Source organism: Rosa chinensis, chromosome 1 (assembly GCF_002994745.2).
Source record: "Rosa chinensis cultivar Old Blush chromosome 1, RchiOBHm-V2, whole genome shotgun sequence".
In the NCBI taxonomy this organism is placed as follows: domain Eukaryota; kingdom Viridiplantae; phylum Streptophyta; class Magnoliopsida; order Rosales; family Rosaceae; genus Rosa; species Rosa chinensis.
Window position 1 is genome coordinate 13,625,886 of NC_037088.1, and position 72,089 is coordinate 13,697,974.

Sequence of the window (72,089 nt, forward strand, 5' to 3'; positions counted from 1 at the left end):
CAATTATTCATTGAACTAATAGCCTATAATTCCTCTGACTACGATGATTGGATTATCACAACTAATAAAAGGGCGAGGAACTGCCAAATTTTTGCTGCCTAATGGCGCAACATTTCAAGTCACAGACGCTCTATATGCACCTAGAGCTGATCGAACCTTGTTAAGTTTCAAAGATATTTGTGCCAACGGTTATCATGTAACAACACACCGTGAGAATGGAACTGAATACCTTGATATTAACTCTAATGAATGTGGAAGGAAACGCATTTTAGAGAAACTTATGAGTCAATCTAGTAGACTGTACCTCACTACGATTTGGATCATTGAATCCTATATTGTCACCAACAATGAAATGTGGGACCCTGACTCATACAGGCTTTTGCATGACCGCCTATGGCACCGAGGTCGTGACATGATGATCCGTATTTTTAAAGAACTCACACGGACATCCCTTCTTTCGAGTGAAAAATAGGAGAAGAATCCGCCACACTGCAAGGTATCGGTTCTAGTATGGCTCAAATGCAGCCATTACCTTCTGAAGTACCAGAAGCACTACCTCCCTCCCATTATGCCTCATTGACTATCTCAAAGGCACATCACTCGTTTTGCAAAGCCTGCTCTTTAGCAAAAACAGGATCGAGACCTCCCTATGCTAAAGATACAAAACAAAACATTCCATTCTTATAAAGGATACAAGGAGATATCTGTGGACCTATCCATCCAGAATACGGGCCATTCAAGTACTTTATGGTTCTGGTGGATGCTTCGACACACTGGTCACATGTCGTTTTATTGTCCACAAGAAATGCTGCATTTGCAAAACTCCTAGCACAGATTATACGTTTAAGGGCTCACCACCCTGATCACCTTATCAAGTCTATAAGGCTTCATAACGCTAGAGTTTACATCAAAAGAATTTGATGATTATTGCATGTCTATCGGGATTGATGTAGAGCATCCTGTACCCCATGTGCATACACAAAATGGTCTCGCAGAAGCCACAATCGAAAGGCTACAGATGGTGGCTAGGGCATTGGTTATGCGCCCCAACCTGCCTATATTTGCCTGGGGTTATGCAATATTGCACGCAGCTTTACTTATTCGTTTAAGACCCACAGCTAGCCAACCATTTTCTGCGTACCAGTTGGTAACTAGATATGAGCCTGACACCTCACACTTACGCATATTTGGTTGAGCAGTATATGTGCCTATTGCGCCCCCATAGCGCACCACAATGGGTCCTCAGAGACGATTAAGTATTTATGTTGGATACGAATCCCCAACAATTATCCGCTATTTGGAATCCTTGACAGGCGATCTCTCTACCGCTAGATTTGCGGATTGTCACTTTGATGAGACAGTCTTCCCGTCGTTAGGGGGAGATAGGAAAAAGGATTTTCCAAGGGAACGACAGGAATTGTCATGGTTTGTCCCCACTCTGTCTCATCTTGATCCTCGCACTTCATAAAGTGAAAGTGAAGTGAAAAGAATAATCGATCTTCAAAACGTAGCAGATTCGATGCCTGATGCGTTTACTGATATCGTAAAAGTGACGAGATCACATATACCAGCTGCAAATGTGCCTGCAAGGTTAGAAGTCCCCAACAAGGGGCATGGTGCCGTAGATAGAGGCACTGCAACCGCACTTAGTGGAGGTGTGGTTGAGGCCGTGGCTCCCCAAGGAAGAGGGGGAGGTCACTTGGTTCGATTGACACTCACCCAAGGAAGAAGAGGGTGAGTAAGGCACAAACCAATCATCAATGTATAGAATCCCTCTCATGAGATTGTCTCTGATTATAGTTATGTCCATGAATCAATACTGGAGGACACTCCGATGTTTGAAATGATTCCAGAGAACAAAGAAATCTCAAAGGATTACGAGAGTGCGTATGAGTTGATAGAAAGATCTTCCATACACATTGATGATATATATACTGTTGCTCAAGGAATCATAGAGCACGATGATATCGAACCACGCTCTGTTGAAAAATGTCAACAAAGAGCAGATTGGCCTAAATGGAAAAAATCAATCCAGGTAGAATTAGATTCTCTGACAAAGAGACAGGTATTTGGTCAGGTAGTGCTAACCCCACCAAGTGTAAAGCCTGTAGGACATAAATGAGTCTTTGTCAGAAAGCGTAATGAGAAGAATGAAGTCCTGAGGTACAAGGCTCGCCTTGTGGCGCAAGGTTTCTCACAACGCCCTGGAATTGACTACGAGGAGACATACTCTCCCGTAATGGACGTTATAACGTTCCGCTAGTTAGTTAGCTTAGTAATTTCCGAATGACTGGAAATACAGCTTATGGATGTGGTTACTGCATATCTCTATGGGGATCTAGATTCAGAGATATATATGAAAAGTGCCTAATGGCCTTACATTACCCAAGTCAAGTGACTCTAAACCACAGAGTGCGTTTGCAATTAAGTTGAAACGCTCACTTTACGGATTGAAACAATCCAGACGGATGTGGTATACCCGTCGACTACTTGATTGGGAAGGGATATAAGAACGATGAATTATGCCCCTGCGTATTCATAAAGAAAACAAGTTCCGGATTTGCAAATTGTAGTAGAATATGTCATAACTGGTACTCTTGATGAAATAAGAGAAACCGCGAGCTACTTGAAATCCGAATTTGAGATGAAGGATCTTGGGAAAACTAGATTCTATCTAGGTCTTGAACTAGAACACCGAGTTTGTGGAATATTAATCCACCAGTCTGCATATGTCCAAAAGTCAGGCGATATAACATGGACAAAGCACATCCTGCTAGCACTCCCATGATCGGTTGAAGTTTGGATGCAAGGAAAGATCCATTTCATCAAAAGGAAGATGATGAACAAGTGTTGGGAGCTAAAATTCCCTATCTAAGTGCAATAGGCGCATCATTGTACTTAGTCCAATTTACTCGACCAGACATTGCATTCTCAGTGAACTTGTTAGCTAGATTTAGCTCAGCGCCAACGCAGCGTCACTGGAATGGTATCAAGAACATTTTTGATACCTAAAAGGAACCATTGACTTGGGACTATTCTTTCCCTACAGAGAGACAAGAGGGACCGCAGATGGAACTGCAATCCCTAAAGGAAATGTTGATGGCGAAAACGCCACTCACTATACTAAAACGCCAAATGACGTTTTGAATTGTTTTGCTGATGTTGGATACGTATCTAACCCACATATCGTTCCCAAACTGGTTATGTATTTACCAATGGGAACACGGCGATATCTTGGAGATCAACCAAGCAAACCTTTGTGGCTACCTCCTCGAACCACTCAGAGATCATTGTTCTACATGAGGTGGTTCTTGAGTGTGTATGATTAAGAACTATCATTGCACATATTCGAGGGACTAGTGGTTTGAGTTCTACCACTGAAGAGCCTACTTGCATTTACGAACACAATGCAGCTTGCATCGAACAAATGAAGCTAGGTTATATTAAGGGTGATAACACAAAACACATATCGCCAAAGTTGTCCTACAATCAGCAACAACAGACTCTCCTCAAGATTCAAATGAATCAAGTAAGGTTTGAGGAGAATGTGGCAGATTTGTTCACCAATCATTGCCTAAGGACACATTTGAGAAACATGTGAAAAACATAGGAATGCGAAGACTTTCCAAGCTCCCTATATTAATGTAAGTATCAGGGGGAGGTGTAGACGTCAGGGGGAGTCTAACACACACATGTCATACTCAAATGTAAAAGGTGCGTTGTGCTCTTTTCCTTCAACCAAGGTGTATTTTTGTCCCACAGGGTTTTTATTGTTACTTGGCAAGGTTTTTAGTGAGGCAACAACTCATGCACCATTTCGTCTTTGACTTGGCACAAGGGGGAGTGTTAAAGGAAAAACATATTGTGTGCCTTCGTCAAAGTGATTGACGGAGAGGGAATCAAGCAATTACCGATTAACATCAATCAGCATGAATTACGAACCAATCAGTAGTTAATGTCATCATTGTAATTGTTCTTTCCATTGTAATTCTCTCCCTATATAAAGGGGTTATGGAATGAAATGAGTAGACCAATTTCCAATCTCAATTTACTTCAACATCATAGAGTTTTTATTTTTTATTTTTTTATTCAAAATTTGTCATCCACTTCATAACTCCGTAGCCATGAGAAATTAAAGAGAAAAAGAAGAACGAGTAAAGATCAGATTACATCACTTGAGATGTACAGGTGGTTTTAAATTATGCAAGAACCCAAAAATTTTTGTGGGTTTTTGGGTTGAGAACGTAGCCTCTAGCTTGGCCCTTCTTCTATACTCCAACACAATTGCACTTGTAGTTCTCAATTAAATACTCAGCTATATGGTTGTATTTATCCCTTTTGACGAACATGTCGATGACCCTCCACGCCATGCATAGAGTTTAGACTTTAAAGTTAGTAGTGTGGTCATATATTAATTCTTTCTCTCCTCTCTATGTATATAGTTTCTTACCGGACAAAGATAAAAAAAATTGATGTTCAAAGGAACTGCATGTATCATAATAGGAGGTATAGAAAAAAAAAAATACAAACAAGGACAAAATATGAAGTTTGTTGAAAAAAATTGGGATGGGAGGTCCAAATAGCAAATTAGGAGGTCCAACTAGAACCACCCTTAGAAATAAGCTTTGCTAGGAGACAAATAGATGGGAAAGATCTTTTTACCCAATGGTTCATGAGAACCGAATGGAAAGGCTAAATCCAAAGGATAACAGAATTGAGTGAAAATTTTGAACTCAAGTCAGGATGAAACTTCCACCATCTTGCTTCTCCATGTGTGGTAGCTAACCGAAAAGTGCGGGAGCTCAATTTGCAATTTTGTGCCGAAATTTTTTTGTTTATTTTCTTTGATTCTTCGCAATTCAAGCCTCAAATTGGTTTCTTTTCCTTAATTAGGACATAATTTTCTAGAGAAATGGAGATATGAGTTAAAGATAGATAAAACATAATGGTTCATTTTCATAATTTTGGCAATTGTATAAGAAACTTGTGATTCATGCTGACCATATTAGGCTGCTAAATGAGTGATAGAAGCTTATGGATGTTTATTTCCTATTTTCATTTTCATCATTTTAATTTGCAAGATTGTTTCTTAAAGTGCCAGCGGGCACCATATATTGTAAGAAATCCTTGACAGCAGTTTAGTTCTAGTCTTCTAGAGCTAACTTGTCTCGCTTGCCTTTCATCCTTTTGGTTCCTGTCATATTGGTTCTCAAACCAATCTGACCCCATTTTTATCTGGTTGGGCTTAGTTTTATTAGTCTTACTTGGCTTTGGCTTGAGAAGATTAGTGTTACTTGGCTTTGGCTTGAGAAGATGATGATTGTTTGGATAATGAATGCTTTTGTAAATGTTAACAAGCAGATCATGATGGAAAGCTATTCCATTTATGGGTTGGGCATTATGTTTATAAATGGAAAGGACAACTTATAGGTTATGAAATGAGATGAAAGCTACTTTACCACTCAATGGTTAATGCTCTGCACTCCAAAGATTAGATGCAATGATGTTTCAAAAGAAACATTTCTAGAGTTGTCTTCCACAATATCAAATATAATGGCATGGCTGGTGGAAGATAGATAGTATTTCATGGCCTGTTGAATGTTGTTTTAGTAGAATACAGTTGCATCTTCCTTCCTCTAGTTTGTAGCAATATTGATCTACAGTAGACTAATATATTGTAGGCGAAACCTTGATCTAATATGTGAGACTAGTCTATTTCTATGTCAAATTAAGTCTATTCGATGGGGAAATTCTACAATGTGTTAATGTATGACATGCATACAATTGCCTTAAAAGTGGTAAAACGAGTCATCAAAATAGTAATATTAGTCCTTAAAGTAGTAACATGAGTCCTTAAAGTGGTAAATTTTCTTAGTTACCACATGAGTCCTCAAAATAGTAATATTCGTCCTCAAAGTGGTAACATGAGTCCTTAAAGTGGCAAATTTTCTTAGTTTACCATATGAGTCCTCAAAATAGTAACATTAGTCCTCAAAATAGTAACATGAGTCCTTAAAGGGGTAAAAATAATTGATGTATGAGAAATGTTAACATACCATAGCTTTACCCCGACTCGATATATCCGTATCGACAAACCCTTGATCTAATATTAGAGGCCTAGCTGCAAACTTTTCTAAAACTTTAATCACCAAATAACTTCAAGTCCAATTACAATATATCTGCTTTTCTGTATGAGGCTTTTTTCTTTTTGATCGAAGGAGGATGCAGCTTTTTTATTTTTGGAAGTGATCGATCATGAGCGTGCAGCTTTAGATTAACATTATCGCATGCATGTAAAGCCAAACTGTCCTTTCACTTATCTTTTCTTCTAAAACACATGCCACTATCACTATATTCGGGTTCAAATTCATTTTGATTTTCTTTTTGTTGGTTTCCCTTCTGATGACCGGAAATCCCCCAAACCCGCCTAGCAAACTCGGACTTGAATAGAAACTCTAGTATCTTGCCAATGTTGAGAATATATACATCCCACATGGGAAAAATGAGACCTTGCCTATAAGTTTATAAGGATTTGGGTCACTCCATCCATTGCCAATTGGTTTTGGATGTGAACCCCAGATTACTTTGTCATGGTATCAGAGTGGGTTATCCACGTGTGTATGCCTAACAGCCACACGGGCTCCACGCCACCCAAAAGTTGTTCACGTATATGGCTTGAAAATTTGCCACACGTGCGAGGGTGTGTTGAGAATATATATACATCCCACATTGGAAAAATAGGACATTGTCTATGAGTTTATAAGGATTTGGGTCACTCCATCCATTGCCAATTGATTTCGGATGTGAACCCTAAATTACTTTATCAGCCAAAACCTTATACTTTTCGAACTCGTGAGGCGGCATGACATGGAAGCAAATAGGTGTAAAGTGTGATCATTCCTATTAACCCCTCGTGGCTAATTATCGACTTGATCGTGTATTTACTAATTAAGTAGATTTCTTTTTGAAACAAATCTCATTATGAACTTTGATTACGTACGTACCTAAAGCCACTACATGTTGCCCTAGCACTCATTGAGTGAGTGGTTTTGAGACCCCAAAAAGTTTCAATCCCTTTTAATAAGAAAAATACTGTCGGCAAGAGAGAGAAGTAGAGCTTGCTGTGAAGCTCCCGTGACATAGTGACATTGATATATTCAATAATGAGGAAGAAGAAGAAGAAGAAGAGGAAAGTCCTGCACTTCTGCAGAAGTTGTCTGTATATTATTTTGAGTTTTTCAAATTTGTTTTTTTTACCTCACATTGCATTATTCACAGACAAAGAGCTGTCTCTATGTAACATTTGGCTCTCTGATCATAATGTTTTTATATACTAGTTACTCACATCTGGAGCCCAGTTTGGTATGGTATATACTTTCTATTTTTCTGTCTCGTTGCATACACTTTACCCAATTATTTACCTGGTGTATGCTGGTTCTGTCCTCTTTGTTGGGATCAAGGAAAAGAAAAGGTGAGAAAAGGGTGTGTCCTTTTTACTCAGATTTCTTTATTGTTCTTCATTTTGATTCACGTTTAACTAAGAAAACAAAACTACAGGGTCAAAAAATGTTTTAATATCTTTGTTTTCCTCCATGGTTAAACCAAACAAATGTAAATGTATTATCTGGTAATATCACTTTGTCTACTCACTCTAGTGTACATTAATACATTAGTAAATTAAATCAACGTACGATAGCGGTAGACTACAGCTAGCTCCCTCTAAGGATAGACTAGCTGGAGATCAGAGAACTATAATTGTATAAATTTGTCTATTTGGTGAATTGATGAATTATTAGAATGTGAACGAACTGGAAAAGTGAATCTCTTTTTATTTATTTAAAATAATTCACTCCACATGAAGTCTGGCACATGTAAGTGTGCTGTAGTTGCGTTCTAAATGGGATGACTATTTTGTCTTGGATGTTCTTGATGCTCAATGTTCATTGGATCCTACCATTTTTTAACATTCAATCAATCACTTGTATTTCACCACCGTTTATTTTTATTGACTTGACAATATTCCTTTGCCAGTGAGAAATAGTTATATATTGGCTCACCAGAATAATGATCCTAGTAATCACATGTCTTCTAGCCACAGTATATCAGTATTTCTGGGTAATCCAAAAGAGGATTTTAAATAAGATGCAAGGACTTGTGGTCTCTGAAAGTGACTTTCACGATTAAAAAAAAGAAACCATCACTTCAACCTTTTTAACAACTTTGTGAGAGAAAAAATGGAAGTGTTCATCATAAAGGGTATTTGTGCCGATTAACTAATCCCCTTCTTGTTACATTTTAATTATGAAAAGAGTGAAATTCATCCCCATTTCCTTTGTTCATATTTTTTAGACTTTTTAGACGAAGTGCTATGAATTTATCATTAGTGCTCATAAAACATATTAACTAATGTAGGATGAGAATGAGCCTAAATTAGTCCGAAAACTATAAAAGCAAAGAAGCGGTGTAAAATCAAGCAAAGTGAGTGATTGAAAAATAGATAACTCACGCGTAATGAGGTTACTAGCCGCTGTAGAAGATTTGGTTTTGGATTTCTCGTGCGAAAAGTCAAGTCTTAATTGTGAATCATATTGGATCAAGTTTTGGCCAGAATGTCCGTTTGAGACGCATGATACATTTCCAGAATCTTGTCATTTTCAAGACTCACTAAAGTGAGTCTAACAAATTTAGGTCAAAATATATCGTTTTAATTATCCGATTTGAGATTTAATATTTTTAGGCTATTTTTACATTTGTTTTACGATTCTTTTTATTTTAGGTTCTTAGTTTCCTTTTAAATTTGGATTATTTAGGATTTCTTGTTAGATTATGATTTTAGGTTTTAGATGTCTATATAAGCACCGTGTGTCTATATAAGCGTCATGCTTTGTAGTAGAATCAGTTTATCATATCAAATTTAATAAAATGAGAGATTTTTCTCAAGTTCTTTGGGGGCTCCAAATTTATCTTTTTAGGGTTTATTGCTTGTAAACCCATGTTACTTCGATTGCGTCATTAACAAACACAAACACCTAGCACTTTGAACAAACCCTAAAATCGACTATCGGAATCAACGATTCAAGATATATTTTCGCTCCTAACGGTCGATATAAGTTTGTTGGTCAACATTTTACCTTGGCTACACGTTAGTATGGCTTAGATTTCACCATCGTATAGTCGGTGTTGTGTTGGACAAAGAAACTTGGACCAGTGCAATAATCACAGGCAGCTCCAAGAGAAGAGGTTGACTCTTGTTATGTATTCATAATTTTATTTGGTTTTACATCCCTGGCAGGTCAGAGAGTTCAATTTGAAGGATGAGGAAACAGAGAAAGATACAAAAAACTTCAGTACTCCATACAGATAATCTCCTTTCTCATCTTTCCCTTTCTTCATCTGCCCATTTTCTCGATATATATATATATATATATATATTTTTTTTTTTCCCTTGGGTCTGGCACTTGTTCTCTGCTATTAGCTTTCTTCGACTGTCATGCATTCTCAGTTTGTTTAAACTCATGTAATCAAATCGAGATTTTACTTTAATTGAACATTGTGACCGAAGACCAAAACCAAATCAAACGTATGGATGTTGAAAAATGAGGTAGAAAAATTCGAGTACAACAAATAATTGATTATAAATGTATACGTGCATTTGCAGATTTGTTGATTCTAGATTTTTTTTAAAATTGCAGTCCAAAAGAAAATTGCTACTGCATGTTAGAAGAATCAGAAGATGTGTATATACATATATTTATGGACATATGTAAAGTAGGTTCTCAAAACAAATCTAGGTTTTTGAATGATATGGTGATGGTCCTAAACATTGTTTTACTCTTGAGAGCCATTTTTTTCATAACGCTGACAAATTTGTATATGGGTTTAATTAGGCATTAGAGTAAGCTAATAGTTTAAAAATCACATAGTGGAATGAATGGGGTGGATTCCCTTCAGGTTCCAGAGCATATTTTGGTCAGGGGACCAGCCAGGTTCCTAGTGAAATTATGAAACATTACCACACTAGATATGCATAGTATAATGGTATTGAAAATGACCCTCATTATATAATTGTGGTTTTGTTCATTGATAATTTGATATCAAGCACCTACTCGTTTTCCCAACAAAAATGGTGCAGATATTAGAAGTATTCTCTGTTTGTTTCAACAAAGGCTTATGGGTTTAATTAATGGATTACTAACTCCAATATATACCTTCTTGCTTCTTTGGAATTTGCTTGTGCTAGTTTATCATATGATATAGAAGACTAAATAGGTGAATTGTAAGTTTACTAAGATGAGCATAGGAAATCCTTAAAAAAAAACTAATCTTTGCCAGTTGCTACTGTTGAAGCAGATATCTTGTGTGCGCCACTCTGTAAAGATGATCAGCATATCCAGAATCCAATCTAGATCTCTGTGTTCATTCCCTACACCACGAACCATGTGTACTGTTATACTTTTATAGTCGAAAAAATGAATGGACATGTCAAATGTAATTTGTGTCAATAACTTAGCTAGTTTCCATTTAAGATATTGAAAAAGTTTATGTTCACTCGATAGTATCGTGACATAACTCTATTTCGACTGACCTTCGTTTAGGGCGGCAAAGAAGGAATGTCAAATTCGCAGCTAGAAGTATGAAGTCGAGGTTGAAATAAAGGACGGATATTTAGGAAAAGTCGAGGCCGGCAGGTCAAAATTCTGTTCGATATATTAGCATGTTTTGCTCCAAAGGACCTTGTTTAAGACATGAATCCTATGCTATCTAAACGAACAAGAATTAATTGAAAAAAAAAAACTTCCTACTTAACTTGACGGTTGCTATGGTAAAAGAATTGAAAAATTTATGTATTTTGAAACCTTGAAGAATTACTAGCCACTAGAACCGATGACACCATTGATAATCACTTAATTGAGAAGAGCATATATATATATATGATCATTTTGGTGAATCCCAATCGATTTTTGATTTCTTTTTTTTTATCTTTTTCAATAATTAAATACTAAAATCGCAATGAGTCCCAAAAAATATTATGTTCCTACCATTGGGTCAATGAGGAAACTCTTCGGTAAGCCACAATCACACACACACACACACACAGAGGACCTCATTACTTTAAGAATTTAAGGATTTTTACTATTTTACACTAGTTTATAACCTAATTCAATAATTTCAACTATTGAACCTTTAGATTCCTATGCAAGAATTGTGTATATAAAAAATTAACCAAATCCATAATCATTGTGTAAATAAATGAAAACGAACATTGTGCTAATCAAATGATTAAACGTGTTTTTGATTTGGCTAGATTTTTGTTGGATTCATATGTGTGTGTTTGTAACTAGAGAATAAATGGTTTAGATTACTAAACCACCATCCCAAAAATAAAAATATCCTCACATTTCAAGTTTAAAGAGGTCATCTCTAGATCCTCCACACACACACACACACACACACACACACATATATATATGGATCATATCCAGAGCGGAGCTCCACTTTGAAACTAACGAGTGAAGTTCGAGTTTTTGGTCACTTTTAAGTCACATATCCACATCTCGACCGTTCCGTTTTTAGGTACTATTGTATAGATCATCTCTGCAAATTTTCAGCCAAATTGATGATCGTTAAAGTATCTAACTCGCTTAAATCAATGGACGAACTAAATCTGTCAACCTGAACCGTACTAGCTTTAAGGCAATTATCAATGCCTTAACGATCATTATTTTGGCTGAAAATTTGCAGGGACGATCTATACATTAGTACCTAAAAACAGAACGGTCGAGATTTGGATATGCGACCGAAAAGTGACCCAAAACTCGAACTTCACACGTTAATTTTCAAAGCGGAGCTCCGCTCTGGATAGGATATATATATATATATATATATATATCATTCCACTAAGGGATCCTTTCTTTTTTTTTTGTCATTTTAAGGGATCCCTTGTGGGACTAACTTTTCGATCGCATTTCGGCATTTCGACCGTTCAGCTTTTAGGTCCTAATATAGATCATTTCTGTAATTTTTCAGTCAAATTGATGATCGTTAACGTATCGAACAAGATTAAAACAATGGACGAACTGAATATGTCCAACTTGAACCGTTTGTGTTCATAATTGTAAATCGCAGTTATGAATACCTTAATGATTATCAATTTGGCTAAAAATTTGCAAAGATAATATACTCATATAGACTTAAAAACTGAACATTAAGATGTGAATATGTAATTGAGAAGTTGGTATAATAAGCTATCCCTTACAATGAAAAAAAAAATCTCTCACTAAAAGAATATATATATATATATATATATATATATATATATATATCATTTTGATATATTTTTCCCATATCTATCGGATGGTCCTTGACTCCTTGTATTCATCCATATATTGCTTTATAGATAGATATGTCCACATTCTCATGGCCAGGCACATGGGTCAGAATTCAGGTCTCATAGTGCAAGCTCACCAAACTATGACTGTGTGATGATTTAATGAAATCGTCTGGGTCTGGTGTGCACCACACCACTGGGATCATCATGCAACAAACGCCCATGCCTCAAAAGTACTATGGACCATTGTCTAATTTGGAAAGAAAACCGTTCAAGAACAATCTACATTACCCGAAATAATTAGACTCTTCCACGGTACCTTATACAAAGCCGAGTATGATGTATTAGATGTCCCGAAAATTTCATCCAACATTGTGGAGTCATAGAATTGAATTTTATTAATATATGAAAATAAATTGGGTAGAGAGATATAAAATTTAAAATTTATTTTAGGAAAAAGGGATGCAGAGAGAATTAGGAGAATGAGTTGTGCATTCATTGATAATATGGTCATTTTTATATAAAGGATTACAAGCAAAGAATCTGCGTCTTAAAAGGTAACTGAATCATACAACGATTGAAATATCTCTGTAGATATTGGTAAGACTAACCATATTACAACTTAGACAAATAATCAGAGTTTAGGCTAGACACACAAACTAGGTGTCCTTAAACACTCCCTCTTGTGTCGCCCAAACGTGGTGCTTCTTTCGTTGCCTCGTCAAAAACCTTCCCGAGTAACAAAAACTTAGTGGGATAAAAATAACCTCTGTCGAAGGAGAGAAAAAGTACAACATACCCTTCACATTTCGAGACCATATATATAGACATCTCCCCCTGATTTTTGCATCTCCCCATAATGACTACGTTCATGGAAGTTCGGATAACTTCCGCAAACGATGCTACCAACATGTTTCTTGAAAGTAGAATTAGACAATGACTTAGTGAACAAGACTGCCACATTGTCGTCAGATCGAACCCAGTTCACTTTGATATTGAGAAGAGTCTGTTGTTGCTGATGATGCTTGGTGTTGTTGCCTTTGATCTAATCTTGCTTCATTCGTTCAATACAAACAACATTATCCTCATAAATTCTTGTAGGATCATATTGTAGACTTTAAACCACAATTGCTTTGAACATGTGTAATTATGGATCTAATCCATATACATTCACGAACTGTTTCTTGAAGAGCAATAATCTCTGCTTGGTTTGAAGATATAGCGACCAGGGTCTGTTTTGTAGACCTTTAAGATATCGCGGTCTTACCCATGGTGAACACATAACTAGTTCGGGAATGACCTTTGTGTGGATCAGAGAGATACCCAGCATCAACAAAACCTTCCAAAATACTAATATCATTTTGGGATGGGGATAGAGGATGCAAGCCAGTGTTGGCGATGTTCTTGATGTGTGATGGGTAGAATAAGCCTATATCAATCATACATCTCAAGTATCGAAAGATATCTTTTACACCAATCCAATGGCATCGCGTTGGCGCAGAGCTATATCTAGCTAACAAGTTTACTGCAAATGAGATGTCTGGTCTTGTACATTGAGCTAAGTACAATAATGCGCCTATTGTACTTAAGTAGGTGTTCACTCATAAATTGTCTTGGCCGCGTGTCACTGGGTCGAGGGCTTTTTAGCTTACACGTGTTCTTCTGGAGTGGTGACGTGTGTGCGGGCATGCCAACTCGCAGCTGGAAGGCCAAGCGAGGTTTTGTTCTGTTTGTAGATCTTGCGCCGATCTGACTTTTGATCAGTCGATTGTGGGCCGAGGAAGGATTGATCTCGGCCGCTGGGTTCTTTCTGCCTTGAATACAACGACTTTAGCATGGATCGGCCTTACCTAGCCGCAATGCTATGTAACTCGGTGATTGAGGTGAAAGTGAAGTAATGATGATTTTTTTTGTTATTTTCTTAATGAGCGCAAGAATGTAAATAATGTAAAGTAGAAGTGCAGCAAATAAAGATAAACAACAAGAATATAAACCGCGGGAAATAAAATGCAGCAAAGTAACAAGCAAAAGAATAAATTGCTGGAATGTAAAGAACGACAAAGTAAAGTGCAGGAAAGATAAGTACCGGTAAAATAAAAGCAATAAGATAAACACGTGAAGAATGATAAGTGTTGCAGAAATATTGAAATGTATTGAGATAAAATTTGAGTAATCGCGTAGAGCGTTTGGTCGAGGACCTCTAACAATGAAACCTAAGGTCCTTTTTATAGTGCAACTAAACTACTGAATGAAGGAAAAGAAACAATCTCAACCTTTGACAACTAAGACCGCATTGATTACAAATAGAACAGTATTCATGTTTGTGATATTGTTATCAATGATTGATTCTTTCATGAGCAATCAATCAGGTCTTGTAACTGATGATTAGCAATAACATCTCCTGATGCTCATTCAAGTTAATTGCCCCAAACTTCGGTAACGTTACTCCTGACAATCAACCTCTTTGAATTAGCCGCGGTCATTCATTACGACTTATGGGTCCGCGATCATTCATTACACCTTGTGATTCATTTGGTCTCTCCCAATCTAATAACGACTCTCTACACACGTTATCTTCGGTCATAAATTTGACAATAAATATTTAATGGGCCACGGCTAATTGAGAATCAACTTGGTAAATCTTTAATGTGCCGCTGCTAATTAGCCACGGATATTCATTACGCTTTGTGGGTCGGGCCCACCTATCTGCCACGTGAACCTTGCCAAATATTGGTTCAAACAGTAGGGTACTGCCTCTAGCATATCTTCATCATCATTCTTCGGATGAAGAGGATCCTTTTTAGGATCAAAACTATGGACGATCATGGGGGTACTTGAAGGTTTGACCTTGTCAAAATGCCTAAACATCTACAACAAGGTGCTTAAGTTCCAAACCGAGATAAAATCGTGTTCTCCCAAGATCATTCATCTCAAACTCAGATTTCAAGTGTTCAGCGGTTTCTCTTAACTCCTCAAGGGTTTCCAATGAAGATCATGTCACCAACATGAACCGTGATAGAATCTAGAACTTGTCATAGAAACGCGCGGGCATTTAATATCCCTTCCCAATCAAGTAGTCACTTAGTGAGAGTTTTAACCTCATTGCAAAAGCGCTCTGTGGTCTAGAGCCACTTGACTTGGGTGAATGAAGTTCACTAAGAATCTTCATGTATATTCTATATCTAGATCCCCATAGAGATCAGTGGTGACCACGTTCATAAGCTGCAAGTTCAGTTATTCGGAAACTACCAAACTGACAGGGTAGTGGAGTGCAATGACATCCATTACAGGAGAATATATCTTCTCGTAGTCGATTCCAAGGCGTTTTGTGAAACAAAGACCCATTAGTCGATAGGTTTTATGTTAGGAGGTGTAGGCATCACTGGCTCTAAAAACCTTCATCTTCATTAGAGAATCCAACTTAACATGGATCACATCTTTCCATTTAGGCCAAATTTTTCTACATTGGTATTCATTCATCAACGGAGAGGGGTTCGATATCATCAGACTCAACAAACTCATGCATTATGAAATGGGCAAATACATCATCAATCATGATGAAGTTTTTATCTCACGTCTCATGTACACTAGTGTAATTTTCAGAGAGCTCTATTCTGACTGATGCTTCCCCAATGATAACCATAATCCGGAACATTCTCATGAGACCGATTTTATTGTCGATGATCATAGGATTGAGTTGTGTCAAAGTATCCTTCAAACCCATGGGCCTCCTACGCATCCTAACTAGGGCCATGGCCTGTAACGCTAGAGTGCCACTCATTATGACATCAGTGTCATGCCTACCTCCATGTAGGGTGGCGTTACATCCACTCGTAGGGACGTCAATCCTTGTAGGCATATTTGCAGCAGATATGTGTGATCTCGTCACTTTAGCGGGGATCAAGATGAGACATAGTAGGGATAGACCACGACAATTGCTGTCGTTCCGATTGAATATCTGTATTCTTTTCTCCCCCTAACGACGAGAAGACTATCTCATCAAAGTGACAATCTACAAATCTAGCGGTAAAGAGATCGCCTAGTAAGGGTATTAAGTGGTGGATGATTGTTGGAGTCTCATAGCCAATGTATTTGCCTATTCGTCTATGAAGACCCATCATAGTGCGTTGTGGCGGCGCAATAGGCATATAAATGGCACACTCAAATATGCGTAAGTACAAGATACATGTACCCAGTCACTAGCTATAACGTAGAGATAGATTGAGTGGTGGTGGGTCGTTGACGAATTAGCATAGCTGCATGCGATATTACATCACCCCAAGCGGATATGGGGAGATTGTTGCACGTACATTACCAATATTCGGGCTACCATTGTAGTCATTTCCGTGAGACCATTTGGATGTGTACATAGGAATATAATGTCCAACATCAGTCTTAGTGATATACAATAATCATCGAAAGTCTTCAATATATACTCTCTAGCATTATCAAGTCTGATTAACTGAATGAGATGATACGAGGAGTAAGCCCATCGCCATATGATCTGTGCTAGGAGTGTAGCGTAAGCAGCATTACAAGTGGGTAATGATACAACAAGTGACCATCATGTTTGCGTGTTAACCAATGTCATGAAATATTTATACCTCCGCAAGTTGATTAAATTGGTCCACAAGAACAGAATGAGTATTCTCGTATCCTTTGCATTGGACGGTCTCGATCTATATTTCCCTAGGGAACAGGCTTTGTAGAACGAGCGAGGGGCTTTAGAGGCAACCAATGAGGATTTTGGTTGGGCCTAAACACTATTGGAAGCAAAATTGGTGATTGCAACATCACCTGGGGCGCTATCACCATGATGGACGTCATCCATGGAGTCATGCATAGGGACGTCACCAGCTCTAGGCCAATGGTGGTCGGTGGCAGCTCCAAAGGAAGCGGCGGCGGTCACACTCAGTTCAGGAATCAACCTTTACTTCTTCCTCGAAAGAATGGATGTCCGTGTGAAGTCTTTAGTAGACGGATCATCATATCATGACTAGGATGCTCTATCATATCGTGGCAAAGCCAATATTTGTCTAAATCCATGAGATATTCTCTCATAAATTTATTAGATTTAATGGCTCAAATAGTAGTGACATAAAGTCCATTAGAGAGACACATAAGTTTCTCTAAGAGGTAGTACAAAGAAACTCTTTTCCGTTCTCCATATGCATTTTCACTTCCATTGGCTCGAATAGTTCAATAGGGTTAGATTTGCCCTAGGAGAGTAGAGAGTTTCTGTGACAGTAATTAAGGAGCCATTTGGCAAGAGGAATTTGCGCTATTCCATGTCTTGAACTAATCCTGATGATCCAGCCATCATAGTCACAAAAGAATATGCTTAGAATTCAAATGGAGTCATAATGAAAAAGGCTCGAATTTTATTTAAAAGCCAACGGTGTACATTATTGTTTCTTTGACCAAAAGAAAATCTAATCCGAATACTAGCTAATGCAAAAGTAGTAGTTTAACTTCTTTCGGTAACTCTAAAATAAATATAACCAGGTGAGTAGAGAGATGTCGGTGGAGCAAAGCTCGCTTAAGTACCACTTATGTCAAAACCTTCCTAGACCTCATACTCGCTTTGGATGAGCCTAGTTGAAGAAAAACTGAACCAATGGCATCCACTAATAATACTGTGGCAATTGCCATATTACATCTCTTGGAAAAATAAAGACTTATTCAAAATCGACGATCTATTGATCCCAGCTAGATTTAAAGTCTTCAACCCTTAGTTTGAGATCACCTTCTTGATCTTCTTGTTCCACATAGTGAGCTTCTCTTGCTTCGCAATATGTTTTGTAGGCGGTGGCAATATCCCCACGAGCTCTACAAATGTGTGTCCAATGACCAGATGCTCCACATTGAGAACATATATCTCTGTGCTCAAACTCATTTGATTAAGGCGCTTTGAAAGCATCATTAGGATGGCTTTTAGTGTTGGTGGAGCCATCAACATGGCCAGAGGCGTTGCCTCTCTCTCTCTTTCCACGTTGACCTCTTCAGTTCCATGTCCGCTTATTTTGGCGGTTACCTTCCCAGGTAAAGCTATTATATAGACCAGAACGTCCAGAAGTATCCCTAGGATTAGTGTTTCACTCTTGGCGCCCTCCCTTTGGGGTGCGACTATAATTGGACTTCGGAATAGTCTCTGTTCCCATGGGTCTCGAATTATAGTTCTTCACAAGAATGTTGTCATGCTTTTCAGCGACATTCATAGTTCCAATGAGCTCATGAAACCTTATGATCTGTCCTGCAGTAACATCAATCCGATAGTTTTTAGCAACCATCAAAGCAGAGGCGGGGAAGGTAGAGCGTCCTCTCAATCAACATTGCATCTGTGATATCTTTTCAACAGAATTCCATTAAGAATTTAATGTAAAGTGCTTCCAAGTTGTAATCAAGAATTGTCGTGGAATCACATAAGCGGAGGTTATGCTATCTCACTTCTAAATTAGGAAGCAGGAAGTCACGGACATTGCCAAAGCATTCTTTGAGTGAGACCCACAACCTTCTGGGGTCTTCTTCATTCATATACTCGTACTGGAGTGAGTCATCCATATGACGAGTCATTAGGATGACGGGTTTCTCCTTATTTGCTTCTAAAGCTTGAGCTTGCTCAACAGTTAACACGTTCGAGCTAGGCTAAAGAATAGTATCCAGGATTCCTTGGGCCTTGAGATGCTGGCGGACATCATAAACCCACTGGTGATAACCAAAGCCAGTTGTTCCCAATGCAGCAAAGTTTAGTTTGTTCAGGTTACTCATCCTGAAAAGGAACAAGAAAAATTGTTAGTTTCAGAGTGAAAAAGACTACCACGAAAACAACAAAAATTTCTGAGTGTAGTCACTCCCAAGAAATTAGGAATTTGCTCTCAAGAAATTAGGAATTTCTGAGCATAATCTCTCCCAAGAAATTCAATTCCAAGAGGTATTGGATTAGATCGAAACAATGATGTGTATGTGGTCCATCATATCTTCTCAACAAACCCTAAGTTTGGAGATCTCTACAACCTCCAAGCTTAGAGATAGCATGAACTCCCACAGTTCTGCTTAGGTATCCCCACAGAAGAAGAAGTGGAGGGTAGAAAAAGGGAGGTTGCAAGTCCTTGAGAAAAAAAAAACAAATTGAAAGTACAGAAAGCAGGAACATTTAATAAAAAAATACTTCTTTTTGAAGTCGCCGAAAAATTGGTCGGTGGCTAGAGGTTGGCTGGAGCTTGCTGAAGGCGAGGTTAACGTGCAAGGCAACAAGTAGGGGCGTGCATGCTGGCATGCGCTCTGGGCTGCGCGGGGGCACAAGGCAGCATGCAGGCAAGGCTAACGCTGTCAAGGGTTGGCGAGGCTAATTTGTCGAGGCAAGGCAAGGCTAACACGTTGTTGGCGAGGCAAGCAGGTCAAGCTGGAGTGGCTAACCGAAGGCAAGCGAGGCTATTTGCTTGTGCTGGCGAGGCAAACCTTTAGCCCTGGCGAGGCTAACATGTAGCGCAGAGGGGAGGGCACGTGTGGAGGTAGGTGGAAGGTTGAAGCGAGGCTAACTGGCGAGGCTAACCTGACCGGTTCGGAACTTCCAGTGGCCGGTTCGGGGCTTTTCTGGCTAGTTCTGGTTATTCCTCCTCTAGTTCTGGACTCTTGGGGTCGGAGCTTCAAGGTGTGCGTTGGAGGAAGCTAAGGTTTCAAGTTTATGAATTTAGGGTTTCAGGGTTGGCTATTTGTTTCAGAGTTAGGGTTTCATGTTGATAACATGGTTTAGGAAAAATGGATGCAGAGAGAACAACAGAGAGAATTGGGAGAATGAGTTGTGCTTTCATGGATAATAGATGCATCTTTATATAGAGGATTACAAGCAAAGAATTTACGTCTTACAAGGTATCTGAATCATACAATGATTAAAATATCTCCGTAGATATCGATAAGACTAACCCTATTATAACTCAGACAATTAAGTAATCAAAGTTTGGGACAGACACACAAACTAGGTATCCTTAAACAAAATTCATTTATTCCATGTAAGTGAATATATCATGAATTCGTACATAAAAAGGCCATAACAAGTACTTTGGTTAGGTGCAAATATCTGCCGTTGTGGTGAGTACTTGTTTGGTTTTAGATTTCTAGTTTAGAACATTGCTTTATATTGAACACGTACAATCCAATTTTTTTTTTTTCTTTCAATGAATACAATCGAGAACTTTGGTGAGTAATTTGGTTAGGTTAAATATCTGCCATTGCGGTGAGGACTTATTTGGTTTTAGACTTCTAATCTAGGACATTGCTTTATATTGAACATATACAATCGAGAACATTTTTTTTCTATGGATATAATCGAGAACATTGGTGTGTGTCAATAAGTGAACAAAACAATGTGCCTCAAAAGTAAATGTAAAAGGACTTTAAAATGAATTTTATATCATTCTCATTTCTCAAGTAGATGTTATTAATTAAGGGAGAAAAGGGAAAGAAAAACTAGAATACCAGTAGCAATTCTGACCGATATTCCTACTGCATTAGATCTGGAGAGATAATAACGTACATGTGGTGGCATGGAGTTGCTCGATCGCGATCTAGAACTAAATATTTCTGCATTTTTCATTTTAGCACAGAATGCAAATACCTAGACCCGTTGTTTAACAAGCACTTGATTGCTTCTTAAGAAATTAAACCTGTCAATGTAAATATTTGTTTACCACATGCGTTCATGCAAAAGAAAATAAGGTCTCAACTTAGCTTGAGAAGAGAGGATGAATTGGTTATGTGGAGAATACTGAAGTATGACAATGTTGCTTTACCATAGAAAATATATCATGAAATAATAGCAACATATGGAGTTTATGTGTGCCGAATGCGGTTATGCGACTGCTATTGGCCAAGCCAGACCTGAGGTTTTTTCCATCCTTTCTGCTAAGAGCACACGATATATAATAGTCTACAGGACAATTCTCCCATTAATTATTAAAACTCCTGTGCGACAGAGTATATAATTATTAGAGTGTGGAAACACTAGAAAAAAGATATTCCGATAATTTATATGACCACATGACATCATGTGACGCGACGTTGCGTTAGTATCTCTATTGGAAATTGTCACCAAGATGATGAAATGGTGTAAATGGTTAGAGGAGGTGACACTCATCATGGGTTACTTAGTTGAAAATACTTGATGGAACGAGTATTGTTGAAAGTGTTTTATTTCAATGAATTTATCTAGGGAAAATATAATTCCCAACACGGAAAGTGGCTGATGCAGTGTAAACCTCTCCACTGAGGAAACTTCACTGCGTGGCTTTTAACGTAGCCAACACGAAGGAACAATCCAATATGAAATACCAGAGTTTACAAAATACAAGTAGTGTTGTTCATAACAAACACTTTCATCTAGCAACAAATGCTAACTTGTTTTACAACTGTTCTAATTCCTGAAACAGCATTCTAAACAATCTATCTTCAACCTTCCTTGCTCTCAAGTGAATCACTGATCTTGAGAATGAATGTGAAAGATTATACAATGGAAAACATGAAACAAGTAGAAAGAGTTTTTCACCCAGGAACAATTTTCTGTATGCAAAAACCCACCCCACACTTCAGTTTTTCGAAACCTTTTATAAGGGAGGAAAACTCCCCCTTGATCAAATCTTTTCTTAATTAACAAATAAGATAAATATGGAAGGATGTAAAAACTGAAATCAACACTTCCTATTTAAACAGCATGCATGTCAAAAAATCTTTAATGCAAATGTATACCAAATCAATTTAATCGACATGCATATCAATTTGAATCATCTAGTATGATATGAAATGAATACCACTTATGCTCAAGATCAATGAGATTGATTCTTCCTTGAAACTTATTTGAGTTGAGTCATAGACGTCTTTATTTTGTAAACACGAACTCATGTAACAAGACTCGTCTTAGTAACTCCCAGACCAAACGATCTTAGGGTACTAAACATAACAAGGATGCTCTAAGAAAAGAGTCTCGAGTTGTTGTTTGAAGTTTCACAAGTGTCGTACATATTTCACCCACCAACTCGTTTCTTGCAAACCTTGGAAAGTTCACCACAACCAAGGCCTGATTACTTTGAGTGATAGGATGCATATATCCATTCTCGTTTCTTACAAATCCTTGAAAGTTCACCACAACAAGGACCTGATTACTTTGAGAAGAGGGAATTAGCCATCTGAGCATATTAAGCATTTTGCCGACTTCACCTATTCTCTCAGGACAAGGAACACGAAACATGCTACCACATAAAGCTATAAGTGAAGTACATAGTAAAGTGATGTGATTCAATGACTAATCAAGTTGACTATCTGTGGGCACAAAACTTAGTATAGTGAACAAGTCAGCAAGTTGACAATCTGTGGGCACAAAACTTAGTTCAAGTATATTCTGTTCGACTAGTTCTCGAATAAAGTGATATCTAAGATCAATATGCTTTGTTCTAGAGTGTTGTACAGGATTTTTTGTGATGTTGATAGCACTTGTGTTATCACAGAAGATGGACAACTTACCTTGAGAGATGCCATAGTCATGAAGCATTTGCTTCATCCAGAGCATTTGTGTGCAGTAACTCCCAACTGCAACATACTCAGCTTCGGCAGTGGATAGAGAGATGCAGTTTTGATTCTTGCTATGCCATGCAACCAGATTGTTGCCAATGAAAAAGCATCCCCCAGATGTGCTTTTTCTGTCCTTCAGATTTCCTCCCCAATCAGCATCAGAGTATCCTGCAATTTCTACATTAGTGTTGAAGGTGTAGAAAAGACCACAGTGAATTGTACCAGCAACATATCAGATGATCCTTTTTACAGCTTCTAAATGAAACTCTTTAGGTTGAGCTTGAAATCGAGCACACACTCCCACACTGTAGGAGATATCAGGACGACTTGCAGTGAGGTATAACAAGCTACCAATCATGCTTCTATAGATAGAGGAATCAACTGATTTGCCTTCCTTATCTTCACTCAACTTTGTGGTGGTGCTCATGGGATTGTTGACTATTTTCTTGGATTGAAGACCAAACTTCTTGACCAGGTTTTCCGCATATTTTGTTTGAGAAATAAACAAACCTGTGTTAAGCTGTTTGACTTGTTATCCAAGGAAAAAGGTTAGTTCACCACACATACTCATTTCAAATTCACTTTCCATGATTGATTGAAATTCTCTAACAAGATTTCTAGATGTGGAACCAAAAACAATGTCATCAACATATACTTGAGCAATAATCACATCATTGTTATCATGTTTCACAAATAAAGTCTTATCAATGGAACCCCTGAAATACCCCTTTTTCACAAGATAATTTGAAAGCCTTTCATACCAAGCACGAGGAGCCTGTTTCAGTCCATACAAAGCCTTCTTCAGTCTGTACACATGGTCCAAGTGATGTGGATCTTGAAAACCTTGAGGTTGTTCCACATACACTTCCTCGTGTAACACGCCATTGAGAAATGCAGTTTTGACATCCATTTGATATAGTTTGAATCTGAATGACATGACACAGATAAAAGTAATCTCACAGACTCTAATCGTGCAACAGGAGCAAATGTTTCATCAAAATCAAGTCCCTTGACTTGCCAGTATCCTTGAGCCACTAACCTAGCTTTATTTCTAATCACATTTCCTTTCTCATCACTTTTGTTTCGGAAGATCCATTTTGTTCCTATAATGTTGCAGTTACTAGGTCGAGGTACCAAGTACCACACATCATTCCTAGTAAATTGATTCAGCTCGTCTTGCATGGCATTAATCCAGTGATCATCTAACAAGGCTTCCTTAACATTTTTTGGTTCAATTAAAGACACGAAGCCGAAATGGGATATCACATTCATACTTATCAGATTTTCAGTGATAAAGCATAATAGAGCATTTCCTTTACTTACCTCATCCTAACTTACCTGAGCTGCAGCTTGCCTTCTTGTTATCAGTCCATCTGATAGATTACCAAAGATGTCCTGACTAGAGTGATCTTGTTGTACTTGCTTGTAGCCTCTTCTCAAGGTGGAGGCAGGTTCAAAGATGCCATCAGTTGTATCCTCTTCCTCAGCTTGAATATCCTTGCTTGTAGTTGTTGTGATTGAAGAGGATGATGCATCTGCACACGTTTCTTCCTGTTTCATATATTCATCATTAATAGAGACATTAATAGACTCCATAACAACACCAGTTCGTTTGTTATAGACTCTGTAGGCCCTACCATTCAAGGAATACCCCAGAAATACACCATCATCACTTCTAGCATCAAACTTCCCGAGGTGCTCTCTGTCTCGTAGAATATAGCAGGGACTTCCGAAAACAAGAAAATGTCCTACATTTGGCTTCTTTCCTTTCCATATTTCATACACTGTCTGATTTGTACCTGCTCTCAAGAACACTCGATTAATTGTATAGCATGCAGTACTTATAGCTTTAGCCCAAAAATTTGTACTTAATCCTGCTGCATGTAGCATAACACGAGCCATGTCCAACAGAACCCTATTTTTCCTTTCCACAATGCCGTTTTGCTGTGGAGTAATTGGAGTTGAGAACTCATGAGACACACTGAGCTCACAAAAATAGTTAGCAAAAGAAGTATTTTTAAATTCTGTGCCATTATCTAATCTTAACCTGACTATGCTAGTATCGAATGATTTCTTTTCAATTATCAATTTTTGACTCAGATTCTTAAATGACTCAAACGTTTCAGCCTTGTCTTTTAAGAAATTTACCCAAGTATATCGTGAGAAATCATCCACAGCAACTAGTATATAGCTCTTACCTCTTATGCTCTCAGATTGAGCAGGTCCCATCAGATCCAAATGTAACAGTTCCAGTACTTTTGTGGTTGTAGCGGAGTTTACCACCTTGTGAGGGGCCTTGGTTTGCTTTCCAATTTTACAATCACCACAAATCTTGTCTGTTTTACCATTTAGGTTAGGTAGACCCCTAACATATTTCTTGGAGGATAGCTTCAGCAAATCTTGATAGTTCACGTGTCCCATTCTTCTGTGCCAAAGCTCAAATGTTTCCTATGTGGATCTTACAGATAAACAGGACTGCAGGTTGAAATTTTCATTAGCTTGAATATGGTAGCAGTTATCAAAAGATCTCTTACCTCCCATGATACTTTTTCCTTTCTGATTCATCACCAAACACCTGTGTTTGTTGAACCAAACATCTTCATAGTCATCAGCCAAATGGCTGACACTGATTAGATTAGCAATTAAGCCTTCAACATACAGCACATTTTTAAGATTTGGTATACCTGGAGTATTTACTGTACCTTGAGCTAGGATACTAGCTTTTCGTCCATCTCTAAAGGTGACAGAACCAGTCGTGTTTTCATCCTCAAATGAGGTAAACCAGGCTCTGTCTCCAGTCATGTGTTTGGAACAACCACTGTCTACATACTAGAAATCTCGTTGCTTGTCATCCAAGGCGGTTAAAGCTACCAGGCAAGTGGCCTCTATATGAGTAGTTTGCTGATCTGAACTAGCACTTATCAAAGAAGATAGATCATTAGTTTCTTTAGTAAGGGCTAGAAGACACTTACTAGTAATTTTCTTAGTCCAGACAGGCTTTCCTCTTCTGGTTTGAGAATCTTTTTGAGCGAACAAATCAGTCAGTTTATTGAGGAGTTCCTTCTATTCTCTAAGTTCACATTGTAAAGATTCAACAGTACATTTTTCTTGAGAGACTTGAGAGATTAACAGTCTCTCATTACACCTAGGTCTGATATGGCCTATCTTACCACAGTGATGACAAGTTGGAATAAAAGTTCTAGAGTTTGGATACCTGTTTTGACCAGTGGAGGATTTTTGGTCAACTTTTACCTGAGAAGTGTGTGCTAGCCAACCTTCCTTCATGCTTCTCTGTATTGAGACTTGATCATCATATGCGACTTCCTCCTTTTTGACAGGTGATTCGGATGCTCTTACAAACTTTGTATTTTTGGAATTTTCTCCTGTGTATCCTAGCCCAAAGGTGTCATGAGGTGCTCTTCCTGCTCCAAGTAATTTGGTCATAGTGTTAGAGCCGACCTCAAATCTGGTGAATTTATCTTGCGTCGATTTTAGCTCATCTTGTAGGGATTCAATTTTAGTCAATAACTCCAGATTTAGAACTTGTTGTCCCCTCACGTCTAGTTCCAGCATTTTGATTTTGTTGAGATATTCAGCCTTTTCAGCCTTCCAACTTGACGAGCCCTGATCACTTGACGAGATAGCCATCTCAGTAACAAGATTGCTTCTTTCCTGTTCCCATATGGATTGTGAAGTCTCCAACATGTGCTCCACTTTTTCTTTTTCTGTTCTTAGAAATTCAACTTCCTTTTCCAAGCTTAAGTTTCTTAGTAATGTGGCCTTTGAAGCTTTGTAGAGTTGTTTACAGCGGATATTTGTTTCATCATCAGAAAATGCTTCGTCACTGTCAAAATCAGGTAGAAGTGACGATACAAGAGCCAAATTTTCCACTTCTTGAGACTCATCATCACTCCAAGTTGAAAGAAGAGACTTGTTGTTGTTGTTTCCATGCTTCCTATTTCCACAGTCAGTAGAGATATGGCCATTGCCACCACACTCATAGCATTTAGGTTTTCCAGAGAGAGTTCCCTTGAGACTTCCTTTTCCACTCTTGCCATTGTAGTCACTGCTGCTACTGTTTCCGCCATAGGTGTATTTCCTAGAAGCATTAGGATTTCTAGAGGAGTTCTTGCTTTTGAGAAATCTTTTGAATTCCTTTGTCAGTAGCGCAAGATCTAGTGTTTCTTCTTCCTCTTCGACTCCTTTTACTACCTTGAAGGCTACACCTTTATTCTTCTTCTCAGGTTTTAACCTCATCTCATAAGTTTTGAGATTGCCAATGAGCTCATCAAGTGGGTACTCATCAATATCAAATGAGTCTTCTATACAAGTGACTTTTGAATGAAATTTTTCTGGCAAGGCCCTGAGAATCTTTTTGACAATCTTATCTTCATCAAAAGGTGCTCCAAGACTACGACACTGACCGAAAATTTTAAGAATTCTACCATGGAAATCATCAATAGTCTCATCATCTCCCATAGTCATAGTTTCGAACTCAAAGATCATTGCTTGTAATTTCTGAGCACGTACCTTTTTATTTCCTTCATATGTAGTCTGTAGAAGATCCCATGCCTGCTTAGCAGTATTACAGTGACTGATCCTCAGTTTTTCTCGTTCAGATAGGGCCGTGAAAATGTTGTTCTTAGCCTTAAAGTCTGCTTGCAGATCACGAACTTCTTCCTCAGTCCAGTCCTTCCTTGGTTTGGGAGTGGTAGTGAAAGAGCTTTCTCCTTTTGCTTTTACCATAGGTATGGTCCAGCCATTTTCTACAATATTCCACACATGTTCATCTTAAGCATAGAGATATGATTTCATGTATATTTTCCACTGAGTATATTTTTCACATCCACCTTCGAACCATGGAGGACTATTTATAGATCCACCAGCAGCCCTATCACGTGAATGTTCCATCTTTCCCGGGATCACTAGAAAAGTCTAGAACCCGCTCTGATGCCAAATGAAAATACTTGATGGAACGAGTATTGTTGAAAGTGTTTTATTTCAATGAATTTATCTAGGGAAAATATAATTCACAACACGGAAAGTTGCTGATGCAGTGTAAACCTCTCCACTGAGGAAACTTCACTGCGTGGCTTTTAACGTAGCCAACACGAAGGAACAATCCAATATGAAATACCAGAGTTTACAAAATACAAGTAGTGTTGTTCATAACAAACACTTTCATCTAGCAACAAATGCTAACTTGTTTTACAACTGTTCTAATTCCTGAAACAACATTCTAAACAATCTATCTTCAACCTTCCTTGCTCTCAAGTGAATCACTGATCTTGAGAATGAATGTGAAAGATTATACAATGGAAAACATGAAACAAGTAGAAAAAGTTTTTCACCTAGGAACAATTTTTTGTATGCAAAAACCCACCCCACACTTCAGTTTTTCGAAACCTTTTATAAGGGAGGAAAACTCCCCCTTCATCAAATCTTTTCTTAATTAACAAATAAGATAAATATGGAAGGATGTAAAAACTGAAATCAACACTTCCGATTTAAACATCATGCATGTCAAAAAATCTTTAATGCAAATATATACCAAATCAATTTAATCGACATGCATATCAATTTAAATCATCTAGTATGATATGAAATGAATACCACTTATGCTCAAGATCAATGAGATTGATTCTTCCTTGATTTCCTCTTGAAGATCCGATCATGCAGATCCGGTCTTGCAGACTTCTTTAATTTCCTTTAAGCCACGAACAAGTAGGAGAGATACTCTCCTAGTCTGATTTCCTTTTGGCCTTGGGAAAGTCATGTGTCGAATAGGGATAGTCCAATATACTTACATTAGTGTTACATGATTTTGCTGGAAGAGCGACTGCAAGAAGGCAGAGTAACAGTTAATTGATCGAGGGAGAACTTTTGTACTCAACCCTATATATATATATATATATATATATATATATGTATATATATATATTACACTTGATGAACTTGAGGTAATTGTTCATCTCCTTAAGCATTATTGAACTAAGCTACGCTCCTAATCTAGCTAGTTGCTGCTTCCTTAGTTTTTTTTTTTTTTTTGGGCTGAAACTAGGAGCTAAGAGAGACAGGAAGCCCCTTAATCCCTAGAATTTATTGAAAGAAAAGGAAATAATACAAGAGGAGGGGGACAAAAACCAAAATCTAATCTAACTACCACAAACGAAATTGCGGCAGACCTAAACGGTCCCTATTACAGTGAGCATGAATAAAGGAGGGAGGCATATCCCACCACACCAAACTAGTAGAAGTTGAATCATAATTTGTCAAAACATCCATTATCTGATTACCTTCTCGAAAAATATGCGAAGAAATGAAATTGCATGTAAAAAATACGGTGTAAACAGTTAGTCCATTTAATGCGAAGCTTCTAAGGGACTAAATGAGGGCTGCTTCCTTAGGTTAGGTCAATGACAAGCCCTAGCTATAAGACATAAGATTGGAAACAACATAAGATTGGAAGCAAGTAGAGCACAAGATAGTGTCTGTTCTAGATCGAATGATACGCAGGCAAACAAGTCATAACAGGCCCCCCACAGCCCACAAAAGAAAATGGGATACAGTCTGTTCTAGCAATGCAAGCAACTACACTCCACTAACTAATTCGATCTACATCATCTACATGTACTGTATCCCTTCCACTAGACATACTATATGATTAATTATAGTAATACTATATCCCCCATTTTCCAACTCAAAGGGGATATCTCTCTCTACCTTTCAACAAAGAACAAGTTTGTGTAAGTCCTTTGTTTCCAAAATATTTTTGACACCTTATTTTCTCTCCTTTGTGTTCTTTTAAGTTCCAATTCTTATGGTATATTCCTTGCACACCTATATTATTACACTGTTATACTTGACAGTTTTACTAGTGCATTGGTTCACTTAACATGATTAGCCGAAGACGAAACCCATTAACCTTACCGATTACATGCATGTCGACTACAGGTAGGACGATCGAGAAGTGAGATGTTAATAGTACTAAGGTGTCTTGAAGAGATGCGAAAAGAATAAAAAGAATGTAAAAACTTAAAAGTGAAAGTAAAGAGTCTTTTAGTAAAAGGATTTGCCAAAAATATCCTACCCATAAAAATTAAAGTAGAAAAGATGGTTAAACAATGTGCCAAACTATATATAAGCACGCTCCTACACACTAGATCATCACACACTTGACACCTTGAGCCATGGCATCTCTCTCCTACCTCTTCTCACTCTCCTTCCTCTGCTTCTCCTTAGCTGCCCAAGCCCTCAACAACCCAGACCCCAAATGCAGCGCCACCAACGACCACGGCTCTAACCTCCAAGTCTTCCATTTCTACAGTCCATGCTCCCCTTCGGATCCGCAAAGTACGCACGTCCTCCTCCCTGGGAGGAGTACGTGCTCCAAACGCTGGCCAAGGACCAGGCCAGGCTCCAATTCTTGGCCAGCCTCGCCGGGGTTAAGAAATCTATCGTCCCCATTGCGTCCGGACGACAGATCATTCAGAGCCCCACGTACATTGTGAGGGCCAATATTGGGACTCCACCTCAGACTTTGCTCATGGCTGTGGACACCAGCAGTGATGCTGCTTGGGTTCCTTGCAGTGGCTGCGTTGGCTGCTCTTCCAATGTCTTTAACTCTCTCAAATCCACCACCTTCAAGTCCATTGGTTGTGGAGCACCTCAGTGCAAGCAGGTAGTTACCAGTGATCTTCATTTTCAGCTTTTCCAGTTTCTAAATTTGAGTCCCTCACATGGTTTAATGATTAATGAAAGAGCTCTTCGAAAAGCAGATCCCCCCTTTCTTAACACATAGGTGAAGAACGTGACCACTTTTTATTTAATACATAATTATGTGCACCTTTCCAAAATAGAAAAATGATTTGGAACAATGTTTATTGCATCCATCCATATAAATGTTTTAATAACAAACAGATCTCTTAAAGTCGATAATCTTTTATTGATTAACTATATGATAAAGGGGTCAATAATGTGTAACATAATAATGTGTGAGAGTACTTTACCAAAATGGTCAAAAATGATTTACCATCATATGGCATGTGAATTTTCACAGGCACCCAACCCCAGCTGTCTTGGAAGCACCTGCAGCTTCAACGTTACCTATGGAGGTTCCACCATTGCATCAAACCTGTCACAAGAAACCTTCACCCTAGCCAACGATGCCTTACCGGCCTACACCTTTGGTTGCATCCAAAAAACCACCGGCAGCTCAGTGCCGCCGCAGGGTCTTCTGGGTCTTGGCCGAGGGCCGTTGTCGCTTCTGTCCCAGACACAAAACCTCTACAAATCCACATTCTCATACTGCCTCCCTGGCTACAAGTCACTGAACTTCTCTGGGTCACTGAGGCTTGGAACTGTTGGGCAGCCCATTAGGATCAAGTACACCCCATTGCTCAAGAACCCTAGGAGATCATCACTCTACTATGTGAACTTAAATGCAATTAGGGTTGGAAGGAGAATTGTTGATATCCCCCCAGCAGCTTTGGCTTTCAATCCCACCACTGGTGCAGGGACAGTCATTGATTCTGGTAATTTTTATCCAACACTGACTGATCTAATCAATTGCTCTGTTTTTTAATTGAAAAGGTTTTTTTTTGATATAATGATTCTTGGATCCTTGTTGATTTTATTGTCTATATCAATCACATGTACGTTGCTGTGACATGTGACTAGACCACATGTCATGATTTAGCCAGTGGACCCTCTTGGACTTCGGATTTGGCTTTTATCCTAAATACAAAATTCCCCCAACGTACTTTTAATTATTATTATTATGACCCTTGCCTCTTGGTTCCATTTTTTAGAAAATCAAATTAGTAATAGCTCTGGATAATTAGATTTTGGGATCTCTGGTCACAAATCTGAGTAAAAAGTTTGAGAAAATAATGCATTTTTATTGTTATAATTGTTTCGAGTCCTCGTAACATTTGTGCACTCGTAACACTAACGAGTTTGATTTTCTTTTATTTCAGGCACTGTTTTCACTCGTCTAGTGACACCCGCCTACGAGGCAGTCCGCAACGAGTTCCGAAGGAGAGTTGGCCGCAAGCTACCGGTGACGTCCCTTGGCGGGTTCGACACATGCTACACTGCCCCAATCGTCGTGCCCACGATCACTTTCATGTTCTCGGGCATGAACATGACGCTGCCCATCGAGAACGTAGTGATCCGGAGCACGGCAGGTAGCACCACATGTTTGGCCATGGCAGCGGCGCCAGACAATGTGAACTCGGTTCTTAATGTGATTGCCAACATGCAGCAGCAGAATCATAGGGTGCTGATTGATGTGCCCAACTCAAGGCTTGGTGTTGCCCGTGAGACCTGCACCTAACTCCTTTGTTTGGTTCGATCATTTTCCAAATCCCATGACTCTGTTTGGTCATTGGGGCCTAGTATTAACTAGTACGCACAGTATTACTATTCTAGTATTCTGCTTGGATGAATTGGGTTGTGACAAAGCTTTGTGTTATTATGGTTTATGGCTATAACTTTTAAAAGATGGACTAGCAATAGTACAAGATCCAAATTTGATATGATTTGTTGCTTTGTACCGACATATATTCACGGGAGTGGCTTAGCTTTGTGTCCTTTTTTCAGTTCACGGGTTAGAATTTGCAAAAGGCTTGCACAAGAATCCTATCTCTAAGGTTTTTGATTCAATAAATTTTAGTATTACGTTTTATTGTTTTATTTTTGTTTTTCTTTTATTTTGTTCCATTGCATAGCGATAATGAGAAGAAAGGTTACAATCATCTATATCGGACTGAATGAACTTCATAAGTCATTCCGGTCATTTCTCTGGACTGTATAAAGGCTATTATTTTCATACAAAATAGACTTTATTAAACCATGAGCTACCTTATTGCATTCAATAAGTTGAAAAATGAAATTTTCGGAATTGCATGCGTGCGCATGAGATTCTTGATGTTTTCCACCGGTGTTCCTTCTTCAACCCAATAAATCTGATAGTTTATTTAGTGAACTCTATGTTTTTAACAAAAACGTCGATCTCCCGTGGTAGAATACAAGCTTTAAGAGAAAAACAAATGTCCACCTTTTTGTGCCAAACGTTCAGTTATGAGTGGAGAGAAGCTTTGAGCTCTAATTGATACCTAGCTCAATGTGAGGCAGATTTTGGTAGGGTTTTTCGAGATGAGCTGGTTTCTTTTTTGGGAACTTTTGCTTCTAGGGTTCCCGTTCCTAGTGCACACTACAACAAATTTGGGCATTAATGACTGAATCATAGTGACCGACTCATAGTTGGTCATTAATAGAATAGAATTAGTGACTAACATTATTCATTGGTCATTAAAATAGTTGGCGCTAGATTTTTTAGAACTCCCGCCTAATTATGATTTCGCAGTGACCAAATGCTTAATTAATAGTGACCAGCTTAGGTTTGGCCACTGCAAGTTTTAATAACACTTGCACTTGGTGACCAACTGATTCTTTAATGTATTATTTCATGCGGTGCCTGGCGGTCTCCCAAAGTTATAAGCGCACGATTTCCAAAGGGTGCCGCTATTTTCACCCTACCAATTCCTCTTTACACCCTACTGATGAAATTTTGATCCTATATTTCCACTTATGCCCCCATCAAATTTAACATTGATAAATTTAAAACCTCAACATAAAAACAAAAAAATATAAAACCTGAAGGAAGAAAAAAAAAAAAAACCCGGAAACGTATGTACTGCCATGGCGCAACAGCGCACCATTGTTGTCTCTTCCTCTCTCTTAGTCTCTTCATCCCTTTTTTTTTTATTGTATTTTCTTGGTGATTATTCTTCTCCATTCTCTTCATTGGTTTCCTTCCTCACTCTTTTCCAAACAAGAAACTAATGAATTGTGGTTTTAATCTTATGAAGAAGAGAAGTGTTAGGATCAAACTGATGAAATTTCAATTTTGATGCCATATTCTTATTGAACTTTGGTAAAGAAATAGATCTATACATCTTCACCTTTGAATGTGACTTTAGTTCCAATAGAATATTGGGGTTGGATTCAAATGCAACTGCTTGACCAGATCTTGCCGCCGATTAAGGGAAAGTGGGTTGATGCCGAAGGTAGTGAATTACCTGTTGGTGTCTTCTTTCTTTTTATTTTCCATTTTTTTTGTCATTTTTGTTTTTATTGTTACAAATACTTAATATGTGAGGGTAAACGTGTACATGTATAAGTAAAAAATCATATGTAGGGTGAACTAAGAAATTAGTAGGGTGGAAATAGCCGCACCCTTACCAAATTTTCACAAAGCGGTCCCCAAAGATAAATTTCGTGTTGTTCGCCTGACTCTGATTCATCTTCTCCTCCACTCCTATTGCGTTCCTCATCTTCCATCTTTTCCTCCGCTCATATCCGCTCCATGCTCAAAGATGACGTACTCCTCCTCCTCTTCCTCCTCCTTCCTCAGTTTCAATTGTGTGAGATGGCTTCGTTTGTGATTTCGGGTTGAGCTATTTGTTTTGGGGGTTTTTTTTTTTGGCAATCAAATTGACCTTGGGGGTTTGAATAGAGAGGTTTCATGAAGCAATTTGGTACTCAATTTAATTTTAGGGTTATGGCTATTTGAGTTTTGATTAATTTTCCTTATTTGTAGTGATTAGGTTGGTCGGCTTTTCATATTTCTGGTTCAAGGTTTAGCTGGAGACGTGAAGAAGGATTGGCCTTTTGTATTTCTGGGTTTGGTAAGAAGTTGCTAGTCGTTCAACTTATTTTTCACTTGAATATATATGTTACTTGCCATGCCAGCAGTAACGTATTCTTATTCTCTTTGGGTTTGGGGAATTTGAAATTGAATATATATGTTACTTAACAGTAGTTACTTGAATATATATGGATGCCAAGATTTTTGTATTTATCTTTGCCAATAATAGTACTCTTGGTAGGAGTAGTAATATTGAATTCATTGATATTCTTGTTTATCAGATGTCCCCGAAGGGACCGTTGACATTCTTGTTAGGAGCAATAAGATTGAGTACATTGATATTCTTGTTGTTCTAATGTGCCGAAATATGTCTCTGCATAAACAAGCCAATTTTATTTGTTTGGATCATTGGTATTGTTATTATTATCCTCTAATGTTTGGTTTTTGATATAAATGTGCATATAATATGTAAAGGGAGGAGCTGGAAAGTAACGACATTGTAGTTGATGACTCGTTAATAAATTAGTGGCCTTCTGATATAGATAGCTCAGATTCTTACTTTTTGTTTTTTTACATGGTTTTTGTTTGTTTCTTGGTACCCCTTATGGGAGAAGATAATAATATGGAAGTTTATTGGTGTTCAAAAAAGTGAATGAAAGGAATGGCCAGGGTTATATAATTGAAATGAATAATGAAATTAATATATGTCGAAGGAACTAATAAGGTTTTGACTCTTGAATCTATAAGACAAGTGAATGTGAATTGTTCAATAGGTTTTCGGTATTTGAGATTCAAGAGCTATAAACTACATTTGAGTAATATGACACACTTTAGAAGGCAGATAATAGGTTTGTAAATTTGCATGCAATATGTTGTTTGAGGGATGCACGTACAGTACCTTTATTTTATTTATTTATTTTCTTTTTCAAGTTTTCACCAATTTGCATTAGTAATTTGAACTGATCTCTGGTTTTGTTTTGTTTTTTTTTTTTTTTTTCAGTATTTGTTTTGAGTTAAATTGACTCATAAAATCTGGTCCTTAGGAACAAATAAACTATCTCTGATGCCATGTTGATCAAATATACTATGTTCACCATTTTTCATTGGATGTGAGATATAGATAATTGCACTTCTGTGCTTTGCTTCAGATATGCATTGTGAGGACAAAAAAGCTTGATAAGTTGTTTAAGTAAAAATAATTCTCTTTGCCATCCCTTTTGTATTTTTGATATGAACTCTTTTTGTTTCCTTATTATCATGTTTCTTTTTGTCTATTAGCACATCTAGAACTGTCAATATATGGGGTCTTGTTGTCACTTTGATTCTTATGGAGCTAATTAGATTAATGGTTCAGTGATTGGTACAGCAGGGGCCTAGGGGTATATATTTATGAGCAATCAAGGACTAAACACCTTTCTTAATGAAGACTAAATCAGTACAACCTTATCATAATGTACCTTGGAAAACATTAATCCGTATATTTACAACTATTATAGCAATATACATCGCTTAACAATGATCGAATGTTGAACTATATTTACTGGACCAGAACAAATCTTTCTATTCCTATTCCCTGTTCTGCAAGCAGCATGACCAAGTGCATTAAAGAAAGTTGTTGCTGTAATATTCATTAACTTGTCCAATTTGTGCAGCTTGCAACTACTGAATAGGAGCCAACAAGTCTCAATATCCAATTTAGAAAAGAGGTAAGTCTTCTTTTGTTATTTCTTATTACGAGCTTTTTTATGGTTATGAAATATAGATATGTGTTTAAGTAAATCCAGATTATGTCTGGCCCAAACTATAGGTTACTTGACCTAGTGGTAATAGGGTTTTAATTAGAGATAATTTCGGAGAATCTTAGAGATATCTTTTCAATGTATGATTACCTTTCCTTGTACAACTCTGATTCTATGCATTGTAATCCTCTATATAAAGATGCCCCTATTATCAATGAAAAGACAACAATTTTCTTTCTCAATTTCTGATTCCCTAAAATACGTTATCAGCACGAAGTCCTAATCCTGAAACCCTAAATTTGTAGCCTTCAAATTCCAGAAACCTCCGTCGCACACCTTGAAGCCCCAAGAATCGGCCGGATTTATACCGAATCGGCCCCTAGAAGAAGCAAAAGCTCCCCTGCACGGTTCACACCTTTCCAGTCCACCTCTTACTGTCATCTTTCACCACCATCAGCTATTCAACCCCAGGATCCGGGAACCAAAAAAACTTTTCCCAGAACCGGCCACCTGAGCATTTGCACACTTGAACCGGCAGAAGAAGAAAAAAAAGGGGGAGGAAGACAAAGAAGCCCAGAAGCCTATTGACGCAGCCCAAAAGTAGACCCACTGCCACGTCAGCAGATTCTGCCACGCCAGCAGCTCGGTGCCACATCAGCTCCGGCGACTTTTTTAGCCAAATTTTTCGGCGACCTATTTCAAGGTATTTTTTTATTAAAGGTTCCTCTTTTTTGAGTTTTTATCCATTTTCTCTTCTTTTTCTCGAGGACTTGCAAACTCCCTTCTTCTACCCCCCCTTTCTTCATCATAGGGGAGACCTAATCAAGCCGAACTGTGGGAGTTCATGCTCACTCCAAGCTTGGAGCTTGTAGGGTCCTCCAAATTAGAGTTTGTTGAGAAGAAACAATCGACCACAAACATCATTGTTTCGATCTAATCCAACCCCTCTTGGAATCTAATTTATTGGAAGCGACTATGCTCAGAATTGATTATTGTTTTTGTGGTAGCCTTTTTGCTCTGAAACTAACCCTAATCTTTTGTTGTTTTTCAGGATGAGTAACCTGAACAAGTTGAGTTTCGCTTCACTAGAGGCAACATGCGCAGGATACCACAAGTGGGTCTGTGATGTGCGCCAACATCTTAAGGCTGATGGGATCCTAGATATGATCTGAGAGCCAAGTTAGAACATGCTTACTCCTCAACAAGCTGCCGCTTTTGAAGCGAATAGAGCTACGAGAGAGGCCAATGAAGCTAAAACCATAATTCTCATGACAAGGCACATGAATGATGTGCTCCAGAATAAGTACCTCAATGAGGAAGACCCTAGAAAGCTATGGGTAGAACTCGAGCAGCGATTTGGCAACGTTCGTGACTCCCTTCTTCCTGATTTAGAAGTTAGATGGCATAGCCTTCGCTTTTGTGATTTCAAGTCTGTACTTGACTACAATTTGGAAGCACTTCATATCAAGTCTTTGATAGAATTTTGTGGGCAGAAAATCACTGATACGATGTTGATCGAGAAGACTCTCTCTACCTTCCCCGTCTCTGCATCAAAGTAGGCTCACCCAAAATAAATGTGATGTCTTGGAAGGTTTTGAGATTAGTGGTTCTTAAGTGAGCCTTGCTCCACCGACATCTCTCTACTCACTTGGTCACGTTTATTTTGGAATTACCGAAAGAAGTTAGACGACTACCATTGTTTTGCATTTTTGGATTAGATTTTCTTTGGTCTAAGAGACAATGATGTAACTCCGTTGGCTTATGAATAAAATTTTGAGTTCTTTTCATTATGACTCTATTTTGATTCTAAGCATATGACTTTGTGACTACGATGGCTGGGCCATCAGTATTAATTCAAGGACATGGAATAGCCCAAGTTTCCCTTACCAAATGGCACCTTGATTACTGTCACAAAAACTCTCTACACTCATAGGGCAAATCGCACCTATGAATAGCTAAAGGATTCCATGCAGAATCGCATGTAGAGAACGGAAATGAGTTCCTTTGCAATACATTTAATGATTGAGAACAAATGCGCATCTTGGAGAAGTTTATGTGTCTCTCTAGTGGACTCTATGTCACAATTAAAGCTATTAAATCTAATAAAGTTATGAGAGAAGATCTCTTGGATTTAGACATATATTGGCTTTTTCACGATAGGATAGGTCATCCTAGTCATGATATGATGATCTGTCTACTAAAGACTTCACTTGGACATCCTTTCTTTATAGTGAAACGAAGCATGAATCAAAAGTTGATTCCTGGACTAAGTGTGACCGCTGCCACCCGCCGCTGTCCACCATCAGCCTAGGGCTGGCACAGTCCTTATCCATGACGCCATGGATGGCGTCCATCATGGTGATGGCACACCAGGTGATGCTGCAATCACCAACCATGCTTCAAATAGCGTTTCAGACGCTTAGGCCTAACCAAAATCCTCATTGGTTGCTTCTAAGGCTCTCGCTCGTTTTACAAAGCCCGTTCCTTACATAAATTAGGACTGAGACCGTCCTATGCAAAGGATATGAAAAATACTCATTCTGTTCTTACATAGAATCCATGGGGATTCTATGGACTAGTTCAACCAACTTGCGGATGTTTAAATATCTCATGGTGTTGGTTGACATGTAAACACGCTGGTCACGTGTTGTGCCATTGTCCACCCGTAAATGCTGCTTATACTACACTCCTAGCATATATCATATGACAACGGACTCACTCCCTGGATCATCCTATTTAGTAAATTGGATTTGACTTTGCTAGAGAGTTTACTTCGAAGACTTTCGATGGTTATTGCATATCACTGGGATTGATGTTGGACATCATATTCTCATGTACACACTCAAATGGTCTCGCGGAAACGACTACGATGGTCGCCACGATATTGGTAATGCGCGCCAATCTCCCTATATCCGCTTAGGGTGATGCAATATCGTATGCAGCTATGCTAATTCATCTACGACCCACTACCACTCCATATACCTCTGCGTTACAGCTAGTGACTGGGTACCAGCATCGTACTTACGCAAATTTGAGTGTGCAATTTATGTGCCAATTGCGCCGCCACAGTGCACTATGATGGGTCCTTACAGACGAATGGGCAACTACGTTGGATTTGAGATTCCAACAATCATCCGCCACTTAATGCCCTTGCTAGGCGATCTCTTTACCGTATGCCCTGCGGATTGTCATCTTGATGAGACAGTCTTCCAGTCATTGGGGTGAGATAAGAACACGAATGATGTTAAGCAGGAACGACATAAATTGTCGTGGTTTGTCCCCACTATGTCTCATCTCGATCCCTGTTAAAGTGATGAGATCACACATATCTGCTGCCAAGGTTCGAAAAATCGCTAGGCGCTAGTCGGGCGGTGGCCAGGGGACTAGCGCCCAGGCGCCTAGGCGGTTTTTATTTTCTTAATTTTTATATCATATAATTATATATAAAATATATATAAAGACTTAAAAAGAGTTTAAAAAACTACTTAGAAGAGTTTATATTTACTAGAATTTCTATTTCTTTTTCTTTTTTTAAAAGACAAAGTTCAATTCGTCTATCTTCTCTTTCATTCTATCTACCTTCCCAAAATCCCAGATCGATAACTCATCCTCCTTAACGTCCTAAGCATTGATCATTGAGATCTTTTGATCAATTAAACATGAGGTCATTAAGTGTTTCTGAATTCAAAGTTTCAATGAGATCTCAAATGTAGATGTAAAGATGAATTCCATTTGCTTCAAAAATCATTAAGATCTCAGATCTAAATCATTTGATGAATTTCAAAGCCTAAAACCGCCTAGGCCGCCTAGGCGCCCCCCCAACCCGCCCAGGCGCCCGCCCAACCCCCCTAGCGCCTAGCCGCCTAGGCCGCCCAACCCGCCTAGGCGCTCGCCTAAATCCTGTCCGCCCAATGCCTCAGATTACCCATTACTCGAGTCGGCCTGCTGCCGCCCAACTCCTAGGCGCCGCCTAGGCGGCCTGGGCGGCCGTTTTTTAGAACACTGTCTGCTGCAAATATACCTGCAAGGAAGGACGTCCGCACGAGAGGACGTAGCGCCATCCTACACTGAGGTAGGCATGGCGCCAACGCCAAAGAGAGTGGAAGTCTGGCGTTACAGGCCATGACCCTAGCTAGGATGCGTGGAGGCCTGTGGGTTCGAAGGATACTTTGGCACATTCCAATGCTTTGATCATCGACAATCAAAATCCGTCTCATGAGAATCTTCCGAATTATGGTTATCATTGGGGGACGCCTCAACGTCAGAACATATTCATGAGAATATAGAGCTCTTTGAAAATTACACTAGTGTACATGAGACGTGGGATAAAAACTCCATCATAATTGATGATGTAGTCACGCATTTCATAGCGCATGAGTTTGTTGAGTCCGATGATATCAAACTACGCTCTGTTGATGAATGAATAGCAACGTAGAGAAATTTGGCCTAAATGGAAATATGCAATCCAAGTTAAGTTGGATTCTCTAACGAAGAGGAAGGTTTATGAGTCAGTGATGCCAACACCTCCAGACATAAAACCTATTGACTAATGGGTCTTTGTTAGAAAGCGTGATGAGAAAAAGAAATGGTAATCTCGCCTTATGGCGCAAGGCTTCTCACCAAAACGCCCTAGAATCGAATATGATGAGACATATTCTCTCGTAATGAATGTCATTGCACTCCACTATCCTGTCAGTTTGGTAGTTTCCGAAGAACTGAACATGCAGCTTACGAATGTGGTCACTACGTATCTCTATAGGGATCTGGATACGGAATATACATGAAGGTTCATAGTGAATTTCATTTGAATTTCATTTACCCAAGTCAAGTGGCTCTAGACCACGTTGCGCATTTTACAAAGAGGTTGAAACGCTCACTAAAGTGACTACTTAATTGGGAAGAGATATGTAAATACCCATGCATTTCCATAACAAGCTTCGGGTTCTATCGCGGTTCATGTTGGACATGATCTTTATTGAAAGTCCTTAAAGAGTTAAGGGAAACCGCTGAACACTTGAAATCCGATTTTGAGATGAAGGATTTTGGGAGAACACGATTCTGTCTCAGTTTGGAACTTTAGCATCGTGTTGATAGATGTTTAGGCATTTTGACAAGGTCAAGCCTTCAAGCACCCCTATGATCGTCAGTAGTTTTGATCCTGAAAATGATCATTTTCATCCGAAGGATGATGGCGAAGATGTGCTAGGGGTGGAAGTGCCCTACATAAGAACAATAGGCGCATCATTGTACTTAGCTCAATGCACAAGACCGGACATCTCATATGTTGTGAACTTGTTAGCTAGATATAGCCTTTCGCCAACGCGACGCCTTTGGATTGATGTAAAAGATATCTTTCGGCACTTGAGATGTACGATTGATATGAGTTTGTTCGATCCCTATTGAGAGACGATGGATTTGGACCCATTACACACCAGGAACGCCGTCAACACTGGCCTACATCCTCTATCCCCATCCCAAAACAACATGTGTTTTGGAAGGTTTTGCTGATGTTGGGTATCTCTCTAACCCACACAAAGGTCATTCCCAAACTGGTTAAGCGTTCACCATGGGTAAGACTGCGATATCTTAGAAGTCTATAGAACAGACTCTAGTCGCTCTATCTTTGAACCATGCAGAGATTATTGCTCTTCGCGAAGTGGTTCGTGAATGTATATGGATTGGATCCATAATTACGCATGTTCGAACAATTGTGGTTTGAAATCTACCACAGATGAGCCTACGAGAATTTAGGATAATGCTCCTTGTTTTAAACAAATAAAGCAAGGCTACATCAAAGCAACAACACCAAGTATAATCAGCAACAACAAACTCTCCTCAAGATCAAAGTGAATTGGTTTGATCTGAGGACAGTGTGGCAGACTTGCTCACTAAGTCATTGCTTAAATTCCAATTTCGAGAAACGTGTTGGTAGCATCGTTTGCAGAAGTTATCCAAACTCCCATGACCGTAGTCATCATGGGGAGATGCAAACATCAAGGGGAGATGTCTACACGTATGGTCTCGAAACGTGAAGGGTGTGTTGTGCTCTTTTTCCCCTTCGACCGAGGTAATTTTTGTCCCACTGGGTTTTTGTTACTCGGCAGCGTTTTTAATGAGGCAACGAGAGGAGCACCACATTTGAAAATCTATTGAAAGCCCTCGGGAAGGAAATCCACCAATAATCCCGTAACTCATAGAGCATAATAAATCTCAAGAAATCAAGTTCATAAAATCATAAAACTCAATAACTCAAATAATAAATTAAACCCCAATCAGAAAATAATAATATACTGCATGCACAATTAATTTAAAATAAATGTCCACTCATGGTTTGCGGTTACAACGGCCATCCAACTATCCCGTCCTCAAACTCGCATATCTGTCGTCCTGAACAATCAATATAATAAATAATTGTTTCTCAAGAACCAAGACTTAATTTATGATAATAAGTTCAATACCCTAAAACCAATAAATCATTGGATGCTCGAAATCAACACGGAATGAGCCCAAACTTCATACGTTATATCTAATCAATAATTGCATCAACATATCGAAAATAGGATCGATCCAACAGTCAGATCTTCCTAAATCAAAATCCAAACTTTCCAAAATTTTGAAAATTCCTCTTAATATCCAAACCTCCTCCAATTTCCACTAAACACCTATTTATATAATCTTAACAACATATACTATCCAACAAACTAAAAAAACTTACCAGGAATGGGCAGACGCACCCTCACGCGCCGCCACAAGCGGTTATGCCTGGGCCCCAAGCGCCGCCGGTCAACCACCATATCTGGCTACCAAATTTTACCAGCATCATTAACTCAACATTTCTAACAACTTTCTCAACTATGACAAAGTCAGAAAATACCTCTAAGTGGCTGAACAATTAAGCAACCAGAAGCATAGTGAAAATTTTCAATTGTGCTTTCTTCCTCCACACTTCGATCTGGGTTATGAAACTTGGAGAGCATGAAGGGTGGCTCAAGGCTCTTCTAAAAAGCTTGGCTTTGTTGCCGGAGATGGCCGGAATTGAGAGAAACCGACGTTGACCTCAATTGCTACAGTAAACTTCTCGGCCTTGGTTCGCCGTTTTCCGGCCAAGACTCGACAAGCTACCACCGCAGGCATGTCCAGGAGGAGGAGAGGAAGCCAACGGTAGTCGCGGTTCGCTCCCAGGTGGCCGGAGGTGCAGAGGAGAGAGAGAGAGCTCAGGGAGAGAGAAACGGAGAGGAGAGAGAGAGAAAGAGAGAGAGAGTGGTAGAACTAATCTACCATAGTAAATTTTCAAATATATACTAATTTACCATAAACAGTAACTTTACCTTTTCGTTTATAACTTTCACATACGAAGTCTGATTTTTACGTACAACATATGCACGCGCTCAGTTTAACATCATCTACGACTTTCATAAAGAAAATTTCCTCAAATTTTCACCCGAACAAAAAGTCAACTTTTAGGGCCCCCTAAAAGATCGAAATGGAGTCAAAAGTAAATGTGAATGTCGTTTACCGATCGAAAGACTAGTAAACTGGTAAATTTTGGTTCGGGATGTTACAGTATGCACCTCATTAGCCTCATGCCTTGTGTAATAACCATCCTCAAGTGTTGGTCTACCCATAGAAAAATAAGAATCAAGTTGCTCTGCCGCCTTTATAGTACTTTCTTCATAAAAATCTATCCCAAAGTGTGCTAATGCCGCTTCTAAGGCATCACTTGATGAAGTCTCATGAAAAGTGTGCCACCAAGTCATCAATCTTGTCCTCGACTTCAATAGAATAGACTTTTTGGAGTCTCATGGACTTCCTCAATTCATCGAATATCTTAAAGCCGATTGTTGTATCATAGACCATCATGGTAAGCAAGCCCAACTTCACATCAATTTTTGTCCCCCCCGTGGCCATAAAAGCTCTACCAAAGATGATAGGGAGCTCATCTTGGTAAACTTCCTCCATGTCAAGAATAACGAAATCGGCCGGTATGACCAATTCATCGACTTGCACTAAGACATCCTCCACGACTCCTCTCGGGTACACCACACTTCTATCGGCTAGTTGGAGAGAAATTTGGATAGGCTTGATGTCGCTTAACCCAAGCTCCTTGTACACTCCATAAGGCATCAAATTAATACTAGCCCCCAAATCCATAAGAGCTTTCTCAAATGGCCTCTCACCAATCTTGCAAGGAATAGTAAAAGATCCCGGATCCTTGAACTTGGGAGGTAACTTCCTTTGAAATACAGCACTAATTCTCTCATTCAAGCACATTTTATCATCTTTCTTCAATTTATTCTTATACCGCTTGTGAGTGAACAAGTCCTTGAGAAATTTGGCATATGTAGGAATGGTCTTGATTGCATCAAGAAGAGGAATATTGACCTCCACCTTCTTGAATACATCAAAACACTCCATGGATTTCTTCTCTTTCCTACTCAAAGCCTTCTCTTGATACACCGCTTGTGGAAAAGGAAGTGGCACTTCTTCTTGCACGTCCTCAAAACTTGGCTTGGACCCACTTGCTCCCACATCATTATTCATGGTCTTGGTCTTGTCTTTGATCACTCCATCATCTTTCAAATTCTCCTTCAAGCCCTTAGACTTCTCTTCAAATTCGGGAGGTACTTTGGAACTTTAGGAGTCAACAAAGGTTCCCTTGCTACATCCATGTCCGCATTATCATCATTAGGAGTAACCTTATTGTCATATTCCTTCCCACTTCTCAAAGTTGTGATTTCCTTGGCTTGGTTGACTCGTGGGTTCTTCTCGGCCATGGAAGGCAACTCTCCTTGCTTCCTTTCTCTCATCTCACTAGCCAATTGCCCCATTTGTGCTTCAAGCTTGTGCAAACCTTGGGTAGTGGATGCCACCTTATTTCGAACACTTTGAATGATCTCATTTTGATTTGCTAGCACCTTGGCAAGCATCTCCTCTAAGTAGAGGAATAGGCGCTTGGAAGGGAGGTCTTGCTTGATAAGGTGGCGTAGGATAATCACTACCACCAACTACACCCTTATTGCCTTGAAACCCTTGGCTTCCACTAGCCCCTCCATAATTACCGCCACCTCCTTGATTGCCACCCTATGAAAAGTTAGGGTGGTTTCTCCATCCAGGATTATATGTGTTGGAGTAGGGATCATTCTTGGGCCTTTGGTGCCCCATTTGCTTGCATTTTTTTATAATCTTCGGGAAACAATCTCCATGTGGACAAGAGAGAGTATCATGGTTCATCCCCTCATAAATCAAGCATACTTGTGACCCTTGACTATCTCTTTTGCTTGCTCACGCCCCTTGCCTTGTTGTCTCATCATCAACTCAAATTTCTTGCACAAGTTATCCTCCATCTTCTTAAATTCTTGAACCATGTCGACACTTGGATTTCTAACTTCATACATGCCTCCGGTTCTCGATTGCGTTGCTTCTCTTAATGATACTTGGGAATGAGGCTTCCGGCCTTGGGGGTTATTATCCCACAATTGAGACCGTTCCACAAGCTTCTCCAATACTTGGTAGGCATTCTCCGCTAGCAAGTCCATAAAGTCACCACCACTTACACTATCCACCTTCCTCCTCGTCTCAGATGTCAAGCCTTGATAGAACAAATTCATTAGCATATCTTGGGATTGGCCATGATTTGGACACCCGTCTTCTAGATCTTTGAACATTTCCCACATTTCATGGAAAAGCTCATCTTGTTCTTCACAAAAAGTCATTAGCTTGGTTTTTCGCTCATTGGCCTTGCCCGGAGGGAAGTACTTGGTAATGAACATCTTTTTCATTTCCTCCCATGTGTGGATAATATTGGAAGGCAACTTGTTAAGCCACATTTTGGCCTTCTCTTTCAAAGAGCATGGAAACAACCGTAGTTTTAATGCATCCTCTGTCATCCCATTAAGCTTGATGTTTGCACAAGCTTCTTCAAATTCAAGCAAATGATGATAAGGGTCATTGCTTGGCAAACCATAGAAAGTCGGAAGAGTTTGCAAGAAACTTGGCTTAATCTCAAAAGATGATGCACACGGTGGGAGCACAATACGCCTTGAGTGTGTAGATAGTGAAGGGAGGGCACAATCCCTTATGGGTCTTCTCTCCCCCATTTCTATTGTTCTCTCATCATCACCCATCAAAATATGGTACTTTCTTGGTCCAAGGCTTGGATTTGCAACCCTTGCTTCTTGGTCTAGCTTGAACAATCGCTCCAAGGTGGCTCGATTGTTCACAACTTGAACCGGACTATCTTCCTCCAAATTATCACTTGAACTACTAGAACCACTTAAATCTTCCTCGGATGATTGAACCAATGGATTAGAATAGATAGTAGATGAAAAAGGGGGTGTGAGCTTAAGTGATTGCGCTTGCGGTGTCTCTTGATCATTAGGCTCTAGAACGGTGTGTAAACCACTTCCAAATTGAGGGGACAAAGTCATATACACCTATGAATCACATAAGTCAAAAGTGTTAGTAAATAAGAATACAAGAAACTATACAAATTAACATACTTAAAAAGAGTAATCGCACAAATCTTTCTAACTTTTGCAAATTGCAATTGTTAGAGCTTACTTAACTATTTACGCTTTTTACCCAAATATGTGCAATTTGCTCAAAAACTTGTTTATTTTCAACCTCCCTTCCTTTATCAATAGGACTTTAATAGCACTTCTAAGAGGATAAGAATTTAGCAAGAACTTGTAAGTAGAAAAGCAAATGGAAGAAGTATTTCAAATTTGGCGTAGTTCCAAGCTAAGTGAAACGCTTGGCATAGTTCCAAACTTAAGCACAAAGTTCGAAACTTCAACCTTCGGTAACATTTATCGAAGTACGACCAGGTAAGAGTAGGTGCGGCTTTGGTAGAGCGAGACTCACTTAGTACACGGCACAACACCCAAGATAAATCCCTAGCCTCTTACCTAGACATCGCCTTCGTAAGGTGAGCCGAGTGGTGAAAAGTGATGAATCAATCCGTTACTATGGTGAAATCCCGATCCAATTTACTTAAAAGGGGAATAGGAATCCATCTTTGGGTGTTGTCTAACACTCAACTTTTTGGTAACTCCTCATGAATTAATTCAATCGGATGCGCCTACTTGTGAAGAGTGAATAAACTCGACAGTACAAAGATAAAATCCTACTCCACAAGTTCTAATTAAATTCAAACTTTAAAGAAGTGACATTAAAATGCCTTGACAAATTCAAAGAAATTTTAAACTTACAAGCTAAAAGCAAAATTGGTACAAGTTTTAAGTAAAAAGAATGAGTAATTAAGGCTAACTTTCACAAGTACAATATGCTCCAATTAGTTCAATTTTACCGCAATTACAACTTTTTACTTTCAACAACCAATTTAAACATACTAAAAGGTGAACTTGCAATAAGTAATAAGCAAGACTATATATATATATATATATATATATATATATTAATTTGACATGCTCAATTTAGTCTCTCTTACCACAATTTACCATCTACTTACCCAAAGTACTTAAACAAATTCAAAAATAAGAAAACTACCACAAAAGCTAACAAAATAAAGTAAAGATAAACTACACGGATTCTCTAGTCCCACGCCAACCTAATAGGGATTGAGTTTTACCTCAATCCCCGGCAGCGGTGCCAAAAACTAGTTGGAGACATCATTGAGTGTGAAAATATGTGTAAATTTGTGAGATGTTCCCTACTCCCAAGTATAGGAGGTCAAGTTTTAGTAAAGGGAAAAAGTAAAGAGTATTGTACCTAAGGGATTAAGTAACTTTACCCTACCAAGATCACCGCGAAAATAAACCTAGAAAACACATGCAAAGTCTACATTTTTACAAGTTCAATAGTTCTGGCCCTTTGGAAGCCTAACTACCAAAAGTGATATTAACAATGGATAGTAGTGAATCGGCTTTTGAATTAATTTTAACTATATTAAAATTAAGGTGCAAATAAAGCAAAATAAACTAACAAAATGTAAGAGATTTGATCAAATGAGATCAAAGGGATTGTAAGGCTTCACACCTAACCTCCTTTGTGCAAATTCTAAGTAACCAAATCTAACATACTCATGCCAAGATGGAATCCCCCTCAGTTCTCTTGATTATCGAGTAACCAAGAAACAATTATGCTAGAGAATGTATTGAAGCTACCCCTTGATTATCGGACATAACTCTCCTACAATCTTTTTAGTTTCTACCCATTCCTTGATTATCAGACAGAAGTAGACCTATGTAAATGCAAGCTAAGATCCCTTGATTGTCAGACACCTAAGCCACATCCACATGATAAGCTCAATTGTAAGGATCCAGGCAACCTTATTTAATTATCACAAGATTACAATTTCTACATTTGCAACATGCTTTAGTTTACTAAGTTTGTCAAGCCTAGCATACTTCCATGAAATTATCAACATTTACCAACCTTAGGTGACAAATCTAAGAAGCATAAATGATGAACAATTAAACTAGTAAGGTAAAAATTCATGGCATGATCCAAATTAAATTTAACTACATAGTTTGTACACAAATTCGGCTAGGGCTAAACCCTAGCCCCAAATTTATTCTACTCACAACTCATAGTTCTATAAATTAAAGCCATAAACTTGTAAAGTATCCAGTTAAGAGAGAAAATAGTAGATAAACCAAACCGTACCTATAAGAACACTTTCTACCCTCCAAGATGTAAAATAAGGTGAGGTTTCCTAGCATGGTATTTTTGGTTTCTGTACTTACATAGGCATTTGCAAGCATAATTAGCTACAATGAGCCACGCTCATGATACAGCCAGCGGTACCAACTACTGCCAACTGTGTGACCTACAGCAACAAAGCCAAACAGGCTTCCGCCTAAGCCCCGGCTCACCCCCAGATCACAGTTGACACGCCGCTATGCTCAGCGCCAAGTATGCATCAGAAGCCCCAGAAGCTAGGAACTGAAGCACATCAGTCTCACATCGAAAACATGGAAGAGCTCAGCCTCTTCCCCACCTATAAAAGGTTCTCTCCTCTCTTCTCATTATTTAGGCATTTACTACTCACCTACTGTTACTTTATCAACATAAATACATTAACTAACTTAGGCATCGGAGAGAAGAAGACCGCCCAATGTGGTCTCCCTCTGACGCCCTCTGTATTTTACTTGGCAGGTAGTGGAAGCCCTGAGAACATGAAGTAGCAGTTTGCCCATTGGATCAGAGTTAACCTAAGTTCAGCTACCGCTGAACTTTAGACGTTAACATTGGCGCCGTCTGTGGGAACCCTTGAACAAAAGGCCATCCCACCACATCCACCATGACTAACGGTAGTGAGGGAAACGTTGAAGAACGAGCGGATCAATCCACCAACCCCCACCCCACCAGCCCCACGATCAATGTTAATCTAGCAGTTAACGTTAACCGTGCATTATTCAACACACCGGCCAACCCCGACTTGGAACCCCAGGTTATTCCCCAGGTCCCGCCAACCCAAACTATGGTGGAGGCTCAACCGAGCGGCAGCCACCCACCGGTGCAGGACCTTGCCGCTATGTATGAGCTGGCACTGGCGGACCTTCACAAAGCAAATAAGGAGCGCGAGCATGAGCGCAGATAAAAGGCTGAGGCCCAAAAGCAGGTGGCCATGCTGATGGCAAGATTTGATGAGCTGAAGAAGGCGCTGGAAGCAAACGCCAACACAACGCAAAGGGAGCAATCGCGGAGCACCAGGCGTAGTCAGCCCAACATAGGCGGATTGGTACCCGGACCAATCATATTGATGTAGGTACCGCTGAACCCACCAGAGCTATTGGGGATGGGCCCACCTCCCCTGCCCAGGCTAATGTTGGAGCAGGAGGCAGAGTCACAACCACACACCAACCGCTCGGCGATCAGGGCTAGAAATGAGGGAAATCCACTTGCCCCCAGGCGGGAGCTGGCCTAGAGGAACTTCCAGGCGAGACCCACCGGCGATGCAACCTCCCTAATCCTGGAAAGGATCCAACAACTAGAGCAAAGGCTAATCCAGGCGAAGGCAGGCACCCCAGAGCCAATGCCAAATCCACTCTTTGTGTCCAGGCCAGGACCATTCACCGCCATGATCCTGCATGTCATCCACTCGGCGCACGCAAAGACGCCAAAGATGTCACATTACAGCGGCATGACTGACCCTTTTGTTCATATGGACACCTTCAAGAAAGTCACCAATAACAAGGGGTTCGATGAAGCCACTTTCTGCCACTTGTTCAGCGAAACGCTGGATAGTGAGGCGATGAGTTGGTTATTTGAGTGCTCACCGGGGTCCATTGACTCATTTCACGCACTGTCAAATGCTTTCCTCTCTCGGTTCATCCTATTGGCTGCAGGACACCACAACACAACTCAGCTATTCAACCTCAAGCAGGGAGCGGAAGAAACAATGAAGGCATTAGTCACCAGATGGCGAGCGACAACGTCCCAGTGCCGGGATCTTGATAAGACAATGGCACTGGCAGCTTCCAAGCTGCAGGGACTCCTCAAGGGGCCATTTCTCTACCATCTCAATTACAACCATCCAAACGCCGCATATGATCATGTCATGAGCGAGGCTGTGATACATGCATAGGTAGAGTTCATCATATACGGAGAAACCCCACCACCTCCGCCGACACCAGCAAAGTCCACTCAGCCTTCATCCAATCATCAGGAAACCGCTAACAAGGCCCCTGCCACACCGCAAACTAATAAGAAGAGGGAATGGCAACAAGGCAACTACCAGAGCAAGCGGCAGAAGGACCAACACTACAATAAGGGCAACCGCTCATCTCATGGGGATAACCGTAATAAACAAACAGAGTCCTCCCAGCGGTATGTAGTGTTTACAGTCCTCACGGCCTCGTATGAGGAAATATACGACCAGTGCAAGGACTAGATTCCGCCACCACCCCCAAGAAAGTACCCAAGGGTGGGTAAACCCAAAAACACCGGCAAGTGGTGTAAATACCATGAGGACAGCAGGCATAATACCAATAACTGCAATGCTCTCAAAACAACTGTAGATACCTCTCACTATGCATGGAGGATTTGCTACATCACCAAGCATAAGTAACACCCTCTTTGGGACACCCACAAGCCATGGTGAGGCCCAACTGAGACATGCATCCTGTAGCCCTATGTTCAAGCTACGCTACGATATCCGGAAGTGGTAAATACGTCGCCGGGAAGCCATCTTTCCAGCGTTGCAAAGTTGCCTTCACAAACATGATTTCTAGACTAGAATAGTGATTTCTAGAATAGTGATTTCTACATCTAAGAAAATGTAAAGGAGATGACTTCCTTCACCTATAAAAGGAATGCCTCCTCCCACTTAAACATCCATCCCATTACACACTTTGTAATCCCCTTGGACCGCGAGGCCCAAACACACATAGTACAATATTCAAGTGGACGTAGTCTCCCGCTAAGGCGGAGACGAACCACTATACTTTTCTTGTGTCGTTCTCTCTCTCTCTCTCTCTAAAGCTAACTAGAGACCCCTCGGATCTCTAACGTTAACATTGGCGCTAGAAGCACTCGGTCTTCCTTGCCTTGTATTCTCAATCAAGCCTTACATCCACCGCAACCCACCCTAGCAATAAAACAAAAACCAATCAATTCTTGCATCAAGTGCAACTTGGGCTCAGTGCTCGCAAAATCCAAATCAAGGTTGGTCAACGCCCAACACCGCCGATCAACGCCCATGGGGGCTGGTCAATGCCAGTCAATGCTTGGTCAATGTCGAGTAGGTATGGTCAACGTTCAATCAACGCTAGGTAATGCTAACTCATTGTTGGTCAACGTTGAACTTCAAAAAAAAAAAAAAAATTTGCTGCTAATTTACTCTTGACACCTAGAGATCTATTGTGGACACCAGCACTCTTCAATCATCATCAGCGGCAAAACCATACACCGCTAGTCCAACAGCCTCCGCTGAATGCTTCCGCCATGGGCTACTGCTGAGTGCTTCCACCATGATCTTCCGCTAAAGGGCTCCCACCATGAGCTTCAAATAAGAGCTTCATTCTCCGCCCATGGCTGGTCATTCCGCCAGGGGCCTCCATCAGGCATCATTCAGTCATGCATTGTTCTGCCAAGGTCTTTGACGATCATCAGCGGCAACATCCCGAGCTTCTTCTGCTAGCCACCTCCGCTACTGCCAACCGCTAGCAGGCCAGAACTCCGCTACTGCCAACCGCTAGCAGGCCAGAACTCCGCTGGGCACCAAAACCGCCGCTGGACATCACACATTGCAGCAGCTCTGCTTAACCACTGGACAACTCCGCTGGCTAAAGCTCCGTTACCGCTGCCAACCAATAATCGCTGGACAGTGCTCCTCTAACCGGCAACCGCCGGGTAGAGCTCCAACTGCTGGGTTGAGCACCCATGGCTCTCTTCAATGAGTCTCCACTCTGCACCATTCTGCCGGTGTACAAGGCCCTACCGCCATTCCAAATTTGTACTCTACCTGCAAGATTAAATCGCGGTAGTTGATCCACTCAAAATCTGGGATAGAAAGAAACTCGCGTGCAGCTTCTTCAAACACTGAGGGGCGAATGCCTTTGAGCCTCACAGAGATAAGCTCTCTTATTTAATTATCTATGCCATTGTTATCTAGAAGTTAGATAAGCTTCACGTGCCCGTACAGATTTATCAACCACACGTCTGCATAACCTGCTAGGCATGCTTTGCCATATTCCATCTTTCAATTATAATCCTCTAGGATCCACGTTCAAGTGCCATGCACTGACAACATTGGACACTTGTGTGCCTATACATGTGTATAGCGTACACCTACTCTGTTGCTTGTCACATGCAACATGATCTATATATACATTATCATGTTTGTTTGTCTATTAAGTACAGATCCTTTACCATATTTGTCTTCATTGGAAGACCAAGTGAGCACTTGGCTGCTACTTGTTAATCATGCTAGGCACTTCCAATATAAAAGTATATCTTGCCAATTATCATGGCAATGTATAGGCAGTCATGTTCCATGTATCATGCATAAGACCATTATAAGGGCATGATATATTGATGCCGCTTGAACATATCTGCTGTCTATATCTTCTGTGTGTATAATACTCACAAGAACCCACAAAATAGGCTCGTGCTTATGACCATATAGTTTCTGGAAACTTATAGACACTTATATAGGCCATTGCATGCTTATATCAAAGTGATTTTAGTCACTAGGGCCATGTACATTTACATTGCCATGCTGCCGTCACGTCCATGTTTCAATTGGCATTACACATATATAAGGAGAGTTTGTATGTTCCCCACAAACTCGACATTCAAAATAGACATATATATATATACATGCATATTATTTGTCATCAATCACTACATTTGTTCATACACTTTGCTTACAATTTTGTCAAAGTACATATGCAAATTATTGATGTTGCTGTTACAAATACACATATTAATCATCTATTTTGTTTCAAGGAAATTCAACTATTTCTATCGAGCATTCAACTACTAGCAAATAATACCGCAACTACTAGTTGATCTACATTATTGGAGCACTTTATCCACCAAACTAATGGAGCGTCATGCTTGGACAACTCCAACATGATTTGGGTACTTATATCAATTCCAATTCCAACTCGCTCCAAACCGGCATAAGATAAGTAACAATATCTTATCTTTTACGCTCTCGCAATTAGAGCTATTACATGCTTTCACTACTTTAAGCATGCTTATAATATATCACACTTGATATGCATTTACATGCTTCCATGATAACTAATCATGCTTATAGCACATGTTATATGTTTTAGTAGCACACCAACTATGCACACATCCTAGTGTAATACTTCAAATGTCTTCACGACCCTTAAGCATGCTTGCACTATGCTACTCGTACATGCCGTACACATATGCCATGCTTATTTGTTGTTCATACATTTGTACACTATATGCAAATATCTTGTCAAACCCTCCCCATGGGAAAGAGACCTAAACGGATCTAAGGACTCCACAAGTCTGTGGTCCACGACCAACCGCCAAGCGGTGAGGCAACGCCTCATAATGACGATGACGCTACGCGGCATTATAGTCAAGCTTTTCTCCTCTGGGAAAGAGTAAAGGGACCAGTTAACACAGCCCACGACAGCCATTGATCTGGGAGTTAACCCTCGACACTTGGGTATCAAAAATTAGGTTCGCTACCTAACACCCACTGCTTCAACGCAGCTTCCCTCATCAAACAATTTTCCAACCATTTGGAGGTATATAATCAAGAGTTGGGGACTCCTCGAAGGGCCTAGCAGGGGCCCACCTGAAAGGGAATAAGCGTTTGCTCCGACCAATTCTAGATGGACAACGCACTTGCACTAATTATGCTCACAATACGACACAAAGCTACGCTTGGGTATCAACCCCGCAAGAAAACCCTCCTTGGGGACTTCGGGGACTTGTACATACAGCCCAGCAAAATTAGCAACAGTTACGTTTACGCACTGCACCAAATATAGGCTTTAGAGACAGCCACAAAACGTCTCTAGAAATATATTAGTGACTAAAATACACTTAAATTTGTCTCTAATAGAAGGAGTGACAAATTAGACTTTCGTCCCTATAGGTTGCGTCTCTAAAACCTATTAGAGACACTTAGATAAAAAGTTCCGTCTCTATTACTTATTCACTGCCACATGGACAATAACTGCCAATGACAATTTAAGATGGTCTCTATTACTTTTAGAGACAGAAGAAATATTTTATTTAATATATTTTTTATTAGAATATTTGATATTATTAATAATAGAATCCATCTATTATTAACCACCAGTACACCAGTTCGATTGGCATTGGAAAGAAACAGTGAATCCATCTATAACTAACAATGTATATAAATTATATATATAAATTTTTTCTGGACAACAAAATATAATATAAATTTATTTCCTGTTCAACAAATCTTTACTAATGCAACTTAAAATCAAGTCTACAAAATACTTGTTACTAAAAAAGTCACAAATTCATCTAGTCAAATGCCTATCAATTAGCATCTAATGATCAATAAGGGAAATAATAAAAGTCTATTGCTTAGATCCATGAGAGCTTTGATTCGATGAAGCTCTAAGTTGGTTCAACAAATTAGTTTCTTGGACACTTGTATCTCCCATAAGCAATCCAGTTAGTCCAGTGGTAGGATAAGCATGTTGAGGCTGATAAGGCATTTGAGGATAGATCTGCGGTTGAGGCCAGTACATTTGACGAGGATAAGAAGGCATCTGGAAGGATGGTTGCTGCAAAGGCTAAGAAGATTGTTGTGAAGGTGGAGTAGATTGCTGGGATTGCATCATTTGCTTTAACATTGCCAATTCTTGTTGGGTTTGCAAGTGTCATTCCTGAGTCTGAACTTGCTGCACCTGTGCTTGCTCTTGTTGTTGTTGGTACTTGGACTCTAACTCCATAAATTGTGACTGCAAGTGAGCATAATGTTTTCCATGTGATCTGTGTGATGATGAGCTACCATCAATCTGAAGATAAGGCACCATATCAGGTATTACACCTAGTCCATAACCGCAAACTCTGTGACGTTTCTCAGGTCCCATCATTGTAACATATGCTCTTTCTCTCATCTCTATAGTCTCATTACCTTCAACTGCTACAATTTCTACCAACTTCTCTTGCATACCAGCCTATGAGAGAAAATACTTAACTTATTATGGGCTGGTTATATTTAGTGTGCAGCAAATTATGAAATATATAAACAAAGCTCACATGTGTCTGCTCAGCAACTTCATCAATCCAGGTTTTTTCTTTGTCATTCTGAGTATGCTTATCATAAAAAAAACTGAATAGGATCGGGCTCATGACCATGCTTCTTGAGCTAAACACGCAAAGCAAAAGGAAAATAATATCTAATCAAGTCTGATGCCATCATTTCAAACAATAAAGCAATATAATAGCATGTACATAATATATTTCAGAAAATATTCAAACATATCATAACAAAAAATGCTCATTCCAAGGACACCACATCAATTTTGACCACAGTAACAGACTAGAAAATGGGGTTCTAAACGTAAAAAAGTGCAAGAAAGACTAGCTTTAAAATACACAAGTCAATGTTCTCTATAAAGTTCTAAAGGCAGTTAATGTGATACAATCTATAAAAGTTGATCGTCAGGTCAAAGTTTATATTAATGTTTTAGCTATTGTTAAGATTTTATTGCTACTCTATCATATCTATTTCCTGTTTGGCAATGAACATTACATTTGATGCTTATAAATTTTGGAAGCTCATGGTAAAGTTGTAGAAAAGACAGAACCATTGGTTCTTTAATCCCTACAATGTCGTTCCACTTGATCCTAATAGTGCAAATTAAGCAATTATGAGATAAGCAAAGGTAAAGTATTAATAATTATATTTATAAAATTACCTCCAGGTTCAGTTATGACAGAAGGTTATCTATGCTTCAATGTTACTCAAACTGTCTATTGTTCTCCCGATTCAAGCTGCAGTTTTCGCTCTTTGTAACAGTAGGGATCTTCCTTGGCCTGAGGAGAACAAAAAGATAAAAGAAGAGGATGTTGGCTGTAGTCAATGTTAGGTTTCAGGTGATGTAATTGGACAATAGAGTGAATTAATAGACATATATAATTAACTTTGAAAGTTCACTTGAGCAATATTTTCACTGTATTTATTAAACTATTCTTCTTGGATCAGAGTACAATGTATTTTTTTTTCCTCTTAATGTAGAAGGCATAGCACAAACATAGCACCAAATATAGCATACTTAGAGTAATATAAGAACAATTTTGATAGCTACACTATGGGGTTTGTGATCAGAGTAATCCAGCCATGCATAAGCCATAAACGGAAAAATGAACTAACCGCGGTGAGCTTTCCGGCACCAAAGTTTTCTTAATGACGGCTCTTGGCGGCACAGAACAGTTGAAGGCAGAGTCGGTGAAGCGAACCGAGGGCTAATCGAAGTCACTGGAAACAGCTCCAACTCTCTACTGTACACTCTACACATGATATTATCACTTGCAAATGTTAAGCCAAGGACTCAAATGGAGCACTAAGTCAAAACTATTACAAAAGAATAAAGAATAAACGAACCAGAACCTTGAATTTGACATATATATATACAAAAGAGGACAGAGTGTGTGTCTTCAGTAACCATCCCAAAACATAAAACAAAAATATGCAATATATGTATATATAAGTGCACATAATACAAAATGTAACCAATAACCACCAAGGGAAGCTTGTATCCCAAGCATGAGAAAGGCATAGTCATACTAATAGTAAACCTCCTGAAGGAAAAGATGAACTGTGGTCTTATGCACAAGTGTGCACATTGTAGGAAAGCTCAGCCCTTGAAATATAACAAATTGAAAAATAGGATCATGCGACCTTAAAAATCACATGTTATCTATTTTGATTTCTCTAATAAAGATTGGTCAAAGGGAAGTAGAAAATTGGGCACCATTGTCACAGTCAATAGTATAGAACTGTAAATGCCAAGTCAACCTTCATTTGTTTTGGAAAACAAATGCCAAGTCAACTTAGAACTGCTGCACATATGGTGGAAGTAAAACAGAAGTTTATAGTCATGATTTGCAAATAGAATCTGATAGTTCCAGAACTATATATAAAATCTTATACAGCACCATACATTTCCCAATACAATAAGAACTTCAGATGCCTCAATTGACATTGTTGTAGTTATTGCATCACTATCTCCTTGAATTCAGTCAAATTTCCATGATTATGTGATCCAATACTTGACGAACACCAGTTCCATAAATGCATGTTAATACTGTTTTACTGTCTCAAAAGATTGCTCATGGTTTAATTTACTAAGAGTAAATAACAGTAAGGCACAGCAGTAACTATTCATCTTTGTTATTTGAGAAGAACCAAAGCAGGAAAGCCATCAGGTAATCGAGTATAGACTATATACAAAATGACAGAAGACTGAGAATTGAAGATTAAGTAAAACAAGCGGTCAATAGTAGACTAAGAGCAATTGACATCATCTTAGAGAACTAGAATCTTCATGTAATGCAAATTGCATTGTAAACTCTAGTTTGTTATCTGACCACTATCAACATTGATGACTTAATTTGAACATTTGAATGCTACTGGGATTCTCACCCTCGATGGCGCTGGTGGCTCTCGCTCAAGCAGTGACATTTGAAGCTGTTCTCGTCGCGGCATTGCTTCTCGCACGTATGGCAGTCCCACCAAAGCTTCTGAAGTCCCATGGCTTTGGGCGTGAGGAAATCGTTCTTCCCCTTGGTGATGGTTCACGGAGATTGTGGTTGGATTTTGGTTTGGGAGAAATTGGGAATGGAAATCTTAACCCTAAGATTGGATTTTTAGGGGAAGGTGAAAGGCGCAATCTTTGCTAGAGAAAACGTTGGGAACAGAGCAAGGCATCAATTTTGGAGTCGGAATAAGTTGCCGGGTATGAAAGATTGACCGGAAGATAAGTATCGGAGAGAGAGGGAGATTAAGTGCACTTATATGGTAGAGACTAACTTGGTTTGGTGACAGCCACAAGGGTAATCTCCATGTAAACTCAATCAACCATAAAATATATATTTACATACAAGAAGACAAAGACAAAATGTATATATTAAACACACCACATACAAACAGCCAAAGCCCACAAACTGGACAAAGGCATGAAACCTTTGAAGTACGTTCTTTTGTTTGAAGTACGTCCTAAACCCTAAAAACACAATATTCCAAACATAATTCAAGCCTAAGAATCAAAATTCAAGCATAAAAGTCTAGGTCATTGTAAAATTTACGATTCAATGCAAAAGCAAAAACACGATAACCCAACCCAACAAAATTCATTCAACAAAGCAATAAAAAAGCATAGATTCACTCATAGTAATAACAAGTCTAAGATGAAAATAGACATACTCTGTATTCGTTTATAGTGGTTGAGTTCGTCTAAATTGCCTCCTTCAGCTCCAATCGCACAAACGATGACTGAGGTGAAGAGTTTAGCAGTTTTTGGAGTTTATCAAATAGGACATGAAGCAGAAAATAAGTGATTGAGGAGGTGAAGTGAGAAAAAATAGGTGTATTATTTATTTTATTCTCTTTTATTTATTAAAAATATATAGTGAGAGACTTATCCGTCTCTATTAGTAAAAATTTGATAAACTAGCGCTAAATATATTTTAGGCTACAAAAATTTTAGATCCAAAAATTTTAATTTGGCGCCAAATCAATTAGAGAGGATCCATTCCGTCTCTATTACTATTAGAAACAAATTTATATTTGTCTCTATTAATATTAGAGACACACAATAAAAATTTGTCTCTAATAAAAACAGTAGAGACAATTTTATTAATTCGTCTCTGGCATTCGTCTCTAAAGCCTATATTTGGTGTAGTGACGCCTTCATGGCACCCCGAGCTTCCGCTCAAGCCTTCGCGGAAATCCCGAGCTTCCCGCTGACAAGCTTCGCGCTCACGCCTTCACGGCACCCCGAGTTTCGCACTCATGCCTTCATGGCATCCACGAGCTTCTTGCTCACACCTTCACGGCACCCCGAGCTTCCACTCACGCCTTCGCGGCAATCCCGAGCTTCCCGCTGACAAGCTTCGCGCTCACGCCTTCATGGCACCCCGAGCTTCCGCTCACGCCTTCACTGCAATCCCGAGCTTCCTGCTCACGAGCTTCGCGCTCACTCCTTCATAGCACCCCAAGCTTCCGCTCACGCCTTCGCGGCAATCCTGCGCTTCCCGCTCACAAGCTTCGCGCTCATGCCTTCGCGGCAACCCCGAGCTTCGCACTCATGCCTTCACAGCATCCACGCATCCACGAGCTTCGCTCTCACTCCTTCATGGCATCCCTAGCTTCCGCTCAAGCCTTCGCGGCAATCCCGAGCTTCCCGCTCACAAGCTTCGCCCTTACGTCTTCTCGGCAACCCCAACCTTCGCGTTCATGCCTTCACTGCATCCACAAGCTTCCCTCTCACGAGCTTCTGCTCACCCCTTTGCGGCAACCCCGAGCTCTCCACTCACACCTTAGAGGCACCCCTGAGCTTTCCGCTCATGCCTTCGCAGCAACCCCCGAGCTTTCCGCTCACGCCTTCGCGGCACTCTCGAGCTCTCCGCTCATGCCTCCCCGACAACCCTAAGCTCTCCGCTCATGCCTTCCGGGCAACCCCGAGCTCTCAGCTCATGCCTTCCTGGCAACCCCGAGCTCTCCGCTCATGCCTTCCCGGCAACCCTAGGCACCCATCTCTCTTCTTCCCTCCCAATCTCGATCACCTCTGCAATTCCAACCTAATCAATCCATAGATTTTCACCTCTGCTGAATCAACAACCATAACCATGATCCTAATCCCGGAGTTCAACAACAACAACAACAATAGCAACAACAACTCTGGGTTCTCACCGCCTCTTCCGGTCCTCCCCGACCAGAACTCGACTTGCTCCTCCACCAAGCCACCTAAGACCTCGACTGCCACCTTGACTAGATCGTAATCCATCTCGTAGCTCATCATCCAAAACCCTAATTCCAAGTCCAATTGAATCTTTCTTCTTCATCATCAAAACCAATCCATCACACGCATACCCATCTTCTCAGACCTAATTTCTCTCTCCTCATCTTCATCTCTACGATTCTCTCTCTCTCTCTCTCTTTACATCTCAATTTGCTAGAAAATCCTAAGAGGTTGTGATGAGAGTGCGGGAAGAGAGCACCGAAGCTTTGCTCGAAGAATAAGATGAGAGAATATGCTGGTCAAACATGATGTAAAACCCGGTGTACAACCCGACCCGACCCTGGAAGTCGGAGTGAAATAATTTTTGGTGACAGAGAAGGCAAGGTTGAAGGCGAGGCAAGGAGCGAGAACTGTTGGGCTGATAGAGGCAGATCCGGTGGATCCGGATTTGGGTTTGGAGATGGGCGTAGGGATGATGGAGGTGATCGGTGATGGGGATGGGGCTGGGATTAGAAGTGGGGATGAGTTTGGTGGTATGGATATGGAAGGTGGAGGAGATGTGGTGGTCGCCGGGGTTGAGGAATTTGAGTGTGGGTACGCGCGCGCGCGGGGGGGGGGGGGGAGGGGAGGTGGAAGGGAGGGAGAGGGAAGAGAGAGAGGAGAAATGTTTTTTTTTAATCAAAAAAATGAGTTAGAATGTGAGAGTATTGAACTACCCTTTGACAAATGAATAATGACATTAGAGTTAACGGCGTCATTGACGTCGTGTACTGATAGTGGGTCGAGTTTCAGATTTTGTGTACCGAAATGCTCGATTTGAAACTTTATGTATAAGAATTATTAGTGGCCTTTATTTGGTGTATTGTTTGCAAAATTTTCCCTTGATTTTAAAGAAAATTCTATATTGGGATGAACCCATTCTCATTCTCAAATTTAATCTTGTATTAGATTTGGGGACATTATAAAAGAGCAAGTCCAACAGCATCCCCATATTTTGATTTTTTTTTTTTTTTTTGGGAAAAATGAGCCTATTTTGCTGCAACATATTCCCTATAACTATCCCCAATTTAGAGATAGTGTGGAAAGAGAAAACAAAATTCCCTAAATTTACAGCAATTTCCAAAATTTTAAGGAAGAATTATGGAGATTTTAGAGATTGCTGTAAAATAGAGAATCTGTTGGAGTTCCAATACTACGCCAATATTTTGAATCAGACAACACGCATCAAACAACTGCCCACATTTTTTCTGTTGTCTGAAGACAGCAAGAATTATTCTATTGTGTATGATTCAATCATACAACAGTTATTGTAAAATAAGTGTGATGTTGTCCGCATTTCTTAAAGGGACAATAGATTTTCATATTGTTGTTGTCCAAATAGCTAGTTTCAGACAACATAATAAATGTTGATATTGTTTCATTGTTATTTAGACAATGGTTGAAATTTGATGTCGTCTGAATAAATTTACTCAGACAACTCTTATTACATTGCTATTGTACAATTACTATTAATACAATGGTTGAAAAAGATGTCGTTTGATTGTTTTGATTCACACAATAGCTTTTTAGTTGTCTATTGTGCCACTCTCTTTCAAACAATATACTTAAATTGATGTTGTATGAGTTTTAGGGTTCAAAATGTTGGCGCACCCAAGATAAACTTAACACTTGGACAAATTTTCAATTTTCACTCTTTCCCTCTGTTCGACCAAATTTTACTTTGATGTTGACTAGTATTTAAAGGAACCAACCCTAAAAACTCAACACTCTCTTTCTCTCTCTCTTCCTCAGCCGCACCGCTAATTCTCTCTTCTCTCTCCTTCCACTTCTCTTTGCCATCGTTGTAGGCTACTATTTTCAATCACCAATGCACGACACCGACACCACCAATCGAACCAGGAGCTCAATCTGATCAAAACCCAAGCCCAGCACCGTCGTGCACCCACTCCTACCTCCGTACGCAATCCTCCAATCGGTGAAACTGCTACTCCCTAGCCTTCATCAGATTCCAGCCGCCATCTTCAATACCTCTGCCATCGCTTTGATTTAGTAAGCTTACCGACAGATGCCTCCCATTTTTCAAGGTTCTAAAGAGGACCCACAAGAAAGAAATTAACTGGACCCTAGACTGTGAGGCGGCATTCCAAAGCTTAAAGGAATACTTGGCAGCAGTCCCACTTCTTTCCATTCCTATACAGGGTGAGATATTGTACATCTACCTAGCGATATCTTCATCGGCGGTAAGCTGTGCCAATGTGCAGCGAGAAGCCCAGGAAGAACTCCAAGTATTCTACTCCGGCAGGGGCATGAACGAGGCAGAGACAAGATATACCCCATGGAGCAGCTCGCTCTCGCATTAATTGTCGCCGCTAGACGCCTTCGCCAATACTTCTAGGCCCACACAATTCATGTCTTAACAAACCAACTGCTGAAGCAAGTAATGCAAAACCCTGAACACTCCGAGTGCCTTAGCAAGTAGGCCATCGAGCTCAGCAAGTTCGACATTGACTACAAGCCAAGAACCGCTATGAAAGGCCAGGCGGTGGTAGATTTCATCGCTGAGCTCAGCGAGCATCAGGATGAACCCAACCAAGGGGCAGAAGAAACCAACATAGAAATGGTAACCGCTGAGGAACCAGCCCCCCAACAGTAATCAGACTGGAACCTCCATGTGGACGGCTCCGCCTGCGCCAAAGCCTGCAACGCCGGAGTCATCTTGACAGGACCGGGGGGACTAAACGTGGAATACGCGTTAAGGTTCAATTTTATAGCCTCAAACAACATGGCGGAGTATGAAGTGCTCATTGCAGGCTTACTCCTCTCCATCGACTCAGGGGCAAATAGCATCATATTCAGCGACTCCCAACAAGTCGTTAACCAGGTCAAAGACCAACAGTTAGCGGCATACTTGGGATACGTCAAGATGCTTCTCAAAAAATTCAAATTTCACACTATCACACAGATCCCCAGGGAAAAGAACGCCGAGGCTAAATCACTGGCAAGACTAGCAACTGCTCAACCACACCAAAGTCCAGCGGACACAAGGGTGGAGTGCCTTGACAAGCCAAGGATCACCAAAACCCTAGCGGAGATTTTCAACATTGAGGTCAATCCCAGCTGGATGGATGAAATCATCGAGTACAAGCTCAATGGAACGCTGCCAGCAGACAAGGTCGAAGCACAGCAACTCAAGCGGAGAGCAACCCGCTATAATATCCAGAATGGCAAGCTTTACTACCAGGGATTCACCCATCCTAACCTTCGGTGTCTCACCCCAAAAGAGGGAAAGGTCGTTCTAGCAATGATACACGCCGGGAAATGTGGAAACCACTCCGGCGCCAGATCTCTGGCCAATCGCATAATGCGTCAAGGCTACTTCTAGCCCACGCTAGGCGATGACGCAAGAAAAGTTTCCAGGTCTTGCCACAAGTGTCAACAATACGCTGACCTCCCCCACGCCCCGGCGGAACCCCTTTCAATAATCATCGGCCCATGGATTCACTCTATGTAGGGCCTGGACCTACTTGGGAAATTCTCAACCGCTAGGGGACAGTTCAAGTACATCATTGTCGCCATAGACTGCAACAGCAAATGGATAGAGGCAGAACAGCTGACGGCAATAACTACTGCCAAGATAATTCACTTCCTCTAGAAGAAAATCTATTGCCGCTACGGCGTCCCCCACACAATCATCACAGACAACGGTACACAGTTCAACAACAAGGAACTCATATGTTTCACCGCTAACCTGGGCACCAAGATGAGTTTTGCATCAGTTGCTCACCCCCAAACCAACGGCCAAGTCGAAGCAACAAACAAGATAATCAACAAGCTGCTAAAAAAGAAACTCGACGACGCCAAGGGTTTATAGGCGGAGAAGCTCCTGGAAGTTCTGTGGGCCATCAGGACTACCCTAACTTCCTCCACTAGTGAAACACCATTTTGTATGATGTTCGGAATTGAGGTCGTCCTACCCATTGAAGTTACCCAACCTACTATCAGGGTCTAGGGCTACTATTCTGAGACCAACAGTGAATGCATCAACCTGTACAAAGACCTCCTCGAGGAGAAAAGCCACAAGGCCCATTTGCACAACTTGCAAAACAAGCAACGAGTATCGCGTTTCTACAACGCCAGAGTCAAAGCCTGGATCCTCCAACTGGGGGACTAGGTAATGAAGGAAGTCATTCCACTGCCAACGGCACTCCTCCCAACTTCGGAAGGACCATACAAAATAGTGGAAGTCATTAGCCCCGACACCTTCTACTTAATGGACAAGGATGGAGTCACAACGACCCACCCTTGGAATACCGAACAACTTCGGTATTATTACAAATAGTCATGCCTCTACCTAAGAGTATCTTGACTTAGCTAAATTTTTGTTCAATATTTAGCTAAGGGAAGATACCCAACGGGTACAACCCCGCTTTTGTAAATGCTGATTCGTCAGCTATCAATGAAACGAGGAATTATTCAAACCATTGTCACCAAGTCCAGCACAAAAGTTAACTGTCAGCGCCAACAACATCCGGTGGACTATGTCCGCTACATCGTGCACTTGGAACAATTTTAATTCCTTTAATGTTTCGTTGATTAGCAAAAGCACAAGTCAAAACTCTAGCGGTATATCAACATTCAAACAACACAATCATTAAAAACAATCCCACACTTGGAAAAATTTCATAAGCAAATAACAATACTTCATATATCTAGGGTCGGGACTCCCCTCCCAAAAATATTGTCAAGTTACAGAAAGAGAAGCCTTAGCTGCATTACAAAAAGGCTACGGAGCTGACAGTCTTCATGGATTGTTGGGTGTGGCAGTAACATTTTCTTCGACCACGGCGGCTGTGGATTGGCCAGGCGGCTCGTCTGATCCGAACCATGAGCGGTAGGGCTCGGCGTCACCAGGGTGCCATCCGCCCAAGTATGGATAGCCATGAACTTAGCACAGGACACTTCTGACTGGGTAGGCAGGGGATTCTGCTGAGAATCATCTGCTGGACCGTGGCCACTCTCACCACTTCCAGAGCGATTACCTGCAGTCTGATCAGCGGCAGACCCACCTACAGGCACAGGCTGCTGGCTCGACGTACTGGCAGGCCAAGGAGCCTTATTCCAGTTGATCACACCTTTTGGTTTAGCATCTTGAAGTTAACGGTCACACCGGCCTTCGCTGCCTCTGTTAGGGTATTCTTAAACTTTGGAGACTGCTTGTAGGCCTCGATGGCAGCGGCATCGGCATGGGTCTTTTCAACTCTCAACTGGGTAACCTCGCCCTCTAGCTTTTGCAGCTCAGTCTCCTTAGCGGCTATATCCCTCTGAAGATTATCAACACGCCGGGCCTTGGAGTTCACCTGATCCCGCAGCAGGGCCATATTGCTGTCTAACTGCGCCACCTGGCATTCCGCTCAACGTCCCTGTCGATGGCGACAGTCAGCTTCCCACGTACGTCCGCCAGGTCCATCTCATCCTTGGCGCGGAGGCCCTTAGTCTCCGCCAGCGTCTTCGACATCTGTTCCCACTCCTGCCGGAGGCCTTCAATTTCCTCCCTTAGCTGCTGCTCGGCGGGTGACAACTTTGACACCGCCATGAATAGCTCATGGAGCCCGACAGACAGGTGCCCGAAGGCCAAGCTAAATGACTATTATTGGAGGGCCGTCGGGCATACAGTCCCATCCAGTCCGCCGAACCCGAGCCGTTCACAGAGGTGGAATAGGAACTCCCACTCGGGATCAGTCAGAAACTCCATGTAAGCAAAGAATGAGTCCGGACCGCTCAGTGGCACCTCCCCGGCGACTGTTGCGATCACTGGCCGCGATGTCTATTTCGCCCTCTTTTGTTGGCGGGCCCTGATTGTCTCCGTGTCATCCTCTTCATCACCCTCATCGATGTCATTTGCAGCCGTTTCCTCTGAAGAGGCACCTAAGTGGAGACTACAGCGGTAGACCTTGGAGGCACCTGTGGCTCCAACCCCGTAATGGTAACGGGTTCCTTCGCCGGCTACGCCCTCTTCCTCTGAGGCCCACGCCTGTTGGTGGGTACCCTCTCCTTCGTCTGCTCAGGACCGGCACGGGTCTTGCGCGCCAGTCACCCCACTCTCGGAGCGAGACCCCACCTGCACCATGGTCGTATCAGCGGCGCTAAGATATGAGTGATCCGGCATCGGCATCACCACCTCACTCTCCGACTGGCTCACAACCAGTGTTTGAGGGTCAACGACGGTTTGCTGAGCGTTGAGCCCAGCGGCATACATTCCCTCGAGAAACTTATCTAGTTCAGTGCGATCCATGGCCTTGTCAAACGCGTCGCAGCTCGCTTTGTTACTCGGCGGTGTATCTAAAGAAGCACAACGCTAGTCAGCATGGGACAAATGGAAGTAAATCACAAGTTGGCAGGAGGTACTTACCAAGGGCGAGCGTCAACTGCAGGTTGACCAACAACTCCTAACCGATGAGCAACCGAAGGTCAAGAAGGTTATGATTTTGCCAAAAACCTTTAATCCTTGCCACGCGGCACTGTTCCTTGAGCGTTAAGTTAAAACACAAGCCCACTACAAAGAAAACGAAGCCATGATTAGAACAAAATACATAGGCATATCATACAAACAAATCCGCCAAGCTTGGTCAGCGGGGACTAGCGACAACCTCGGATTGGTTGGAACTCTGACTTAATCCTATACATTGGTGCCCCTTCATTTACCCCGGCATCATATTCCCACCCCGTGGTCACAACATAAAAGGTCGACCGCCTGGGAGACATCGAATCCTATAAATTTTAGATCAACTTGGGCGCATCTTGGTGGCAAGTGAGGTTCACATGTCCGCTGCATCCGTGGCACCTCACATAAACCACGGTCGGCCCCTCACAACCTAACAGGTGCCAGAGCGAGTTCAGCGCCATTAGCAAATGCCACATATTAGGGCAAATTTGGCCAAAAGCAAGATCGAACTCGTGGGCCAAGATTTAAAGATTCGGCAGTAGCGGAAGCGTGACCCCTTGCCGAAAAATGGCCTCATGCACGGAGGAATGCCCCGCTGGCAAGATCGACGCTTTCTCATCCATCATCGGTGGACGTAGCTTCACTACTCCAAGAAGGCGAAACACCCGCTTCAGTCGATTTACGGCGGCCATAGTCATAGTCCCTCCCGCCTCGTCAACTGGAGTACTATCACGAAGGACGCAGGCTGACTTTATCTCTTCCCCGCCAGCCACCTCCCCATCAGTGGAGCTGCTAGTGGCGCAATTACTAGCCAACCTCTCCTCTTGCCACTGGTGGGCGGCTGTTCTCTCCCTCGCCGTCGAACTCTCTGGGAGCCCACCTCGAGCCATTGTTATGTCCCAGGGTATGGTTTGTAAAGGTTCAATGTCTAACGGTTCCGACAGTGAGGTTCCTGCAGGGGCAGACAGACGTAACTAGTCAATAAATATCCTATCTGAACCGCTGAGCGACACGTCAGACCCGGAATCCTCACTGCTCGAGATCTCTACGAAGTTAGCCATCACAAACCCTAAAACCCAAGTCAGTCAGTTCCAACAAGATCTAAGCTATCCCTATGTCAGTTTTCATCCAAGAACATCAAGAACAGTTTCCTAGAAAACACCAAAACAAGAACACAATGCATATACACTCAAAACCCAGATTCTACCATCTAACAAAACCATAAACCTCAACTCTCTGCCACACACCTAAACCCATCCCCATCATCATCCTAGACCCTCATACGCACCAAGGAATGGCAGAAATCACTCCAAATACCAAAACCAGAAACTGACAGAAACAATAACCAATTAACAGAGAGTCTCCGCTAAGCGCAACACCACTATCAGAACTTCTCCCTTTTCATCTTGCAGGTGATAGTATCCGCTTAGCGCAACATCGCTAGCGGAATGTCTCGCTACATCTTGCAACAGCCTCCGCTGAGCGTAACACTTCTCGCTGAGCTTCAAGTCAGAAGGTCCCCACGACGCTTCTCATCACTTTTTATCAGCAGAGGAACTTCCACCAACGGCGATTCCCGAGGCAACGCCTTATTCTGACAACGGCCACCACGCGGTGTTACAATCAAGCTATGTCCCTTCGGGCCAAGTAAGGGGACATATCAATAGTCTTCGATGGCCCTCGTCAAGCATGTTGACCCCCGACACTTGGGTATCAAAGATTGGGCTCGCTATCCAACACCCTCTGTTCAGTATAGATCCCCCTCATCAAACAATATGTCGGCCAAACAGAGGCCCATCTTAGCCGCGGAGTGGGGGACTTGCAGGGGCCACCCGAAAGGGGTATAAAGCGTTCACTCAGTAAATCCATGGTTAACAACGCACTGACGCTAATTATGCTGTCGCAAGTCTAGCAGAAGTAACTCTTCGAACTGCTAGGCAACTCCTCAACCAAGATTGCCCTCCTTGACTGGGGACTTGGAGGACTTGTACTTACATGAGCATTTGCTAAGCATAATTGGCTATAATGAGTCATGCTCATGCTACCGCCAGCAGTACCAACTACCACCCCAACGGTGTGACCTACGGAAACACAGCCAAGCAGGCTACCGCCTGAGCTCCGGCTCACCCCCAGATCACCGCTGACGCGCAGCACCAAAACAGCATCAGAAGCTCCAAAAACTGCGAACTGAAGCATGTCAGTCCCACATCAAAAACAAGGAAGAGGTCAGCCTCTTCCCCACCTATAAAATGATCACTCCTCTCTCCTCATTAATTACGCATTAACTACTTGCCTGCTGTTATTCTGTCAACATAAATACATTGACTAACTTAGGCATCGGAGAAGAGAAGACTTCCCATTGCGGTCTCCCTCTGATGCCCTTTGTATTTTACTTGACAGGTAGCGGGAGTATTGAGCACATCACAAGTAGCGATCCGCCCATCGGACCATCGTTGACATGTAGCTGGATAATAGACATTAACACTCTTTATATTTCATTCCAGGATAATATTATGTTCTTCATGGTTTGAGTAAGCACTGCAGTTACTTCACCACTCATTCTACAAAAAGCCTTTGATTTCTAGTAGAATACATTAATTTTGAGAATGCAATTGCCTTTTTTTCTTTGATCTCTCTCTTTTTTATAGTGATAAATTGCATTTCAAGTAGCAGCTGTTTCATTGGTTAGTGCTCTCTCGCACCTGAAACTTTGAACTCTTCTAAAGGGTTTATATATTATGTAACACTGATTTTCTAATTAATGGTTTACTAATGCTTATGTTTTTAGAGAGTAGAGATAATGCCTAATTTTTTTTTTCACACTTTCATGGGGTATTCCAAGACATGCATTGCAACTGAGAAGCGTTGTTATGTTAGGAAGCTTAATTTGATAAAATTGGTTTGCATTTTCCATGTATGCCTATGCATATGTATTGTATACATTTTTTTTGTTATTATTTACTAAACTATGCTGTTCCTTGCTATTTATGCCCACCTACTGTCAAACATTTGATTTTGTTATGTCTGCAACTTTGTTCATCCTCTCAACTTTGGATTGCTTATAGGATCAACAAATCTGTTCATCATCTCACTTGACAGAAAGCTAAAGATGCAGAGAATGAGAAAGCACCATTGATGAGGTAGATTCTTTTAAGTGTCCTATCTCTTCTACATTCTTTAGCTACTGGCCACTTCTTATCCATATTTGCTTCTGCATGTATGTCTTGTTGATAATGCCTGCATTGTGCTATTCTATATGTGTTCAAGTTTGAGATTTACTTTATGTAGATTAATCTTATTAATTATATTGCTTGCTGATTTCTTTATTATGGTTTCACTTCTATATGGTATTTCCTTATTACTTTCTATAGGGCCTTGTAAGAACTACACTGCACAAATGGTATCAATATATTTTAGCGTCAAAGTGCATTTTGAAAAGTGAGATGGGGCATTTATTTTGATAAGCCACCAATTTGGTATATGTATCAACTAGCATTTTGCACTATTTTGCATCACATCTGAGTGCCCAATTCTCTACAGGTCTGCTAGTGGAAGCTGTGCAGCTGTAGAACCAGTTCCTGCTACAAATCCATCTCGAATCCTCCCTGCATTGCCTCAAGCTTCAGTTAGTTGTGGTTAAAACTGTACCATTAATTCATAATGGAATTTTCTAGATGAATACTGTGTTGATGTTATTGGGAAGAATACTACTAATGGAATATTGTAGATCTTGTTGGAATTAAAGGAAACCTTTTGGTATCAATATTGGATGTGTTTGTGGATGCATTGATTGATAAGTTTTTGTTAGATGCAATATCTAGAATGTATGTCTTATTATCCAATCTTAGACAATGCAATTTCACTAGAAAACCATTGTCTGGCAATTGAGCACCAAAAAAATCAAATGAAAAAACTATTGTCTGTACAACATAACAACAATATTTTTTAAACTGGTTCTATTGCCCAACATTGTAAAACACAATGACAAAAGTACATATTCTGTTGTGTGAAACAAAGGAAAACAACAAAGAGTACAAAGAAACTATTGTCTCACTTCATTAACTAGTACATCATACTAGGAAAACCATGGTTGGAAATAAACTTTAATAATTACAAAACCCAGAAAACTGTTGTCTGATTATACAACACACAAGAGTTTACTGTCCGAACTGCTAGGGATCGAGCCGCTACAGACTATACCTTGGGAAGTAGAAATGGGTCGTGCCAGACGTCTGGAGAGTTCTAGTGCAGGGGAGGATGCCATCGTCCGGAAAAGGCGTGAGGAGAGGTTAAGGAGTCATAGCGCCGCTAGCGGCTTCGATGATGGGGGAGAGACTGGGGAGGAGATTGTGTCGGCATGGGTTCTTCGCGACGATACTCCTGTTGACGAGGCGGGAGGACCGATGATTGTTGCCGCTATGAACCGATTGAAGCGGGTGTTCAAGCTACCGGGTGCGGTGAAGCTGCGTCCGCCACTGAAGGATGAGAGAGCGTCGATGCTGCCAGAGGGTCATGCCACCGTGCACGAGGCAATCTTCCGCCAGGGAGTGACATTCCCGCCACTGCCAAATCTCCAAATTTTGATTTGCGAGTTCGGTCTCGCCTTTGGGCAGATTTGCCCTAATATGTGGCGGTTGTTGATGGCACTTAACTCGCTATGGCGCCTTTCCAGTTGTGAGGGTCAGACCGTGGCGGAGGTGCTGCACTTCTACGAATTAGTATATGTGAAGCGCCAAGGCTGCAGTGGGCAGGTGAACTTGAGCCGCCGCTGGGGGCGCCTAAGTTAATCGAGAATTTGAAGGATTTCATTTCTCCCTGGCCGGGGACCTTCTGTGTTGCCATCGCAGGATGGGAATATCAAGCAGGGTCGAACGAGGGGGAGCCGACCTTCATAATTAAGTCTGAGTTCCAGCCTATCCGAGGTTGTCGCTAGCATTTGCCGCTGATCCGAGTTGCTAGCTTT

General features: G+C 40.6%; 1 protein-coding gene, 1 long non-coding RNA gene and 1 pseudogene across 2 annotated transcripts; 2 read left to right on the forward strand and 1 right to left on the reverse strand.

Moving 5' to 3' along the window:
* Positions 1–30,042: 30,042 nt before the first annotated feature.
* LOC112182511 lies at positions 30,043–32,576 on the forward strand (annotated as a pseudogene).
* A 1,559-nt stretch (positions 32,577–34,135) lies between these two features.
* LOC121051269 lies at positions 34,136–37,576 on the forward strand. The gene is made up of 5 exons (XR_005805408.1): positions 34,136–34,274; positions 34,494–34,581; positions 36,194–36,247; positions 36,586–36,983; positions 37,332–37,576. It is a non-coding gene; the product is annotated as an uncharacterized LOC121051269 (long non-coding RNA).
* Positions 37,577–44,011: 6,435 nt separating this feature from the next.
* On the reverse strand, positions 44,012–44,821 carry LOC112201644. The gene has a single exon (XM_024342554.1). It carries the CDS (start codon positions 44,819–44,821, stop codon positions 44,012–44,014), a length of 810 nt encoding a protein of 269 aa, XP_024198322.1.
* Positions 44,822–72,089: the final 27,268 nt, after the last annotated feature.

What these genes read in the sequence shown, in the direction of transcription:
- LOC112201644 (XM_024342554.1), bottom strand. Translation starts at nt 44,821, where the DNA reads ATGAATAATGATGTGGGAGCAAGTGGGTCCAAGCCAAGTTTTGAGGAC.